Source organism: Dasypus novemcinctus, chromosome 4 (assembly GCF_030445035.2).
Source record: "Dasypus novemcinctus isolate mDasNov1 chromosome 4, mDasNov1.1.hap2, whole genome shotgun sequence".
Lineage (NCBI taxonomy): Eukaryota > Metazoa > Chordata > Mammalia > Cingulata > Dasypodidae > Dasypus > Dasypus novemcinctus.
Genome location: NC_080676.1, coordinates 147,699,535 through 147,771,623, shown reverse-complemented (window position 1 = coordinate 147,771,623; position 72,089 = coordinate 147,699,535). Strand labels below are relative to the sequence as shown.

At 39.2% G+C, this 72,089-nt stretch overlaps 1 long non-coding RNA gene across 1 annotated transcript; it reads left to right on the top strand.

Annotated features, from left to right (window-relative positions):
• Positions 1–46,575: 46,575 nt before the first annotated feature.
• LOC139438900 (uncharacterized) lies at positions 46,576–53,400 on the top strand. Its single transcript, XR_011648695.1, has 3 exons — positions 46,576–46,864; positions 48,322–48,358; positions 49,525–53,400. It is a non-coding gene; the product is annotated as an uncharacterized lncRNA (long non-coding RNA).
• Positions 53,401–72,089: the final 18,689 nt, after the last annotated feature.

Sequence of the window (72,089 nt, the reverse complement as noted above, 5' to 3'; positions counted from 1 at the left end):
ACTATAGACCGTGCTTAGTAGCGATGCTTCAGTATGTATTCATCAATTGTAACAAATGTACCTCACTAAAGAAAGATGCTGTTAATGGGGAAAAGTATGAGAGGGGGAGGGGGTGAGGTATATGTGAATCCTCTGTGTTCTAAATGTAACATTTTTGTAATCTAAAACTCCTTTAAAAATAATAATAATAAAAGGAAAAAAAAGAAAGCAAAAAAGAAAATAAAATACTTTTATTTGTGCTACTAAAACAAACAAAAAAGATAGGTAGATAATCCAATTGGGCCTGACTCATCCCATGAACCCTTTAAATCTGTGTCTACAGAGACAGAGGAAGTCAGAGCTATGAAACATTAGAAGGACTTTTGCTCTCTGGCTTGCAGCTAGGGGACCATGTGGCAAAGAACCTGGGTGGCCTCTAGAAGCTGAAAGCAGCTTTCAGCTGACAGGCAACAAGGAAATGGGGACCTCAGTCCTACCATTGCAAAGAACTGAATTCTGCCAACAACAGACATGGGCTTGGAAGTGGATTTTCCTCAGAGCTCCAGATAAGAACTCAGCCTGGATAATACCCTGATTTTCATCTCATGATGCCCTGAGCAGAAAACCTAGCCATATTATGCTGGACTTCTGATCTACAAACTGTGAACTAATAAATGGGTGTTGTTTTAATCTTTAAGTTTGTGGTCATTCTTCTCCAGCACTTGTAATATAATACAAAAGACCTTGTAAATATTTATTCTCTTTCTTGGAATTCTACCAAGGCCTGAAGAATGAGCAGGAAGTAGCTTGCTGGAGAATGAGAGCAGAGCTGAGACACACTTGCTGACAATTAGCCAATTTTGGGAAACAGAGCTGCCCAATCAGAAGCAGACCACAGACACATGAGGGTGCCTAACTGAGAGCAGAAGAACCATCCAGGTGATCCTAGTCTATGTTGATGAACTATACTATCATGAGCTAACTGATTGTTGCTTGAGCGACTGTTTTGGGATGATTTCTTACACAGCAATAGCTAATTGATACACTGTCTGGCTTCATTACTAGGCACCACACTTTTGATGTCTTCAGTTTTTAGCATGTACATTGCCACATTTAGAAAAGATGGAACTGACTGTGCCTAAGCACAGTCTCTGCCTAGCAATGAGATACTATTTCAATGAGATAATTAGGCATCATACTGTCCCGGCCCGCGGCACGATCAACGGAGACTCCAGAACCTGTGAGGATAGAATGGTATGTTACAAGAGAGACACGAAGAATGACAGCAAGACACTATTCTGATTAAGCTGCATTTATTGGAGGTAAAACACGGGAATATATAGAGAAAAAAGGGGACGTGCTCAGTAGTGATAGGCTGGTTTCACGGGTGGCAGACGTCCAAGGAGGGGATTGGTTGAAAGCTTTTGTCTGGTATGCAGAGTTTTGCGCCTTGCGCCTGCGCATTGCTGTATTCATCTGGGCAGTGGCAGGAAATGGAGAACAAAGGAGCAGGGAGGAAGAAGAACAAGGAAATGACAGAGTAGATTTGTGAATTCTGCCATGTTGTGAAGGGCTGAGAATAGGCTTCACAGCGGGTGGCTCCCTACATCATACTACTTCAGAGCTGTTGAAAACTGTGACTTTTTAAAAAATAATTTTTATTTTTTAGTTTTAAAGAAGCTTTACATTACATAAATTTTACGTAAAAATGTAAGGAATTCCCATATGGCCCAATCCCTCCTCCCCCCACACTTTCCCACATTAACAACATCCTTCATTAGTGTGGTACATTTGTTATAATTGATGAACCCAAACTGAAGCATTGCTACTAACCGTGGACTACAGTTTACATTGTAGTTTACATTTTGTCCTGCACAATTTTGTAAGTTATGACAAAATTACCATGGTCTCCATGTGACATATTTTTGATCAGGACTACTGCACAGTTCATGTCAAAATTTCCTGTTGCTCCATTAATTTATGGTGGAAAACAGTTTTTTTTTTTTTTTTTTTTTTTAGGTACACAGGGCTGGGGATTGAACCCAAGACCTTGTATGTGGGAAGTTGATTCTCAACTACTGAGACACATTGACTTACCTGAGTTGGTTTATTCATTTGTTTTACTTGTTGTTTGTTTTTTCAGGAGGCACCGGGAGCAGAACCTGGCACCTCCCATGTGAAAGGTGGGTTCTCAACAGCTTGAGCCTCATTTGCTGCCCCCAGAAATATATTTTTTTATGACTAGGAGCTCATGGAAAATTTTTAATGTTGCAACTTTTCACAATTGCAGATATGATCACTCACTCTCATAGTTGTCTTGCCAAAATTTTTATTGTGATCAAATGGCAACTTGCTGTGGCAGACGACAAATACAAAAAAAGAAGATGAAAACAGTCCAATAATGTATGCATTTTGTCAGAGTTTAAAATTGTACAGACAATTCTAAATACATGCAACATGTCTCTGCTTGAGAGTATGAACTGCTCTCAGTGAACACTGGATGTTTTGCACACTTGAGTCTTCTTCAGGAGGGAAATGCATATTTTATGCTCCTCAGATGAACAGGGAGGTATGTAAAACAAATGTGGAGAGCTCAGTTTCATTTTGAACTCCTGATATGGATATTAGGCTCTCATATTTAGAAATTTCCATATCTATAGGATTTCAGTAATAGGAAGACTGCTGTAGTATCTAATGTTAATCTCCATCAAGGAGATATGGTGTTGACTTACCTCCATTACCAAATGACCAAGAAACAATGGAACAGACATTTGTAGGTGGGGGTCATTGTAAGACTAGCGTGAAAGGAGAAAGTGAATCAGCAATGGGGAAATCTCTGCTAGAGGCTTGGCTGAGGGCACTTGGAGGGTACTAAGCCAGGGAAGAATAGAGAGTGGCTTGTAATAACAATAACAAGGAGGAGGTTACTCAAAGGTCAATGCTGGGGACTGAGTCATGGCCCCCAGAAAAGACATGTTTAATTCCTAATCCCCAGCCCTTTGGGTGTGAACCCCATTTGTAAATAAGGTATTTGAATATGGTATTTATTAAGGTGAGGCTGAATGAAGGTGGACCTTAATCAAATATGGCTGAAGTTCTTATGTACAAATGAAATTAGACACGGAAGTAGAAGCCAGAGAAAGAGAGTGAGTGCCATGTGGTGAGTCAAAGGTGCATCTCTAAGCTGACCAATGCCAAGGCTTGTGGCAAGTCAGCACCAGAACACTGCAGACTTGGGGAGAAAGCATGGTCTATTATGCCTTGATTTTGGACTTCTAGCTTCTCAAACTGTGAGGCAATACCTTTCTGTTGTTTAAGTCAACCAGTTTGGTATTTGTCATTGTGGCCCTAGCAAACTAAGACAGTTGGACATTGAGAAACTCTTGTGTGTGAAAAAACTGGAGGTGAAGGAATGAACGGGGAACTTAATCCAAAACATCTGTGACCCATAGAGAAAAGGGAGGAAGATGGGGCAACAAACGTAAGGTGAGAATAGAGCTCATGAACATGCAATTTCTTTTTTTTTTGGTTTCTCTTTGCTTAAGTTTCTTTTTTTCTTTTTCTTTTTTTATATTTAATTCTTTTTTTTAAATTGATTTTGTAAAAATATTACATTAAAAAATATATATATATGAGGACCCATTCAACCCCACCACCCCCACTCCACCACTCCCCTCCCCAGCAACACTCATTCCCATCGTCATGACACATCCATTGCATTTGGTAAGTACATCTCTGGGCACCTCTGCACCTCATGGTCAATGTTCCACATCATGGCCCATACTCTCCCCCATTCCATCCAGTGGGCCCTGTGAGGATTTACAATGTCCGGTGATTGCCCCTGAAGCACCATCCAGGGCAGCTCCAAGTCCCAAAGATGCCTCCACATCTCGTCTCTTCCTGCCATTCCCCATACCATTAGCCACCATGTCCACTTTTCCCACTCCAATGCCACCTTTTCTCTGTGGACATTGGATTGGTTGTGAACATGCAATTTCAACTGCAGAGAGGTCCATGGTGCAAAGTTGGTTTCATGGATAGGGTACCTGTGGGTAAATCCCAGGAGATGATAAATTTTGAATACTTTGTGTGCTTGATGGGCTGTCCAGCTGGAGACTTGTGGAAATTTAGATGAGATACAGAGTCAACGTTGTAAGGGGAATTCTGTTACTTCCTTATGTCCAGGTAGAGAGAAGAGTATGTGATTTGTACAAACCCTATTGCTATTGACTGAACCAGTTTGTATCAGTGGGAGGTGTTGAACAGGTCACACAGGTCACCCAGTAAAACCTCCATAACTGCACAGTCCCTATTCTGAAAAAGCCTGGGTATTTTTTTTTTAAGATTTTTAAAAAAAGATTTATTTATTTATTTATCTCCCCTTCCCCCCCACCCCGGTTGTCTGTTCTCTGTGTCTATTTGCTGCATCTTCTTTGTCAGCTTCTGTTGTTGTCAGTGGCACGGAAATCTGTGTTTCTTTTTGTTGCGTCATCTTGTGTCAGTTCTCTGTGTGGGCGGCGCCATTCCTGGGCAGGCTGCACTTTCTTTTGCGCTGGGCAGCTCTCCTTACGGCGTGCACTCCTTGCGCAGGGGACTCCCTTTCGCGGGGGACACCCCTGTGTGGCAGGGCACTTCTTGCGCGCATCAGCACTGCGCATGGGCCAGCTGCACACGGGACAAGGAGGCCCGGGGTTTAAACTGCGGACCTCTCATGTGGTAGATGGACGCCCTAACCACTGTGCCAAGTCCGCCGCCCAAAACCTGGGTATTAACAACAAGCAATGATTGATCTGGAGGGAGAAACATGCTTCTGTGGGACATTCGGAAAAGGGGAATAATGGTCAGAGTGAGGCTTGCCAAAAATCTAGGTTTTTCTTCTTTAGATGGAATCTTCCCTTTTGGGGGGAAATCTCAGAGGATTTGGTATAGATGCTGGTGTGTGTGTATTATGGTGGGGCCATTATATTGGGTCTCTCTGGATACCAACATACAAATTCCTTTACCCTTACCCATTGACCTTTCTCCAGTCTCATCCATACCTCATGATTTGTATGCATACAGCCTTCTTTTCTTCTGGGCATGGGAAGAGCAGTTTAGTGAACTGGGTCCCATAGAGGGAGATGGACAGGTATGCCTGTGGCACAGTGACCTCTGTTGTGAATCCCCCTCATATCTGGAGACCCTCCTTGGAGCTCCCCCATTACATGGGACATCCCTTTAAGAGAGCGCTCACTGTGTTGTCTTTGGGAGCCCATTTCTTTGTCCCCCATACTGTATACCATGCTCCTAGTGCACAGATCCTGTTTCTTCATCCCTGGCTCTTGGCACACATCAGCATGATTGGCATACAGGGGGCTTTCAAATATCCATTGAGTAAATGAGACTAAATATGAGAGTACACAGATGACTTAAGTTAAAATAGAAATTCCTTTTTGCCAGACCCTTTTAAAAAAAGCATGAAGTCTTGAAGACCTGAAGGTCCCCAGGCATTATATTTCTGTGCAGCAGGAAGCTAAGTGTCTCCCTCTTTGAACTAACCTAGGTCAATGAACAAAAGGGCAGGAGAGATTGGTGGCTGATGAAAGCAAGTATTTTGCTTCAGGTTCAAAGCTGTGCTTTTGCAACCTATCATGTTATCAGGAGTGACAAATCCCACCCAAGTATTCTGGACCAACCTCTTTTTGATGTTACCACCTCTGTCTGGGCTGTGAGCTATTGGCAAATCACTTGGCCGAAAGCATTGGCTGTACAATTCAGAAGCTCTGCCTCACTCCTAGGCACTTGGTGATGGCTTGCTTATAAAGCAGGTGTGCATTTTATTTTCTGGCAGGGTCGTTGTTTCATCACCATCCTTCAGATTTAGAGGATACTTAAGGAAAATGAAGGCCAATCAAGTTTCGTTCCCAAGTGAGATATTTTTATTGGCAAGTATAAATGTCTTCATCAGATAGTTATTTCCAAACAAATTCTGAATATGGAGAAATATAATTATAATAGGGAATATGGCACTTTTCCAGGGATTGGTTATTTGTAGATCCTGGCTCTGTCAGATAATATCTATGTGACCTTGAATTACTCATTCTCTCTAAGCTTCAATTTCTTTCAGTGTAAATGGGATCATAATATACACAGGGCATTGGGAGTCCTAGGAGGTTGCTACATCCTTACTTCTGATGTTTCCTTTGATTTGGAATAACTGTCTCCCCCTATTGTTAGCTTTTCTCTATAATCCTTACACTCATCAGGATTTATTTACTTAATCGTTGGGTGCAAAAGAGCATCTGTAATGTATCCTGTCCTCTCTTATTTCTCTTGGGGAAAGCTGCTTAAAGGGCACAGGAGGTTTTGTGGTTTTTTTCAGTTTCCCTTTTTTCCCCTGCTGGGATAGGGCAGGGAGAGAGGCCCACTGTCCTCTCCTAGCATTGCCTGACTTGTCCATCATGGCAGGCATCTCTGAGGTGAATCCTGTGATTCATGTTCTTGTACAATCCCTTCTCTTGAGGTGGCTTATTTCTTTTTTTTTTTTATTTTTAAAGAAGTTTTGGATTATAGAAATGCTAAATCAAAAAAAATATGGGATTCGCTCTCCCAAGTGCAAGGGAAATTCCCAGTGAAGGGAGGCAGACCATTACTTCACACCCCGTGAAACTGATGATTGTACTTATGAATCTTTCCCTGTGAAATAGAAACTTAACCTAGTATTCTATACTGCCAAAGAGTTTTCTCCTGAAAGCCTCCTTGTTGCACAAATGTGGCCTCTCTCTAAGTCAAACTCAGCATATAAATGCACTCCATCCTTCCCCCTGCCCCCGGTGGGACATGACTTCTGGGGATAAACCTCCCTGGCACAGAGGGATTATTACCAGTGCCAACTAGCAATGCATTTTGAAAAGGACCTTGACCAAAAGGGGGAAAGGGTAAATGCAAATGAGTTTTTATGGCTAAGAGACTTCAAAGTGAGTTGGGAGGTCATTCCAGAGGTTAGGCTGATGCAAGTCTCAGCAGGATCTCATTGACTGCCATAGCAAACAATGCTTCAAATAACAGGGTTCATGAGGGCTCTGAGACAACCAGAAACTATAAACAAGGCAGATGGCTCAAGAATTTGGCACCCTGTCAGTGGACCTTACTTTGGAATTTATGCTCCCCAGAGTAACAGAGTTAGACTCTTTTATAGGTTCTCTATATCTGGCTCTTCTGCCCCTTTTAATTGAACCTATAATTGCACTATTCTTGAAAAATATATGTCCCAGAGACTTAAATCTTTGATGTGTCCATATGCCGGTTAAACCCTGAATTTTAGCAGAGTTGCAACACCTACTCTTCAGTTCATTGGACTCACCCAGAACAGCTAACAAGGAGATGATGAACAATGTCCATCTCAAGAAAGAGAGAGTGTCTGCAACTGTAAGCAAGATAGTTCCATCCATCAGCCCCATGGGATCTCTCAATTAGAAGCAGAGTGGGCATCACCATCCCCAAATCCTCTTTGCTTCGGATTGAGAGGAGGCTTAGATCCCATGGGGCAGATGGATGGAACTGTCTTGTTTGCAGTTGTAGATATTGTCTTTTTTTTTTGGATGGGCATTGTCCATCATCACCCTTTTGTTAGTGGTTATGGTTGCTAGGGACTCATGTCTAACAAATAGAATATTACAAAAGTGATGATATATCATTTCTGAGATTATATTACAAAAAAGACTGTGACTTTTTAGCTTGTTAGCCCCTTTTCTTTCCCTCTCTGGGAGCCCTTCCTCTAGAGAAAGAAAACCAATAGAATGTAAATAGTCCTATGGAGAGGACCACCTATGGAGACTGATGTCTCTGGAAAATTGCCAGTGAGGAATTCAGGCCCTCAGTGTAACACCCTGTGAGGAATTAATAGTCAACAACCATGTGAGGTAACTTGGGAGTAGATCCTTTCCCAGCTGAGCCCTGAGTGACTGCAGCCCAAGCTATCAGTTTGGTTGCAGCTTTGTGAGAGACAACTGGGCTTGATGCCTAGCTATGCCATGTCCAAATTCCCCATCCAAGAAACTGAAATAATTGTTTGCTGTTTTAAGTTGCTAAATTTTGGAACTATTTGTTACCCAGTGATAGCTAATACAGCTGGGTAATTCTTGTGTCCAGATTTAGGAAACTGTTTTCCCTCAGATTAAGTGCATTTTTCAGGTTGACTTTTACTGATCATAAAAATATTATTTTGTTCCCAACCTGACTTTTTCTCTTTACCTTATTTCCCAATTGTTTATTAATTAGCAACCTGGGCAAGGGAGAAGTATGTTATTTGTTTTCATTCACCCAAACCCTTCACTAAAGATCTCAACACGAAGTCTCCACATACATGTTACCTCCCTTCAAGAATTTCTGTAGGGGACATGGTGAACAGGATAGCTTCCTTGACATTCCACTCTTTCTTTCTATTCTTTCTAGCTGATTTTCATATTCATTTAGTTCCTACAAAATCTGTGTAATTAGCAATTTTGTCCCTGTTTTTATAGATGAGAAAACTAAGGCACAGAGAGGTTACATAACTTTTCCAAAGTCAGAGGTAGCAAGTGAAGGAGTTGAGATTCGACTCCAACTTTGCCTGGGATAGTATTTTCCCAATTCCTTGGCTGTACACAAAAGATTTACGTGTTCTTTCTAGACACTGCTACTAAATTTGACAAGAGCCTAGGTAGTTTGAAGTCCCTTCCCTTCCAAACCCATTTCATTAGTATTTCCAAGGTCACTAACTTGACCTTGCCATTTGCTCCTGTCAAAAACTTCCCCAGTTAAAGTCTAGATCTTGGGAGTAGCAATCTCAAATTCATGTGAAGTTGATTTAGGAGAAATTTGGGGGATTAAGTAGACACAGACCTTTGAAGTCACTTTGAGAGAAAGGCATCTGTCCCACTTAGTCATGGTGGCAGACCTATGTTACGCTGGGGAGAAGCAGAAAAAGAAGCCTTGAATATTATTAAATGGTTCAAGACTTTCCAGAATGAGTTAACATGGCTACAAGCATTTTGGAATGCTTTGTGTTTCTCACTTGTTCTTTCTCAGTTCAGTGAAACTAAATGAAGGCACACTTAGTTCCAGAGCTTTGACCCTTTCTGGACCTTTTTGAAGCATGGTCTTAGAAAGGACTCTTTACAAATAAACTCTCACTAGGAGTTTCAGATTCCTGGATGGCAGACTGTGGGTACCACTTGACCCCGTCTAGAAGGAAAGAGAGAGAGATATGCCACTTGACAGCTCGAGAAAGTTGAAATGTACAGCCTTGATTTCTTCCCTTGTGTCCTATTTTGGTTTCAGTAAAAAAAGCATTCAAAACAGAAAAGCAGCATTTGGATTTTATAAAATACAACAGATCAATTCCTCATTGTGGTTTTAAACCCTGGAGCCTGGCAGGGAGAGCAATTCTAACAGATATTTTTCAAAAATCATTAGGCTCACTAGAATTCATGCTAGTTTATGGCATTTGGATTGAATCCATTCTTTTAAAAACAGATTCTTTTCCACCCCCAGTGGTCTGCGGTCTTTACTCCTGCTCCCTCTGCATCATGAATTTAGGAAAAAACAAGTATTCACCCACTTAAGATATGCTTAGAGTTTTTCCATGTTTGTGGATTTCTGGGCAAACTGGAGTAGGAAAGAAAAGCACAATAGATAAATCTCCCACCTTTTAGGGAGGTCCCATAATTTTGAATAATACCTTGTTTCTGTTACCTTCTCAGTTTCTTTTGAACCTCCCCAGGTGATATACTTATTTTCATACCAAGAGTAATCGAAAGTCATAGGTGATAATTAGTTAAAGGACTATGCATTTTAGGAGACATTATATATTTTAGTGTATGGTGAATATGGAATATGTCTATGTAGTTAATTTGTAACAATATCTGCCCTTTCATTCATGATGGCACTGCATTCATTTCCTATTGCTATTGTAACAATTTACAACACATTTAGTGATTCTATCAACACCAGTTTAGTCTCTTACAATTCTGAGGGTCAGAAGTCCTAAAATTTAAGAGTCTCTCCCATTGAAGTTTTGAAAAACCAATAAGAATTGACAGAAAGATGTTTGTAAAGGTTCCAGAAACTGTGAAAGGACTGCAGCAACAGGACAAGCGCTGGATCAAGAAAAAGGCTATTTAAAAGTTGTAAGATCTTGTGGTGCCCTGGCAGGCTCACCTTTGCTTGCTCAGTGTAGGATCCCTGGCTCTAGTTCTGGAGGGAGCAGAGAAACACTCATGCACATACTGGGAGCATATATGCGTGTCTTAGTCAGTCTGGTGGTGGCCTGAGGGTTTTGCTATTCCAGAACTTGTCCAGGTATAGAAGGGAACAAGAGCATTCCTACACAGCACTGTGGCAGAGCAGTCATGGTTGCCTGGGGAAAGGATTGGTGACTGTAGGACATACTGTCTGGTACCTGGGACCATGAGGAAACTGTTTCCTAGGGAAGAGGGGATATTCAGAACTGTGTAAACAGGAGAATTCTTAGGGCCACATGTGCAGCCAAGATAGGACTCATGTGCAGAAAGGATTAGGGAGGTCCCTAAGAACTATTCCCCAAAATCACTGTTTGAATAGGCCCTGAAGAAAACTACTTGCATGGGTAAATCTGCAAAGTCCTGGAAAGGTGTTTTTTCTTTTCCCTTCTTGTCCTCTTTCTTTTTTTGGTTAGTTCCTGGAAATCGAGCAAAGCTCTGTCATAGCACCAGCTGGATACAAGCTTAAGGAACAGAATCTAAATTACAGCAACAGCACATCATTAAAATATTAAAATGCTCAGTTTCAACAAAAGATTACGAAACATACAAAGAAACAGGAAGTGAGGGCCTAGGCAAAGGAGAAAATTAAGGCACTAGAGGCTATCAGTGAGGAGGATCAGAATTGGGATATACTAGACAAAGACTTTAATAAATGGTTCAAAATATACTCAAAAAGCTAAAGAAAAACATGAACAAAGAACCAAAGGGAACCAGGAAGATGATAGATGAACAAAAAGAGAGTATCGATAGAGAGATGGAAATTATGAAAGGAACCAAACAAAGCTGAAGACCACAGTAAAAGAAATTTAAAATTTTCTAGAGGGGTTCACTAGCAGATTGGAGGTGACAGAAGAAAGAATCAATGAACTTGAAGATACAACAATTAAAATCATCTAGTTTGCAGACCAGAAGGAAGAAAGAATGAAGAAAAGTAAACAGAGCCTAAGGTATGGGACACTATCAAGCATACCCATATATTCACTATGGGAGTCCCAGAAGAAGAAGAAAGAAAGGGGCAGAGAGAGAATAGTCAAAGAAATAATGGGCTGAAAACTCCCCAAATTTAATGAAAAACATGAATATACCCATCCAAGATGCTCAACAAACTTCAAGCAGGATAAACCCAAATAGACCCATGCTGTGGAATATTAGGATGAGACTTTCAAATGTTAAAGATAAAGAGAGAATTCAGAAATCTGCAAAAGAGAAGCATCTTGTCACATGCAAGGTAGCCTCAATAAGATTAAGTGCCAATTTCTTATCAGAGACCATTGAGGCAAGAAATAGGAGGCCATACTTAAGGGGCTGAGAACAGAAAACAACCAACCAAGAATTCTATATCTGGCAAAATTGTCTTTCAAAAATGAGGGCGAGATTAAGACCTCCCCAGACAAACAAAAGCTGAGGGCATTCATCACCACTAGCTGACCGTACAAGAGAGACCAAAGAAAATCCTGCAGATTGAAAAGAAAGGGCAATAGACATGAAGAAATAAATATCTAAATATCTAAAGGGTAACGACAGGAGTAAACATAAATGCCATTGCTATTGTATTTTTGGTTTGTAACTCTACTTTTAACATCCTACAGTATCTAAAAGGCAAATGTAGGAAATGTAATGATACATCAGTGACTATGGATTCATAATATATAAATATGTAATGTGTTAGAACTACATAAAGGTGGGAGGACAAAGGGTCATAGGAGCATAGTTTATGTATACTATTGAAGTTATGTTGGTATCAAAGCAAATGAGATTCTTATAGATTTAGGGTGTTAACTTGAAGCCCCAATGGTAACCACAAAGAAAAAATTGGAAAATATGGAAGCTCATAAACACAGAAATTGGAGTACAGGTTGCTAGTGGTTAGGACCAGGGGGAATGGGGAGTCAATGCAAAAATGTGCATAGGTTTTCTATTTGGGAAGATGTGAAAGTTTTAGTAGTGGAAGGTGGTGAGGGTACAACAACATAGTAACCTGATTAATCCCACTGAATGGTATTCTTGGGAGTGGTTGGGATGGGAAAGTTTATGTTGTATATATGTTCCCATGATAAAAATAAAAAGAAAGATCCATGTGCTCTTGAGAAGAATGTATATCCTGCTGTATTTGGGTGTAATGTTCTGTATATGTCTATTAGGTCCAGATCCTCTAATATATTATTCAAAGTCATTATTTCCTTATTGATTCTCTGTTGAGATGTTCCATCTAATGGTGATAATGGTATATTAAAGTCCCCCATTATACTTATAAAGATATCCATTCTTTCACTTTGTTTTCCCGGTGTTTGCCTTGCATATTTGGAGGTGTCCTGGTTAGGTGCATAAATGATTATGATTGTTCTTTCTTCTTAAAAGATTATCCCTTTTACTAATATGTAGTGTCCATCTTTGTCTCTCACAATAGTTCTGCATTTAAAGTTTATTTTGTCTGACATTAGTATAGCTACTCCTTCCCTTTTTTGAATATCGTTTGCTTGAAATATTGTTTTCCAGCCATTCACTTTCAACCTCCTTGAATCCCTGGGCCTAAGGTGGGTTTCTTGTAGACAGCATATAGATGGGTCATATTTCCTTATCCATTCTGCCAATCTGTGTCTCTTTACAGGTGAGTTTAAGCCATTAACAATCAGTGTTATTACTCTCAAGGAATTACTTTCTTTGGTTTGTGTATGCCATACATTGTTTTTATTTCTTGTTGTCTTTTTAGTTGTTCTTACACTCTCCTCCAACTCTGTCTCTCCTGTTTTTTTCTTTGCTTCTGCAGAACTCCCTTTAATATTTCTTGAAGGGCAAGTTTCTTGTTTACATACTCTCAGTTTCTGTGGGTGGCTCCCAATGATGGAGGACAGACTTGAGTGTTAAGCCCTCAGCACTGTTGCAGGTATCTATGAATCTTGTCCTTCAAGCAGTGAAGTCTGGTTGTCACTGTTGGTCCTGAGGGGAGGCGGAGAGAGGAATAGAATAGATGAAAGAGGGGGTAACTGTGGGGCAATGGAAGTGTTCCATAAGATCATGCAATGATGGATATAGCCCATGTTAAATTTTCACCAAAAATTTATATAAGTATATAGTCTAAAATATAAACCATAATGTAACCAAAATATTATAAAAGTGTTCAGTCTAAAATGTAAACCATAATGGAACCATGGTTAGTAGCTGTGTTTCAATATCTGTACATCAGCTGTAGCAAATATAACATCCACATGTAAAAAAGATTATTGCTGAGGAAGGGGGAAAAGGGTTTGATGTTGGCTATATGGGAGTCCCCTATATTGAATATGTGACTTTACTGTGATCTAAAAAAAATTTGAAGACAAAATTAAAATTGAAAAAAAAAAAGGATGCAGGCACTGAGAAAGGAATGGAAGAGATTGTCTTGCCACTGTACATAACAGGACAACACCGATTACAGTGATGAAAAGCAAAATGTCAAAAACAAAGTTTTGTGATATTTTTCATTTTTTCATACCCTAATTTATCTTTTACTTTATTTTAGTTTTTCAAAATTATTATATATTCTATTTCTAATCTTTAAACCTATCATTACTATTTCATTTTCCTACTAACTGAATTTGGCAATATATTAGACTTAGTTTTTGAAGAAGTTTTGGATCACAGAGGGGTTCAACTATGTCAGGGGAGGAGCACTGGTGTGGAGTGTCATTGATGGGGGATGCATGGGTGAGAGGAAGTTCTCCAGGGCATGGATATAGGGTATATAAATATGTTCAGATATTCATTGGGTATTGTCATAGTAGGTAGAGTTACACATGACAACTGAGGGAGTGCTGAGTTCCTAGCCAGGGAGCCTCTGTTGCATTCTCCACAGGAATAGCAACAATCCCCCAAGTGCAAGGGCAAAGACCAGTGAAGAAGGATGGTCCAATGATGGGCCCTTGATACTGATGACTATGCTTATGAGCCTATATGCTTGAAATTTTAACTAGGCTTAGAGTGGCAGGGTGCTTAAGAGTTACCTCCTGAGAGTCTCAATGTTGCTCAAATGTGGCCACTCTCTAAGCCAAACTCAGCATGTAAATGCATTACCTTCCTCCCAGAGTGGGACATGACTCCTGGGAGTGAGCCTCCCTGGCACTGAGGGATTACTACCAACCACCAGCTGGTGATGCAACTAGAAAAAGACCTTGAATAAAAGAGGGAAATGGTAAAGACAAATGAGTTTTTATGGCTAAGAAACTTCAAAATGATTCAGGAGATTATCAGAGGGATCTCAGCAGGATCCCAGAGACAGCCAAAGTAGATACAATTCCAGATACTGGTGCTTTTGAGGGCTATGGAGACACACAGGTTCTGTGGTCATGGTAGATGATTCTGGAGTTCAGTGCCGTGTCAGTGGGCCCTACTTTGGAATTTGTACTACTGAGTGCGATGGAGTTGGACTCAGATGTGACCTCTCTACACAGGCCTCTTCTGTCACTTTTACTGAACCTGTGGTTGGTGCTGGGGTTGGTGTACACTCAGGAGACTTGAATCTCTGGACTGTCCAGGTGCCAGCTGGGCCCTGAGCCTCAGTAGAGTTACAACACCTACTCTCCAGTTCATTGGACTTACCCAGGTCAGCTAACAGGGAGATGAGGATGGTCAACCACCACACCAGGCAACCTAGAGAGTCTATAACTGCAAGCAGGAGAATCACATCCATCAGCCATGTGGGATCTAAGCCCCTTCTTCCTTTAGAGGTGGAGTGGACATCATCATTCCAGGGTCTACAGGATGAAGGAATAAAATATGGATTAGAGTGGACTTACTGGTATTCACCTATAGAACTATTGTGACTCTAGCAATGGAAGAAATTGTATCATTGATGTGGAGACAGTAGCCATGAGAGTTGCTGAGGGCAGGGAGAGGGAAGAAGAGGTGTGATATGGGGGCATTTTCAGGACTTGGAGTTGTTCTGAATGATATTGCAGGGACAGATGATGGATATTATATATCCTGACATAACCCACTGAATATACTGAGGGAGAGTGTAAACTACAATGTAAACTATGACCTGTGTGGTATAGCAGGGCTCCAAAATTTATTCACCAAATGCAATGAATGTACTACACTGAGGAAATATGTTGTTGATATTGGAGGAGTGAGGGTGGGGTGGGGACTGGATGCAATGAATGTACTACACTGAGGAAAGATGTTGTTGATATTGGAGGAGTGAGGGTGGGGTGGGGACTGGGGTATATGGGAACTTCTTTTATATATATATATATATATATATTTTAAAGATTTACTTATTTTATTTATTTCTCTCCCCTTCCTCCCCACCCCAGTTGTCTGTTCTCTGTGTCTATTTGCTGCATATTCTTCTTTGTCCAGTTCTGTTGTCAGTGGCGTGGGAATCTGTGTCTCTTTGTTTTTGCGTCATCTTGTTGTGTCAACTCTCTCTGTGTGTGGTACCATTCTTGGGCAGGCTGAACTTTCCTTCACACTGGGCGGCTCTCCTTACGGGGTGCACTCCTTGCGCGTGGGGCTCCCCTACGCGGGGACACCCCTGTGTGGCAGGGCACTCCTTGCGCGCATCAGCACTGTGCTTGGCCAGCTCCACACGGGTCAAGGAGGTCTGGGGTTTGAACCGCAGACCTCCCATGTGGTAGGCGGATGCCCTATCCATTGGGCCAAGTCAGCTTCCCTCTTGTATTTTTTAATGTAACATTTTGTGTGATCTATATATCTTTAGAAAAAAGACAATAAAAATTGCCAAAAAAAGAGAGAAAGAGCATAGAGCAATTGAAGAGACAGTGACAATTAAAGGCAATACATGATCCTGGATAAGATCTAATAAGGTTGGAGAGAAGGCCCAAAAGCACATTACTGGGACATAAGAAAAAATTAGAATATAGACTATAAGTTTTATATCAACATTAAATTTCTTGAAGATGGCTACTTGTTACTACTTCTCCACTTGGAAATCTCCATTGATTGTCTCTGGCCCCAGACAACTTTTCCTATCTTGTTTCTCCTTTATCTGCTATCCAATTATCACCAGAACTGTTCTTCCCAATTTTTTCCCCTGGATATCATTAGTCATCTCCAGTATACCTGTTTTTCATATGTTATTGCCCTCAGCCTAGAATATGCTTCTCATTTATACTCCATTAATATAAAATCTACCAATTCTGGGCCTAAGTTAAATGGGGTTTGCAAATCCTCTAGCAGCCATGATGTACACTGTTCAGTTGCTATTTGAGTGTGGTCTTTTTATGTGCAGCAGTGTACAACTTTGAAACATTCACTAATGTATTTTTTCATTCCCAGTAAATTTTTGTCCCTAACCCCTTGCCTCTATTTTAGGCAGCTACCAGGGTATTAGGGTCTTACTAATTTGTCTAAAGGATGATACACCCATACCAAAGAATTAATTTTTTATTTTATTTTTATTTTTGAAAGCCTGACCTTTGACTTTCACAAGGCAGGGGCCTGAAGGGCGTGGATGTGTGTGTGATAAAGTCTATTCCAAACCAGTGCACCTTAAACAGGACTGTAAACAGGGGTGTGTACATCCCCTGTGGATACACAGACTCCCCAGGGGGTCTTCAGGTACATGGATAGGGCCATCGAAATCAGCTTCCAGATCCTCACATTTCCTATGTCCTTTTTTTCTGGAGCTCTTTTGACTCTAGACACCCTGGAGATCTGCAAGTTCCTGCTTTTCTTTTCTGCTTCTCCTGTTTTTCTCCTTATTCATCCCTAATCTTGCTGTGGTAAAACCCCTCTCACTGCCTGAGTGCCAAACAAACTGTACCCTGTGAAATACGGGTGCTGGGAAAGACTTTTGTTCTAATGACTGGGGAACATATTCTTCTTACAATTCAGATGATTTCTAATTCCTTGCACTAAACAAAACTGGAGACCGATTCAGGATGATTCCAAATAATTTTTGATGATAGAAAACTATGTTATACTTAGGATGTAACTCTGAAAAAGTTCAAAGAATGGAAGGGCACTGCTATAACAAAAACTACCCCATTTCCAACTACTTTGCTTATGGGTAAGTTCTTTCTGTGCTTATTAACTAAAATAAAAAACAAAACAAAAAAGGAATAGCATTGTTTCTGATCTCTGCTTCATTCTAGCAATAAGTAATACTCCTTCATGGAAGATGAACCAATTAGGAAAAACAAACAAGTCCTTTTCATTTGTTTAAGAGATGAATTTCCAGTAAAATTTAAATATTTATATTTATTTAACAACATTGAACAATGTTTATATTGTTTGATTAATTATGCACCAAATAAGAAGTATTATGATAATTATGCAGAAGATAACTTTTTAAAAAATATTTTAACCTCTATGGTCACAGGAAATTAAAAAAGTCAACACATCAGTTTTGTTAGTGAATTACAATAGGCTTATTTAATAAAATTCTTACAAGCATAATATATTATTATATTAGGACAAAGTTCTCCGAAGAAAATGGAATGGAAATAAGAGTTTAAATAACTTAAAAAATAAGACAAACAGGTACATTAATATTTTTCAATGGACATGATGAGTATCAAATTTCTTTGGAATCTAGATTCCACTGGAAGCATTTAAAAGAGTGCCGTTCCTAGTTTTGCATTTTTCAATATTTACACATCACTGGCATCATATCTGACAACTACATTTACTTATGATAAAATTCTTTGACAGGTCAACTTAAAAATGTGTTAGGGATACAAAGTGTTTTGAATTATTTTAGGGAAATAGATGAACAAAAAGGGTTGAAGACAAGGGCATAAAAAAAAGCCATAATCCTCTGCAAGCAATCGTGCAAGTGAGTTTAATAATCGTGCAAGTGAGTTTTACAGGCTCGGGATAAGGGAGAGCATTGTTTTGGACAACCACAGAAGATGGAGGTTGCCTCTGATGGGGAGATGGAGTTGGAGTTGGGAGATGAAGAACTTCTGAATCCATTCTAAGAGTCTAAGCCCTCTGGGCCTGGAATTGCTGGGAAGCAGGTGATGTGTGGATAGAAGCAGTGGGGTAGAAACAGTTGTGTGGGAAAATGCCATCCATCTAGTTCCTCATAGTATCCTCCCTGGGCTTGAACCCGAGGCGCCCACAGCTAATACCTGTCCCATTAACACACACCTTTGGGCTGATCTTCCCTTCCCTGTCTCACTTTCTCCTCTCCCTTACTTGTGTTCTGACTTCACCTCCTAAATACACTACCTGCACTTAGGTTCTTATTTCAGGATCTGCACCTAAAACAAACAAAATTATGAATAAGATTAATTTCACTTCAACTTAACATTTATTGGATGAATGCTAGGTTGGCTCTAGGAACACTCAACAACTATTTATTGATTAACTAATGAGGGTGGAATGATCAGGATTATCAGGTAGTCATTTCCCTCCTGAATTTTCAGGGATTTGGGAAAACTAACCTTGAAGAAATTAATCTTTAAAAGAGATGATATGTATAGAGCAAAGCTGATCTGTTGAAAGACAGAAAGCAAATGGAAAGACATAATAAAAGTCTACTATTTAGGGCGACTCTTTTGGCGTAACTGTAATTTTTCATTAACATTGTTTCCTTTCGATGAAATCTGCTGATACTCCCTCCTTACAATCAGTAACTATAAAAGAACCCGAATGTGGTGTCTTGTTTTAAAACAACAGTTAAGCTTTATTTGTAAGGGCCAACACAAATCATGTTCTATTCTGGAGTTAATAGGAAGTAAGCAAGATTTCCCCCTTAACTTTCCTTAGGGCCCAGGCAAATATTTGTAATGCAATGATATAAAAATCTAGCTGGGGTTTGGATTCCTGCCTTTATTATTTAACTGTGAAGTTATAAAATGTCTAATTTGCATATACATTTTTTTTCAGCCATGGTATTAAACTTATAAGCAAAGCTCTATTTTTAGAGATGTGTTTAAAACAGAGGCCTCGGCAGTCAGAATATAGTCTTACCCAGTTTTTAGCTTTCAGTTTTGAGCAGGGGCTTATGTTTATAACCATAACTGGAGAAAACCAAGATTAGAAAGGAGGAATATTCATGCTCATAACTCTCATTAGTTATTAACAAGTAGATCCAGAGGGTTGGAGGGGGATCCATTAACCTACTGTGACTTTGAGAAAGTGGCTGAATTACCTAGAAAAACTTTGTTCATTTCACTTCTCTCTGAAAAGACAAAGGCAATCTGTAACACTTCGAATCACTGCTGCGCCATTGGTTTCAGTCGGTTTGCTTTTTGATGCTCAAAATTATCGAATAACTTCTTCCCTCACCGCAATGTTACCGAGTTTTAATAAAGAACAGACATGGGTTAAGAAAAAGAAACAACACAGCATTAAACCAGAGCATGGCAAGGCAGTGTGGGCTGCTCATAGGCACAGAACGTCTGAGCTGGAAAGAAGCTGAATGATCATCTAATTTTTAAAAATAATTTTTGGGCTCTTACTATGTGCCAGAAACTGCACTAAGCACTTCATGAAGATGATCTCATTCCAACATCTCATCAGCCCAGTGAGGTGGGTATAATTATCTCCATCTTACCAATGAAGACACAGGCTCCATGAGGTTAATCTGGCCAAGGTCTGTAGAAGTTGAAGATGAAGGATTTGATTCATGATGTTCTGATTTTTAACTGCTGTGCATATGCCTCCCTTTTGCTCCACCCTCTCACTTTAGAAAGGGGGCCCTTGGAAGCTCTGGGATAGTCCAAGACCCCTGGCTTAGAAAGTGACAGAGAGTGACTGAGGATGCATGTCTTCTGTCTCCGAAGCTGATGTCCTCAGAGCTGTACTGCCTGCCACTACCCCAGGGTTCCCTTTCTGGCTTAAGTTTTGTCTTATTTTTCTAGAGCTGCCATAAAGAGGTGTCACAAGCTTGCTGGCTTAAAACAACAGAAATGTGTCGTCTCAGCTCTGGAAGCTAGAAGTTTGAAGTCAAGGTGTTGGCAGGGTCATGCTTCCTCTGTAGGATCCATAGGGGAGAATCTGTTCTCTGCCTCTTCCTAGCTCCTGAGGTTTGCTACAATCCTTGTGCTTCCACCCCTGCCTCAGTCATCACATGGCCTTCTCCCCTGTCATCTTTCTGTGTCTCCTCTGCCCACCCTACTCCAGTATGACCTCATTTTAACTTGCCTAATTTGATCTGTAACTATCCTTTTGCCAAATAAGGTCACATTCTGAGGTTCTGGGGATTAGGACTTCAATATATCTTTTGGGGGGATACAATGCATCCCGTAACACTTGTAAAACAGGCAGAGGCAGCTGAGATGCATATGTGCCATGACATGTAGATATTTGTATTCAGCATTTTTTTAAAGATACTTAGGTTACATAAATACTACATGAAAAATGTAGGGGATTCCCATATGTCCCACTCCCAACCCCTCCCACACTTTCCCACATTAACAACATCCTTCATTAGTGTGGTACATTTGTTACAATAGATGAACACATATTGGAGCATTGCCATTAAGTGTAGATTTTAGTTTACATTATAGTTTAAACTCTCTCCCACATATTTTTGTAAGTTATGACAAGATATATAATGGTTTGTATCTGTCACTGTAACATCATTCAGGAAAATTCCAATGTCCTGAAAATGCCACCATATTATACCTATTTTTTTTTAATTTAAAGATACTCAGGTTACATAACAAATATAGGGGATAAAAATAAATAAAAAGGAATATGCAGCTGGCAAAAAAAAATATATATATAGGGGATGGGAAGCGGACTTGGCCCAGAGGTTAGGGTGTCTGTCTACCACATGGGAGGTCCGTGGTTCAAACCCCGGGCCTCCTTGACCCATGTGGAGCTGGCCCACGTGCAGTGCTGATGCGCAACAAAAAGAAACACAGATTCCTGTGCCGCTGACAACAACAGAAGTGGACAAAGATGAACACGCAGCAAATAGACACAGAGAACAGACAGCTGGGGGCGGGGTAGAGGAGAGAAATAAATAAATAAATAAATCTTCAAAAAATATATATAGGGGATTCTCATATGCCCCACTCCCCACACTTCCCACATTTTCCCACATTAACAACATCCTTCTATAGTGTGGTACATTCATTGCAATTGATGAACACATTTTGGAGCATTGTCACTAAGCATGGATTAAAGTTTACATTGTAGTTTATAATCTCTCCCTCCCAATTCCATAGGTTATAGCAAGAGATATAATGGCCTGTATCTGTCATTGCAATGTCATACAGCACAGTTCTCAAGTCCTGAAAATGTCCCTGTAACACCTGTTTTCCCTTCTCCCTGCCCTAAGAACCTCCAGTGGCCACTGCCTCCACATCACTGATAGAATTTCTTCTATTGCTAGAATCACAATAAGTCTACAGTAGAATACCAGTAAGTCTACTTTAGTCCAATAGTTCATTTTCCAATTCTGAGGATTCTGGGATGGTGATGTCTACTCCTCCTCTAATTGCGAGGGGGCTGTGATCTATTAGGGCTGATGGATGGGACTCTCTTGCTTGCAGTTGTAGACTTTCTTGGTTTCCTGGTATGGTAGTTGTCCATCATCACCTCCTTGTTAGTTGTCTTGGGTGAGATGAATGATTTGGAGAGTAGTGTTATAACTTTGTTGAGATTCAGGGTTCAGCTGGTACATGGACAGGACAAATATTTAAGTTTCTTGGACATACACCTACCAACTCTACTACTAATTAGAGATTCAAAGAGAACAGAAGAGCCATGTGTAGGGAAACCACAACTGAGTCCAACTCTTGTCATGCTCCGGACCATAAATTCCAAAGTAGGGTCTGCTGGCAAGGCACCAAACTCTTGCGCTATCTGCCCTGACTGTAGTGTCTGGATGTCTCCAGAGGCCTCAGGAGCCCTGCTATCTGGGGCAGTATCTACTTTGGCAGTCAATGGGATCCTGCTGACACGTGCATAAGTATAACCTCTGGAATGATCACCCAAATCACTTTGAAGTCTCTTAGCCATATAAACTCATTTGTCTTTACCTTTTCTCCCTTGTATTCAAGGTCTTTTTCCAGTTGCATTGCTAGTTGGTGCTTGATAGTAATCCCTCGGTGCCAGGGAGGCTTATCTCTGGGGTTCATGTTTCACACTAGGGGATGTTAATGTATTTATATGCTGAGTTTGGCTTAGAGAGAGGCCACATTTGATCAACAAGGAGGGTCCCGGGGGCAACTCTTAGGCATCCTAAATACTACTAAGTTTCCATTTCAAGAGTAAAGGTTCATCAATAGCAAGGGCCCCCCATCATTGGTCCATCCTCCTTCACTAATCATTGCCCCTATACTCTGGGACTCTTGGTGTTCCATTAGAGAATGTGTCAGACCTCCCCAGGATGGGAACTCGACATTCCTTTGGTTATTGTATGAATCTCCACTCACTGTGACAATGGCCCATGAACATGTGAACATATTTATATGCCTTATCTGTATGCCCAGGTGAGTTTCCTCTCATGCATCCACTGTCACTGGCACCCCGCACCAGTGATCCTTCCCCACCACAGTTGAAACCATTCAGTGATCCAAAACTTCTTAAAAAATGAAACCAATAGAATAGTGAAACACAACCAATAAGAAAGTAAAAAAATAATGGTATTTTTAGAAATAAGAAATAAAATACAAAAAAAATTTTTTTTTAAATTGGGCATATAGAAAGTAATGATTGGGAGGGAGTTCTCCAGGGCATTGTATATTGGGTATTGGATATATGTTCAGGTATTCATTGGATATTTTCATATAGTTAGAGTTAAAAATGACAACTGAAGGGGTACTGGATTCCTAGCCAGGGGAGCTCTGTCACATTCCCCAGTGGAACAACAACAATCACCCAAGTGCAAGGGCAAAGACCAGTGAAAAAGGATGTTCCAATGATGTGCCCTTGATACTGATGACTATATTTATGAGCCTGTGTGCCCGAAATTTCAACAAGGCCTGGAGCTGCAGAGTGTGTAAGAGTTACTTCCTGAGAGCCTCCCTGTTGCTCAAATGTGGCCACTCTCTTAGCCCAACTCAGCATGTAAATGCATTACCTTCCCCCCCAGCATGGGACATGACTCCCAGGGATGAGCCTCCGTGGTGCTGAGGAATTACTAGCAATCACTAACTGGTGATTAACTACACAAAGACCTTGAATAAAAGGGGGAAATGGTAAAAACAAATGAGTTTGTATGGTTAAGAGTCTTCAAAAAAGAGTTGGTAGGTCATCAGAGGGGTCGTGCTTATGCGCATCTCAGCAGGATTCCAGAGACAGCCAAAGTAGATAATACCCCAGGTACTGGTGCTCCTGAGGGATATGGAGACACACAGGTTCTCCAGTCATGGTAGATGGCTGTGGTGTTCAGTGCCTTGCCAGTGGGCACTACTTTGGAATTTGTGTTCCTGAGTGTGATGGAGTTGGACTCAGATGTGACCTCTCTATACATGCCTCCTCTGTCACTTTTACTGAATCTGTGGTTGGTGCTTTGGTGTATACTCAGGAGACTTGAATCTCTGGACTGGCCATGTGCCAGCTGGGCCCTGAACCTAAACAGAGCTGCCATACCTACTCTCTGGTTCATTGGACTTACCCAGGTCAGCAAACAGGAAGGTGGAGATGGTCAACTACCACACCAACGAACCAAGAGTGCCAACAACTGCAAGCAGGAGAATCACATCCATTGACCATGTGGAACCTAAGCCCCCTCTCAATTTAGAGGTGGAGTGGACATCACCATCCCCAGATCCACAGGCTGGAGGAATAAAATATGGAGTAGAGTAGACTTACTGGTATTCTGCTATACAACTATTGTGACTAGTAATGGAAGGAACTGTAGCACTGATGTGGAGAAAGTGGCCATGGTAGTTGCTGAGGGCAGAGAGAGGGAAGAAGAGATGAGATGTGGGGGCATTTTTGGGACTTGGAGTTGTCCTAAATGACATTGCAGGGACAGATGTTGGACATTATATATCCTGCCATAACCCACTGAATGTACTGGGGGAGAGTGTGGGGGGCAATAGTGCTCCACACCAAATGCAGTGAATGTGCTGCAATGATGAAAGAGGTTGTTGATGTGGGAGGAGTGGGGTGAGGTGTGGGGTATATGGGAACCTCTTATATTTTTTAGTGTAACATTTTTTGTGATCTATGTATCTTTAAAAAAAAGCAATAAAAAAAGAAAAAAATGTATTAGAAATGCCTTGAGCTGGTTCAATACCATGTTTTCAATTATTTTAATGTAGTATGCCTCCAATCCATTATTTTAATGTAGTATGCCTCCAATTTATTAACTACTATTTGTTTTGATTCACATAATAACACTCCATATTATTTAATACCTTTTAGGATATCCATTTATTGGTATTTTTTGATTGGTAATGAAAAATGCATCTTATATTTAGTAATTTTATATGACAAACTATACAAATACAAGAAAATTGGATATTGATGTATTTCAGTGATCAAGGTATGTCTTCCCATTTGTTCCAATGAACTTGTCAGTAGACTTTCATTTCTTTTGGTGGTTGAAATTGTTTCATCTTGGATGATTGTTTTCTTCCTTCCTGGTTATGATGCTATAATTTACTTTTGATTAATACTGTTCTGTCTGGAGCCTTCAGATTAGTTTTCTATGAACATCTTGAAGTCTGGGTACACTCATGTACAATTCATTAAGAAATTAAGGAATAAAATGTATATATTTCTATACTATAAAGGGAAAATCATATTGTCATATACAGTTTAAATTGTGCCAGCAATAAAAGATGGTAAGAGTTATTAAAGGAATTGTCTACAGCAAAAAAAAAAAGAAAAAATTAAAAAAATTTTTTTGACATTTTGCTTTTCATCACTGTAAGATCGGTTGTGCTATATGTACAGTGACATTTCTTCTGTTTATTCTTTTCCAAAGAAGTTTTAGGTTATAGAAAAGCCACATACTGAATACAGGGGACTCCCATACACCCAACCATCCTCCCCCTTTTCCTCCTTCCTCTATAATAACATTTTATATGTGGATGGTACGTTTGTTACACCTGATGTACAAATATTGAAACATAGCCACCAATGATGGTCAGTGGTTTAGATTATGGGTTACATTTTGGACCATACATTTTTTTAATTGTCTTTTTTAAAAAGATACATAGATCACAAAAAATGTTACATTTAAAAATATAAGAGGTTCCCGTATACCCCACCCCCCACCCCACTCCCACTCTTCCTACATCAACAACCTCTTTCTTCATTGTGGCACATTCATTGCATTTGGTGAATATACTTTGGAGCACTGCTGCACCACATGGATTATAGTTTACATTGTCGTTTACACTCTCCCCCAGGCCATTCAGTGGGTTATGGCAGGATATATAATGTCCAACATCTGTCCCTGCAATATCATTCAGAACAACTCCAAGTCCTGAAAATGCCCCCACATCTCATCTCTTCTTCCCTCTCCCTGCCCTCAGCAACTCTGATGGCCACTGTCTCTACATCAATGATACAATTTCTTCCATTGCTAGAGTCACTATAGTTCTATAGGTGAATACCAGTAAGTCCACTCTAATCCATATTTTATTCCTTCATCCTGTAGACCCTGGGATGGCAATGTCCACTCCACCTCTAAAGGAAGAAGGGGCTTAGATCCCACATGGCTGATGGATGTGATTCTCCTGCTTGCAGTTATAGACTCTCTAGGTTGCCTGGTGTGGTGGTTGACCATCCTCATCTCCCTGTTAGCTGACCTGGGTAAGTCCAATGAACCAGAGAGTATGTGTTATAACTCTGCTGAGGCTCAGGGCCCAGCTGGCACCTGGACAGTCCAGAGATTCAAGTCTCCTGAGTGTACACCAACCCCAGCACCAACCACATGTTCAGTAAAAGTGACAGTAGAGGCCTGTGTAGACAGGTCATATCTGAGCCCAACTCTATCACACTTAGGAGCACAAATTCCAAAGTAGGGCCCACTGGCAAGGCACCAAACTCCAGAGCCTTCTGCTATGACCATAGAACCTCTGAGTCTCTGTAGCCCTCAGGAGCACCAGTACCTGGGGTATTATCTATTTTGGCTGTCTCTGGGATCCTGCTGGGATATGTAAGTGCAACCCCTCTAATAACCTTCCAATTTATTTTGAAGTTTCTTAGCCATAAAAACTCATTTGTCTTTACCATTTCCCTCTTTTATTCAAGGTCTTTTTCTAGTTGCATCACCAGCTGGTCATTGGTAGTAATTCCTCAGTGTAGGGAGACTCATCCCCGAGAGTCATGCCCCATGCTAGGGGGAAGGTAATGCATTTACATGCTGAGTTTGGCTTGGAGAGTGGCCACATTTGAACAACGTGGAGGCTCTCAGGAGGCAACTCTTAGGCACTCTGCAGCTCCAGGCCTAGTTGAAACTTTGGGCACACAGGCTCATAAGCACAGTCATCAGTATCAAGGGCACATCATTGGAACATCCTTCTTCATTGGTCTTTGCCCTTGCACTTGGGTGATTGTTGCTGTTCCATTGGGGAATGTGACAGGGCTCCCTGGCTTGGAACTGACCACTCCCTCAATTGTTGTTTGTAACTCTAACTACTATGAAAATATCCAATGAATATTTGAACATTTTTATATACCCTATATACATGCCCTGGAGAACTCCCTTCCAACCATGTATCCACCATCAATAACACCCAATGCCATTGTTCCTCCCCTGCCATAGTTAACCCACTCTGTGGACCATACCGTTTTATAAATTTTGATGTAATTTAACATGACCTGTATCCATCATAGCAGGTAGAACATTTTCATCATCCCCAAAATGCCCCTGTTCCATCTCTCTATTCCTCCCTCCTCTTCTCCCACCAGGCTTTACTCCTTGAAGGACAAGATTCATAGTTACTTGTAACAGCACTGAGGGGTTGACACACTGGTCTGTTCTCCCCTATGAGGCACCACCCATGTTCTGGAGAGACTTTCAACCCTCTATTTGAGAACATATTGGTTCTCCCCAGAATGGGAGTCCAGCACCTTGCCACTCATTATGTGGCTTTCCATCCACTGATATAACACACTATGGCAAGATGAACACTTGCACATTCCCTTGAAGCCTGCTCCAGGTGTGCCCTGGGATAACCAGAGTTGTGGGTACAGAAAATATCCTGGCTCACACCTCAGCTTGCTGTACATAATCAGTGACTGATTGTGTAAGAATTGTAAATATTTTTATCTGTTCTTTATCTCAGCAATCAAATTTACCTGGTTTTCTAATTTTGCTGGAACTGCATCCTTTGTCTCTTCCATCAAACCATTTTTTTAGTCTGAAACAAAAACATATGTATGTATTGCAAACAATTGCAATTTTATCAAGAAACAAGAAACGTATTTAAAATATATAGTGATTTTATGATTATATACGTTTATTTGTTACACTGAACTCTAATTTTGGTAAATCTTCTTCAAGTATTGATTTTTGATATAAATTTTTTAATTAGAGAAGTTGTGGGTTTACAGAAAAATCATGCAGAAAATATACAGTTTCCATCTCTCCCTTGACTCTCAATTATTAATACCTTTCATTAGTGTGGTACATTTGTTATCACTGATAAAAGAATATTATTAAAGAATATAATGATACTATTAACTATAGTTCATAGTTTACATTAGGGTTCATTATTTTCATTGTACAGTCCTATGATTTTTTGAAAAAATTTTTTTAGTAACATATATATAATATATAATTCAGAGCTGCTAATTACGTTCACAATATTGTGCTACCATCACCACCATCTATTACCAAAACTTTTGCCTCACCTCAAATAGAAATTCTGTATCAGTTAAGCATTAACTCCCAATCTCCTCCTAACCCAACTTGACCCCTGGTATCCTGTATTCCAGTTTTTGACTCTATGAATTTGCTTATTTCAAATCAAACATCGTATGAACTCAATGTATTGATTTTTTAAAAATAAAGTGTAAGTTTACCTTACTGTGTGTCACTCAATCCCATTTCACAGCTGACATTCCTTAGAGAAGTTTGTTTTTTTTTAACCAGGAGAGTAATCTGCTTCCATTGTTTCCAAACTAGAACTGATTGTCCTAGTTTTTATTCTACTTATAATCCAGTCTCATCTCTTTGATTCTTCCTGCCTTAATAAAAAGTATACTCTACACCCTACCCATAAAGGAAAAGTTATTTATATTTTTGTGAGAGAAAAATGGAGTAACTTAGGCTTAGAGACTTAAAATGGAGTCGGAGAGCTGTGCATACAAAAATGTCCTTATGACACCCCAGACACTCTTACAAGCAAAACCCAAGCAACTAATAACACCACTCCCATTCTGAAAACACAAAGCCTATTTCTAAGACCCTTACCCTAACCATCTTCTTTTTTTTCCTTCTTCTTTTTTCCTTTAAAAACCTTATCTATATAGCCCCAACCTAGGGCACAATTTTGGTTACTGCCTGAATATGTGTTCACAAATTGCAATTTTAAGACCCTAAATAATTGCTTTTATTGCTTTATGACTTAGTTTTTTATTTCTTGGTAGACATTTTGAACAAAATGAACAGACTCCAATGGTTGTATTCTTCCAATTTATTACTGCTTTGCAAAAATTAGGGGAGGACAGAGGCAACAAAAGGGAAAATATATCCAGAATGATATAATATGGCCCAATAGGAAGCCAAATAACCAGGTTGGAAAAGAGTGCTAATGAATGAAACAAATCTGAATCTGGATGAATTAAAACTTAGAAAAATTTGCCCATTAATTAAAAGACCATTTTTTAAAAGAAATATCAAGACAATGATATAAAAGAAAATTTTGAGAAATAGGAAAAGTCTCCCAAAACTTTATAAATGGTACCTATTATTCTCAGTTGCAATAAAGGATGATGACCAGGGGAGTCAGCTCAAGTCAGACAGACCTAGGAATAAATTCCAGGTCCCTCATTTACTAACTGAACAAGGTACTTAAATGTCTCTACACCTTAGTTTTCTTAGATAATAAATAAATAATGCATGTAAATATATATTGCAGTTAAAGTGATTAACGAGATATCTGAGGGAAGTTAACTTATCATTAAAATACTTTCTTTTTTAGTTTAAAAAAATTTTAATTTATTATCTTTTTTTAAAGATACATAAATCACACAAAATGTTACATTAAAAAATATGAGGTTCCCATATACTCCATTCCCCACACTCCCACTCTTCCCACATCAATAACTTCTTTAATTAATGTGGTACATTCAGTGCATTTGATAAATACACTTTGTAGCACTGCTGCACAGCATGGATTATACTTTATGTTGTAGTTTACACTCTCTCCCAGTCCATTCAGTGGGTTATGGCAGGATATATAATGTCCTGCATCTGTCCCTGCAATATCATTCAGGACAAATCCAAGTCCCAAAAATGCCCCCATATCACACCTCTTTTTCCCTCTTCCTGCCTTCAGCAACTCTTGTGGCCACTGTCTCCACCAATGATATAATTTCTTCCATTGCAGAGTCACAATAATTCTATAGCAGAATACCAGTAAAGTTCACTCTAATCCATATTTTATTCCTCTATCCTGAGGATCCTGGGACTTAAACGAATATTGATTACTCCTTTAATATGTACCGTTTTCATAGAACTTTTGGTCTAGAGAGGGGTATACAATCCAACAAGCACACAGGAGGATAAAAATAAATGGAAAGGAAAAATATAGGGTGTTAGGTGAGCATCAAACAGGTAGATCCTGGCAGGGTCTAGAGCTCAGGGAAGATTCCCTGAGGAAGTGACATTGGTCTGTGAACTGGAGGAGAGATGAGGGTTAATGTAGTAGACTGAATTATGTACCTCAAATTAGATATGTTCTTAATCTTAATCCACGTTCCTTAAACCCATTGTAAATCGGATCTCTTGAAGATGTTATTTTTAGTTAAGGTGTGGCCCAACTGAATAAGGTTGGGCCTTAATCCAGATGACTGGAGGCTTTGTAAAGAGAAAGAAACCAGAAGCCAGAGTCGGAGAAAGCCACGTGGAGGAGCCAGAACTTGGAAGTCAATGGAATCCAGAAGAGAAAAGAGAGGGCATTGCCATGTGACATTAGACAGTGATTCAAGCCAAGGAACCCCAAGAATCACCAATAGCTGGCACCAGACTGTTACAGCCTTAGGGAGAAAACATCATCTTACCAATGCCTTGATTTTGGTCTTCTCACTTTCAAATCATGAGCCAATAAATTCCTGCTGCAATCTGGCAAACTAAGACATATGGGTAAGGAAGAAGGGAGTTTGCCGGGGAAAAGAGAGCACTTAAATACGAGGTGCCCAATGTGCAAAGCTCTGTGGTAGTGAAGATCTTAGGCTTTTCTGAGGACCAGTGGTGGCCAGTGTGGCTGGAGCATTGAGAGTGAGAGAGGAAGTCACAAGAAATGAAGCTGAATAGGGGGCAGAAACCACAACATATGTGGCCTTGTGGGCCAAGTGAAAACTGTGTCTCTATCATAATGACAGGGGATCCAAGGGAGGACTTGAAGTTGGAGGGGGAAGTAATCTGTGCTGAGGAGAATGGAATGGAGGGAGGCAAGGGTAAATGTTTGTTATTGTTGCTCTCCCAGTGAGAGCTGATGGTGACTGGGTTGTGGCATAGGTAATGGAGAAAGGTACACAGATCTGGGAAATATTTAGGAGGTACAATTGACAGGACTTAGTAATGGACTGGATATGGTGGTTGAAGAAACTGAACATTGCAATGGAGAATACCAAAAATACCAACATTGCAGAGTACTTTTGTTCTTATTTACACACAGAAGTTTTACAAAGCAGAAACTACAGTGTGCAATTTGCCTAAAAACTTATTTTTATTCATGAAAGAGCATCAATATTCATATGCATATATCTCTGCACACATATGAATATTAAGTTAACATGACTGGTCTAGTCAAAACCTTTATTTAGCTTTATTATAAATAAGACTTTTGAAAAATTTTTACTATTATTATTTCAAAAAATCTGTTTTATATATTTCTTTCATAGTTAGCCTCCTGAACAGCTATAACATACCCATTTCTGATCAAAACACTTAGTTTCTCCTCATACTCTATGGAATGAAATTCATGGGAAACGGACTTGGCCCAGTGGTTAGGGCATCCGTCTACCACATGGCAGGTTCGCAGTTCAAACCCCGGGCCTCCTTGACCCATGTGGAGCTGGCCCATGCAGTGCTGATGTGCGCAAGGAGTGCCACTCAGGGGTGTCTCCCGCGTAGGGGAGCCCCATGCGCAAGGAGTGTGCCCCATAAGGAGAGCCACCCAGTGTGAAAGTGCAGCCTGCCTAAGAATGGCACCACCCACACGGAGAGCTGACACAACAAGATGATTCAACAAAAAGAGACACAGATTCTTGTGCCGCTGACAACAGAAGTGGACAAAGAAGATGACAAAGCAAACAGACACAGAGAACAGACAACCAGGGTGGGGGGGGGAGGGGAGAAAAATAAATAAATAAATAAATCTTTAAAAAAAAAAATTCATGTTCCTAAGATTTAGCCTTATTTCAGGACCCAAATCCAATTTCTGACTCATCTCCATTACTTCTCTACTCATCCTGAGGATACCAGGTTTCCCTGGGTTTGATCTGTTGGTACCTCTGCCTGTAGCTGAAATCCTACTCATTCTTCAAGACTTCCTTGGAAGGTTACTTACCCTTTAAAACTTTTCTGTCAGATTGTTTCTAAACTGCCTTGTTATAGTGTGGGTTTATATCACCAACAGATTTGCATTGGGTTAATGGTTTCTAAAACTTTCTTTGATTCTTCGTCCCTGTCAGTAAACATCTTTTTGCTTTATCTATAGATTTATTTATATTTACATTTTATACACATGGAATCATACATGTTTTACTTTGTGCCTGCTTTCTTTCACTTAACAAAATGTTTTAAAAATTATTGCAATTTTTTTTTAATTAGTGAAGTTGAGCTTTACGTAGAAGTCATGTAAAAATATAACATTCCCCTATGCCCCCTATTTTTTTTTTTTTTTTCGGTCCTGGGGCCGGGGATTGAATCTGGGGCCTCATGTGTGGGAAGCTGGTGCTCAACACTGAGTCACATTGGCTCCCGCCTTCTGTTTTTGACCCCTAGCACTGGTATGGTTTCTTTGCTACACTTGATGAAAGAATATTAAAATATTACTGTTAACTATAGTCCATAGTTTGCATTAGGTGTATTTTTTTCCCATAGCCTTTGATTTAAGTTGGGCTTCCCCAGAAGTAGATCCCGAGATAAGGACTCTTAAGGGAAAGGGGATTGAGATAGGGAAGGGAGGGATGCAAACAAGGTGCATGAATGAGCTCGGTCCTGCTGGGACCTCTGAGAGGCTGTGTAGCCGGTATTTCAGAGTTGTCACACCTGAAGGTGAGGATGCAGAGGAGATTGCCATCCACCGTCAGTCAGTCAGTGTTTGAGGCCGTGGACTCCCCAGCGCTTCTGACCTAGCCAGGCCTTCTCAGCTCGTGGGCCAAATACTCGTCAGCAGACAGAGGGCTCCTTTAAGCAGAGTTGTAGATAACCTGCAGTTGAAAGCCTGCCGTGTATAAGGGAAAAAATGAGTGCCAAGGTCATTGACCCAGTTTGCATGCCCTCCTTATATGCCTACAGTATTCTCTTGTTTCTAACCCCTCTACAGCAATGAAAGTTTCTCCCCCTTCCTCCAAAACAATGAAGAGGACAGAGTTTTTGGGAAGGAAAAGAGGGTGATACTGGAGGGAGTGTAGTGAGGACCTGGAATTCTTATTAAATATACCCAGAGTTTCTAGCTAATATATTTTAATGGTTGAGCATATTAAAAATCAGGGTGTAGAATTTATTGTGAATGTAGAAGTAAAGTGAAAAATAACAAGGCTCTGGAGTATGAACAGTTATTAGCGTGAAGGTGCTACCAGCAGAAGGAAGGTATTATAAAATCTTATGAAATATGGGAGGCACGAGTACATAGTTTAAAAAAAAGCAGGAGAATTTTCTCACAAACAAGGTAATGTAAAGTGTGTTTAAAGAAGAGCTTGGAATTTGGATGGGGCTTTAGTTTTGGTTGTGTTTCCTGACATCTTAAAAAATAGCATGTGTATTTTACATGAAGCATACACATTGTGGCAAACTCATTTGATTTTTTCCCAGTAGTGAAAAGAAAGGGCTGGCCCTTTTCATTCCATTTTCCATGTGTTTGATGTATTCATTGTCTTTTACTCCCACTCTTTCTTCTCTGCTCCCCAGTACTGGCTGCTTCTAAAGGTGATATGATTTCTGGATTGGCGGAGGATGCTAGTTTTTCGAGAAATGAATCAGCACTGAAATGTGGTCCTGGTGCCCAAGTTATTAAAAAAAGCATTTAAATGATTTGTAGTCCACACACATATGGAGAAAGTATCTTGCGAAAGAGTTTAGAGATTCTTTTACTCATCAGCCCAGTTCCTATCACTAATACCATTTTGAAATCAAAGGGAGATAAAGCCTCTGTGTTTGTGTTACTCATGAACAAAATGAGGCCACTCATTGGCTGTTTTTTCTGTTTCCAAGTCATAGTCCCAGCAGAATGCCAATGCAGTCCAGCAGTTTAATTCATTATTATACAAAGTCCAAGTGAGTGAAATTTTAACCTCTGCATCTAACCACTTAATGTTGGTTTTATCTGTAATTAACTTAGTGAAAGGCATCTGATGACAGATTCTTCCTTGTGCTCCAATGACCTAACTTATGAGGTCCTCTGAGAAGTTCAATTTAACCACTTTATGCTGAGAAGTGTCCTGTGGTAGAGCAGGGTGATTAAATAGGAATTCTAGGTGTTTTAACAAGGAGTCCCAAAGCGCATCATTGGATGAGCCCACATGGGGAAGGTTTGTAGTCTTCTCTGGTGTGGTTAGTTCTGGGGCAGTATAGTGGTCAAAAAAACACAGCACTGAAACCAAAATTAGCTTCAGAGTAACTTAAATCCTTTACATCTTTCAGAATGAAATGCTTTTAAAGATTCCCTTTCCCATCTCTTTCTCATCCACTGCCCATATTTTCTGCAGGTATACCTGGGAATCTATTTTCAAATATCTTTAACCGGGGAAATGCTCCTTCTCCAGCCAGCCCTTTAGTTTCCCAGACTTCTCTTCTCTGCCACCCTCCTGATTCTGCTTAAAAACACCCCCAAAGAATCCATCTGGCAAAGGTAAAGAAATTGAGAGGTGAGGGAATTTCTTGTTTCTTTGTTTATCTTTTTTTTGTTTATTATTATTATTGAAATAATGAAAATGCTCTAAAGATGATTGAGGTGATGAGTGCACAGCTAGATGATTATACCAAATACTATTGATTGCACACTTTGGATTAATTGTATGCTTTATTAATATGTATTAATAATACTGATTTTAAGAAATCCTAAATTTTAAAGAACTGCCCTTAATAAATTTTTAAGGGATAAAAAACCTCCTTAGAGACTAGGGAAAACCAGAATCCTTTTTATCAAGTAGATAGATGGGAAAGGCAAGGGACCCTCATACAGTAATGTTAGTGTTTTAAGCATATAGATAAGGGCTTAGGAGAATGCTTCATCTGACAGCACCAAGGGACATTTCATTAAATGGCATGGTTGTCCTTAATAACAACAACCCCATTAGACCCATTAGAAAGGTGGCATCCCAAAGTTCCATTCTATGTCCTGGTTCCATCATTTATGACTTTTGCCCAAACCCTCCCTGAACCTATTTTAAAATTGTGCCATTCCTTCGTTCCACAAGATAAAGGAAGTTAGAGAATTCTGAGATTTGGTAAATAACCCTACCGTATATCTATACCATCCATGATTTCAAAGAGTTCATTCACTCCTTCTTTTAATTTTTCATTTTGAGAGATGCCTTCATTCCCTAAGGCATTTTAGTTAACTTCCTTGACTTCCTCCTATTCGGCATGCCTTCCTCAAGATACAAAGCCTGGAATTCCTCACAGTATCCGAGGTGTGAACATAAGTCAGTTTTGTCTGAAAAGGACTCATTTGTATGATTTACTAGCATAATTTTTGTAAATGCTCAGTATTATTTTTATTATAACTTTCCAAAGGACCAGTATCTGTTAAAAAATAGACCATAAGGATTCCTATACCATTTTCCTTGGCCATAACCAATATTGATCACTGTCAGAGCAATCCTTTTTGGCTTGAATTAATTGTTGCAATGGCCTAACCTGCACCCATATGGAATCTTATTTGTCATTTTTTCATATCGGGGGATTATAACAATATCCAGGGGATTATGCAAAAATCCTGGGATTATGATCCTGGGATTATGATCCAGGAATAACCTGTTGGAAATTTCAAGATAAATTATAATCATCGACTTGATAAGCATGGCTAACACAATGGAAGAAGGCAGGGTATACTTTGAGAGGTCAAGGAAGCATTGATAGTAGGAGCATCTAGTAAAAATGGAATTTTGATAAAAAATCTTCAACAAGGCTCTAAACATAAGCTTTACATTATAAACATTTTGTTGAGAAGAGGGAATTGACTAAATGTAGAAAGCAAACTTTATTTATAAGAGGATTATTCCTCTTCTCTGATTTATTTAGATTTAACAATGGTTCATACAATGAAATCTCATGTTGCTTATCAAGGAACGGTATGTATGGTTTGAATTAATTTCAATAAAGGCTAGTGTAGGAACTACAGGGACCCCTGAGACCCCTCCAGAAACTCTTTGAGATCAAAACCATTTTCATAATAATGCTAAGATGTTATTTACTGGAAACGGACTTGGGCCAGGGTTAGGGCATCCATCTACCACATGGGAGGTCCACGGTTCAAATCTCAGGCCTCCTTGACCCATGTGCAGCTGGCCCACGCACAGTGCTGATGTGCGCAAGGAGTGCCCTGCCACGTAGGGTAGCCCCACATGCAAGGAGTGCGTCCCGTAAGGAGAGTCGCCCAGCACGAAGGAAAGTGCAGCCTGCCCAGGAATGGTGCTGCACACATGGAGAGCTGACACAACAAGATGACACAACAAAAAGAAACACAGATTCCCGTGCTGCTGACAACAACAGAAGTGGACAAAAGAAGACGCAGCAAATAGACACAGAGAACAGACAACCGGGGTGGGGGGGAAGGGGAGAGAAGTAAATAAATAAATCTTAAAAAGAAAAAAAAGATGTTATTTACTTCTTGCTCAGTCTTTTCATTTGCTAAAAGCTGCTGGGAACAATATACCAAGAATGGGTTACCTTTTATAATGGGAACTTATTAGGTTAAAAGCTTACAGTTCTGAGGTTGTGAAAATGTTCAAATCATCAGAGATGCTGTCTTACCATAGGTTGGCTGCTGGTGATCCTGGACTCCTGCTATGTGGTAAGACGCATGGTGCTCTCTGGTCTGGGTCTCTGACTTCTACTCCAGGTCTACTTTTTCCATGAACTCAGTTGTTGGTGATCAGACATATGACTCATCTCTCTTCTCTCCTCTGGTTCTCTTCTTTTTGAGCTTCTCAGAGTCCTCTTTCTATGCATCTGTGCTCTGCTGAGTCCAGCCTCTGGCCTCTGAGACCTCTCTCTCAACCTCTTGGGGTTTCTCTGTTTCTGCCATTTTTTCTATGCATGTCTCTGTATGTTTCTCCTGTTCATAAAGGACTCTGTCAAGAGGACCAGACTCACCCTGGGTCATGCTTCACTGAAGTAATCCAATCAGAGCCTCCCAACTGAATCCAATCCAATCAAAGGATCCTACATCCTCAGGAATGGATTAGCTTTAAGAAAATGATCTTTTCTGGGATCCACAAAAAGCTCCAAACTGTCACATTTACATTATCTCATGAGTGTAGAGTGTGGAATGTTCATTTCAGCTAACCTTTAGAAACACCACTTGTCAAGTTTCTGTGTAGTATCAAAGAAGAGTGTTCACAGTTATCTGGAAAGACTACTAAAACACTCCTCTCATTTTCAACAATGTATTTCTGTGAAGCCAAATTTTCTTCACATATTTTAACCAAAAACAATAGATTACAGCAGATTAAAGGCAGGAGATATAAAAATCCTGTTGCTTTCTGTGAAGCCGTACATTTAAAAGATTTTAAAAAATGCAGAACTGTGTTATTCTTCTCACTGAGGTTTTTTGATCTTGAAAACAGTTATTTTTTATAAAAATATTGTGTTAAAATTGTTGGGCTTACTATTGGTATTGGTATTTTAAAATAATGCATAAATATTTAAATAATAAACTTACTTTTAAAAGCAGTTTCAGATTTTCAGAAAAATTATACAGAAAGTAATAGAGTTCTCTTATACACTCCCCTCCCCCACATAATTTCCTCTATGATTATATCTTACATGAGTGTGGTACATTTGTTACAATTAATGAACCAAATTGATACTTTATTAGTAACTAAAATCTATAGTTTACATAGGGTTCTTTCTGTATAGTACTAAATAAGTAAAATGTATAAAGTTCTCAATTTAAAATTCAAGTACAGGAAACAGCAATAGATGTAAACCACATAACCCAAAGCTCATTGGGTTCCTCAGTAATGTTTGTGAGTATAAAAGGGCTGAGGCCAGAAATTTGAGAACTGATGGACTGTTGAGAATCCAAATAAAATTTCCACATAGTTTTCATATAAGATTATTTACTTCTTCAAAGGGTTCTATTACACTTTTTTGACTCATGAGGATATTTATATTTATCTTAGAAAGTAGAACAATTTTCATTTATCTTAGAGTTTCAAAGGTAGTACAGAGTATAAGAAAAGTCAGTAGCAATAGTATGATACAAATAGTAGTGCTAATTTTATCTTTTTGTGGTTCAGGGGGATTATCTGAATATTAATATTTAGCCTCCAAATAATAATTTTACTAATAGGGCTTCTTTTATAATCTTGAAAGTACAAGGCTTTCTTTTTGTATGGTGATAATGTCCATGAAGAGAAAAAAATGTGTGAACTCTGGAAAAGTCATCTAAGTTTTTAAAAGTTTAGGAAATTCTGTGCTTTCAAAGATGGATAAGAGAGAAGCCTAAACATTTGAGCCAGAGAATATGTAACAATGTACAAGAAGAAAGTTTATGAAACTAGCTAAGTTTTCCTGCTTCCAGGATAAGTGAAATTGACATCTCATGGCCATATTTCAAGTGTACCCCTCTTCTAGCTACATATATGATAAGACACAAGTGCCGTTTGGTCAAAGCCTAAGAAGGACCAGCAGCTTCTCAGAAAATACAGCCCGGATGCTATAGAGTCTTTAGGTGATCTTTTAATGGAACCAAAACACTGAACAACAGATCAAATGCTATGGTAGCTGCAACTTGGCATTTCTAAATACTCAAAGGAAAACATCAAGAAACTCTACTAAGTGAAAATGGAGATTTAGAGACATGAAATTTAGAGACTTCCTTTGAGACGTCAGATTTACTGTTGCGGTGAGTTGAATTGTGTCCCCCCATAAGATATGCTCAAGTCCTAATGCCTGGAACCTGTGAATGTGACCTTATTTGGCTAAAGGGTCTTTGCAGATGTAATTAGTTAAGATGAGGCCAAACTGGATAAGGTAGACCCTAACCCAGTATGTGTGGTGCCTTTCTAAGAAGGGAGGAATTTGGACACAGAGACACAGAGTCATACAAACACAAAGGGAAGATGACCATGGGAAGAGGGAGGAAGAAGTTGGAGTTATGCCACAACAAGCCAAGAACACCAAGGATTTGCTGGTAACTTCTAGAAGCTAGGAAGAGTCAAGGGAAGATCCTCTCTTAGCACCTTCAGAGAGAACCTAGCCCTGCTGACACCTTGGTTTTGGACTTCTTCCAGAACCATGAGAGAATACATTTCTGTTGTTTTAAGTCACTCAGTTACGGTAATTTTTTCCAGCAGCCTTAGGAAACTAATGCAACTGCAAAGGGGGAAGGTGTGACTTTGTCCATGTGGACAGTTCATATTCTTCCACCAGGAAATCCATGGAAGATGAAGCACTCTTAGCTGATATGGTAGGCAGGATAATGGTCTCCAAATATTCCCTCATCCTAATTCCCAGAACCTCTGAATGTGTTACCCAACATGGCAAAAAGGATTTAGCAGATGTGATTAAGGTTAAGGATCTGATGCGTGGGAAATGAGCCTGGGTTATCCAGGTGGGCCCAATGGCTCCTTAGAAGAGATCCTTTCCCAGCTTTGGTCAGAGAGAGGGAGATGTGACTACAGGAATGATGGGAGAGACACATCATCACTGTCTTTGAAGATGGAGGAAAAGTGCCAGGACCCATGGAATGCAGGCAGCTTTTAGAAGATGGAAAAGGGGAGAAAATGAATTTTCCCCTAGAGCTTCCAGAAAGGAATGCAGCCCTGCAAATATCTTTATTTTAACCTAGTGACACCCTTGTTGGACTTCTAACCTACAGAACCGACCAATAAATGTGTGTGTTGCTTAAAATCTCTAAAATTGCTGTATTTTGTTTTCATAGGAGACAAATGCAGCTGTCAATAGCTCAACTCCCAGCTCTTCACTTGTTCTTCAAGTACGCTATTGTCTGGGTTTTTAATATGCCAGCCAAAAATGTGGAGCAAATAATAACATAGGAGGCCAGTGTGGCGCATGCTGATTTTCTGTCTGTCTTGAGGGTTTTGTTGGGACCAGTTCCTAATGACGTCTTTGATTTCAGCAATGAATGAGTTAGGTAGGAGGTAGCCTCCTGGGGAAATCATTCTAAAATCTTGTCTTTTCTTTGGGTGTGGGTAAAGGGGAGAAAAGTAGTGAAGAAGGATTTAAAAGGTTGCTTAGATCAAGAAAACAATTATTGTGATCATTTAAGGTCCATAGGCATATAAATTTTAGTTTACTGAAGAGGTTGGGTCCAAAAGAAATACTAGAAATGATTTTAAGCTTTGTTTCAATGGTATGATAGGGGTAGAGGAAGGACAAAGGTGGGGCCCAGGATAAGTAAGGAAAAGTTATTAAGCTGCTTACTTTAGAGTGAGAAGAGCAATTTCCCTCTCCCCACCCTCATGCAATTTTGCTTGACTGTAGGCCAGAGATGCCCAGGGGGAAACCAGAATATACAAGAGTAAGCAGGAGTGAAAAGGGAATGTGGCAATGACTCTGGATGTAAAATTAGAAGTGCCAAAGCAGTTTGAAGGCCATGAGGAAGTTTGCCAAGCCATAAAAACATCAATGCTTACTGCCTTTCCATGCTGCCACCTTGTATGGAGAGCAGGGCAATCTCTGTTTTGTTTACATTCAGCATTTTTATTTTGAAATTTTGTACTCTTTGTCACTGACTTTTATTTAAAGTGAATCATTTACTCTAAATGATTGCCTTTAAATTACTTAAGGGTGATTTTAGCATAATGTAGGGCCGACCCTTTCCTTGGGAGATAGCAGCTGGAAGTCAGGTGGAATTAGTGCTGAAAGAGTTTTACTTTTTAGACAATTCCCTCCTTCCCTCCCCCCAGTGTCCATTCAAAGGCTACTTCCATTTCATAGCCTCACTGGAAGGGAAATCATTTATTTGACAGAAACCTCCTAGAACAATGCTGAACATCATGGTAAAAAAAAAAAAAAAAAAAATCTAATAAAATTGCTAAACCAGGAGTTGAACTACAATCTTATTGCTTGGATTTCACCCAGATGGTGCCCTGGATCTAATAAAAATTTCTATCAGGAAACGATAGATGCACATTTTAACCAGATGTGCATTTTATTTGAAGTCTCAGGGCACTTAGAAAATGCCTCAAGAGTAGAAAGTTTAATTGCAATTGCATTGAATTTGGAGGGCTGAGGGGTAACCAAACTGGGAAGAAGAAGAGTCTTCTCTATGGCCTGATTGATACTGCCCACTTGGGTTTAGCTCATAAAAAGTCAGCCTTGTGAGCTAGGCCTGGCTTCTCTCTACTGGTCTTGGCATCTCTAGACATTGTTCTCTTAGGTGCAAACGCCAGTACTTTGCCCCATTTCCCTAAGTGGGCTTGCAGCTCTTTTGACCATAGTTGATGTGAACTGATGCCGTGTGCATGTGAAACACCCTGCCCATACCACCAAACACTGTCCAAAGTGTTGTTTGGGATTTTAAGAGACAATAAATTGGCTACACAGTGCACAAATACCACCTAGGAGGTCAGGTTCTAGAATCTTCTTGTGCCTTGAAAACTAGCTAAGGCAGTTGAATACTCCTAGACCAGTGGAGAGGAGCCAGGCCTAGCTCACAAGAAGTTCATCCCTGGGATATCCTGCCTGAGCCACGGCCCCTTTCCCATCTCCTCCCACCAGGGGTACAGTTGTGAGAACAAAGTCAAAGGGGCAGGAAAAGCTACACAGCAGAGATGATACTGTCCCCTGGTGGGAGGAGATGGGAAAGGGGCTGTGGCTCAGGCAGGATATCCCAGGGATGAACTTCTTGATGTTTCTCTAAGGCTAGCACAGTTAAGTGGCGAGGAGCTGTTGGTACTCCTTCCCAACCTAAGGATCAGTTGCTGGCTTATTTAACATTTAGATGTTTTGGTATAAACCTATTAGATTGTATTGAATAAATGCAAGTAATATGGAGAATATGTTTAACATTTTAGTGATTTAACAGTAAATGCTATGAAATTAATTTGAGTGAGGAGCCTTGGCACATATATTGAGTGTTTACAGTTCTCATTTCACTAGGCATGGCAGCACTCTCTCTGAACCATCTGTTCCTGTACAACGTTAACCATCTCAAAGTTGAAAACAGGACAGACATGTTTGTGCTTGAAAACTCCTTCCTTAACTATGCTTAATGAAAAACTTTTATGCCTACCTTTGGCAGTCCAGTCATTTATTGATGATATCTTCTTGATTAAAAAATTCTCTTAAATTTGATAAAAACTTAAACAGGATTACAGTTCAGTGTATGTAATTTTATTTTTTCCTTTCTCAAAATTCAAAATGTCAGTGACACTTAAAAAAAAATCACGTATGCTTTTCTTATTTTTGTTTGCTCCCATAGAAATCTTCCTCCTTAAAAATGTTTAAACTCAACAGACTGATCCACTTAGCTGTAAATTTTTGGCCTAATTTACTATTTTCAGAATCTTCCAAAGACAAGTTCAGTGTATTCAGTATTTCTTCTTAATGTGGCTGTAGGATTATCCATGGTATTCACTCAGCTATCATAAACTGTTTTTGTTTTACTGTGTTTCAGGATTCTCTGTGGTAAACATCTAATTACTGACTTCCTCAATTTCTTTCAGCTCTGATAAATGATTTTTTAAAAGGACATTTCTAGTGTTAGAGTAAGCATTTCTTTGCAAGTAAGCATACTGTCCTGAGTTTACTTTATCTAGAATATGATTGATTTGTTCTTTCATTTGGGTATTAAATGCTTCATAGCACAATTATATCACTGGTTCTGATAAAGTCTGATGTTTGTTTGCAACTTCTACTCCCTGTGGCTCAGCTTATTGCAATTATGGCATGTCATTTGCTCTTAGTTACTAGTTTATTCAGTGAAAGTGTTAGTGTACATCCTACCGTACAGAGATAAATTATGCAGTGGAAATAAGAGGAATGGCTCCTTGGTGCTCACAGAGTGAGGAGTGGCATGAATACTAAATGCTAAAGCTACAATGAAATTGATTTAGCTTTCAAATTATCCATTCATTTTAGTTCCTTTATTTTTTCCCCTCAAAAGGTTCAGTCTCTGTTTGTTAGTTTAAGCTAAGTTATGATGCAGTAACAAAAAACCCCTAAAATCTCAGAGGTTTACAGCAACAGGTGTTTTTGTCATTTGTATAACACATTGGCTGTGGCTTGGCCATGGCTCTGCTTCATGCCTTCTTTGCTGTGAAGGAGCAGAGGAATAGAGTAATTGTGGACTTGCACAATGGCTCTTATGGGTTTTGTCCAGAAATGGCCCATGCCATTTTCATTCACATTTCTTTGGCCATAGCAAATCATATGGCCCAGACTAGTAACAGTGGAATGTGCCATATAATCCTCCTTCAGGGAGGGCCCAGTAAGAATGGAGCAAGTAGGGAGAAGGTATGGTTGGGAAGTAAATATTTAGAAAAAATGATCCTATCTATTCTTTAATCTCTTTAACCCTTGTTAATATATCCTCACATACATACAGAGAGACACATATACAGAGTGACTGTAAAGTAATGAGAATGACTTTCCTTAAAACAAATTTTGTCTGAATTTATATCTCTGAATACAAGATGTCTCTTTGACAATGTTCTCCACATTGACCTAGAAACATTATACAGACATCCTCTATCTTTTGAGGGTAAGTTTGAAATTTGGAAATGGCAAAAACACATGTAGTTGATTCTGGTGAATAGAATGGATGATACAGTATTTATTACAAAGGAAATTTTGAATAAGAGCTTTAATTTTGATCTGTGTCTGTGACTCATGAAGTGATACAGAAGACCTCTTCAAAAGATGACTTCCAACAGTGTTTTGAGCAATGCTATCATGAATCAAAATATATGTATAATATATTATGAGGTGAACACTTCAGAGATGGGAAACTCCCTAGGATACATTCATCCTGGTTAGTTTTATAAAGAATTTATTAAAACCAGGGGACAATGTGAATGACCATGGGCTCCTATTCTCCATGGTGGGGGTTTGGTTGGGGTAGGCAGTCTGTGTTCAATGCATGTTTTTTAAAATAATAGTTCATCTGTTCCTTACACATTCAATAAATGAAAGCGTCTTTTTTCACACAATAAGATGGAGTAGAAAAAGTATTTTTTATTAATCTTGCAATAATTCAATACTATCTTTTATGAGATTGCAATTTTTGGATCCTATTTATAGTTTTTGGTGGGTGTATTAGTTATACTATTTTATAGTCATCCCTACTTTCTTCTTCATCTCTTTTCCTTTTTCTTTTCTTATATAAAGAATTTAAGTTTCTCAAGGGAATGGAACCATATCTTTATATTCCTGGCATGTATGCTATAATAATAATAATTATTATAATATCAATTAATATAATAACATTGATTATCAGTGTGCTCAGCATAATTTTAAGCAATTTCTCATTTTAACTTATTTAAAGATATGAAGCAGTCAAATAATATAATTCCCAGTTTATTACTGGGAAAATTGAATCTAAGAGAAGTTAAGACACCTGTCTCCCAGTCAGTAAAGCGTAGAGTAGTGCTGGGGATTGATCACATCCCCCACGAAGGGCATGTTCCAGTTCTGACCCTTGTCCTGTGCTGTGGGTATAAGCCCATTTGTAAATAAGACCTTTGGAGAAGCTACTGTCAGTTAATATGCAGCCAAATTGAATGGGGTGGGGACTTAATCCAGGAAGGCTGAAGTCCTTGTAAGCTATGGAAATGGGATGTGGAGTAGAAGCCCAAAGTGGGAAAAGCCAGAGAGAGGGACTGGCTGTGTCTTGGAGGCTGGCTATCACCAGAACATTACACACCTGCTGATATCTTAATTTTGGACTTCTAGCCTCCAAAACTGTGAGCCGATAAATTCCTATTGATTAATCATTACCAGTACGTGAAATTTGTCTTAGCAGCCTTGGAAAAAGGGATGGTGTGCCTGTTATTTAAACACAGATCTATAAGAGAATCCTATACATTAGGTCAGAGCAAATTGTATATGTTGTGCAGTCTATAATCCAGGGCAAGAGTGTATGTTAACCATTTAAAGACTGGAAAGGAAACAAAGAAGGAATCATGGAAAGCCCATGGTATAATTACCCAATTGTGCTTTGAGAATGGAATTACCCAAGAAACTTTTGGCTGGACCTACAATTTTACAGTGGTATCCTTCCTTTGGGAACCTATTTTTCAAAGTACATCTGTAAATATATCATAATCACTGAGAAAATGTAATTGGTAATTTTTTAATGCTTGTTTGCACCATCCATTACCTCAAGGTTGGTAAATAAATCTTTAAGTGGGTGCATTTTCTGAAAATATGTTGATAAAAATTTGAGCTTTGACTGTGTGAATGACTAAGTGGAAACAGTGATTAAGAAAAACAAAATGAGAACTCTTCTTTGTTCTTTCTGGCAGCTTATTAAAGTGATTGATAAAGGTGCATCTCGGATGAGATTACAAACATGTTGCTGCCATGCTCAGGGCAAGGTAAATTGTGTAAACCAGTTGGACTGATGAGGGCAGCTGGATATAACATGATAAAGGAAGTGGCCTTCTTTTCTGTACATTCTGCAAATATGAAGTGATGCGATTCCCAAAAGATAAATCCTTGGCAGGACAGGGCATGCCTTATGGTGTCACTTTAACATTAGTTGCTACAGCAATGAAAATATTGAAGGAGGTATAGGGAAATTTTGTCCAAGAAATACATGTACAATTGGGTAAAATTCCTCATCTTTTTGGGAGGAGTTTATAAACACCCAATATTTGGCAGGAATTTTTAATCTCCAGTTGATCTGGCTTAAAAGTGAATCCTTGTTAAGTTAAAAATGTTAGCCATCATGTTAGCCAAGTCCTTATTGCTATGATAATATTATCTTTAGTGATTTGACATGCTTGCTAAAATTTGGGCAGATGTTGACGAGCTTCTACACCTAAGGCCCATCAGGAATGTCATTTCCTCTGTAAAGCCTTTCCTGGATCCTCCTACCTTCTCATTTATATAGAGCTCTGTAAAAAACTAAATATTTGTTGCATGAATTATGTTACTTCCATGGTATACTTTTTTTGCTTTTTTATTTTGATATAATTGACTGCCATAAACTTCATGCTTTTGAAGCGTACAATTCAGTGGTTTTTAGTATATTTACAAAGTTGTGCAACCATCACCACCATCTAATTCTAGAACATTTTCATCACTCCAAAACAAATCCTGTATCCATTAGCAGTCCCTTCTCATTTCTACTCCACAAGGCCCTAACAAAACACTAATATAATTTCTGTTCCTGTGGATTTGCCTATTTGGGACATTTTATATAAATCAACACACATGAAATGTGGCCTTTTGTGACTGGAATATTTCATTTAGCATAATATTTTCAAGGTTCATCCATGTGCTTGCTAATGATTCACTGCTTTGCTTATATCATCCATTACCCCTAGGTTTATAAATAAATTCTTTAAATAGGAAAATCTTGTGAAAATTCTTTGATAAAAATTTTTCCTTTGATGAATAACTAACCTACATTACTTCATTCTTGTTATGACTGAATAAGAAAAATTTTTTGATGAATATACTTCATTTTGTTTAGCCATTCATTCATTGGTGAACATATGGATTGTTTCCATCTTTTGGCTATTATTAATCATGTTGCTATAAGCATTTGTATTCAGGTTTTTGTGTGGAACACTTTTTATATTTCTAAATATTTTATTCAAATTAATCAAAGAAAAATGAATTAACATGAGCAATTTTGTTAAAATTAAAAAAAATTTTATGAAAAAAAAAATACATAAGAAACATAAAACATTTTGGTTTACATCATTTTAGACTTCTCTGGTTACTTTAAAAATCCACTGATTTAAAGAAGCAGATGTGGCTCAAGTGATTGGGCTTCCATCTACCACATGCGAGGTCCCTGGTTCGATTCCCTGTGCCTCCTGAAGAAGACAGTGAGCTGGCACAATGGGCAAATGTGGCAAGCAGATGCAACATGATGACTCAACAAGAGACGCAAGAAAGAAAACATAATGAGAGATATAACAAAGCAGGAAACTCAGGTGGCTCAAGTGATTGAAACAAGGAAGATGAACAGACACTGCAAGTGCGAACAATGAGGGTATGGGGAAAAATAAAATCTTTTACAAAGAAAAAGCAAATTTGATATAATATACATACTGTTCTATAGTAAACTGTTTTTTACTTTACTTTTCCTATAGTGAAGTGTGTATGTGCATATAAATATATATCTAACAGAATTTTTCATCATTGTATATACCTGCACATAGTACTTTAATTCCCCCCCCCAGACTTTGCCAGTTTTATTGTGCTGCCAAAGGGTAGAACATAGACTGTGTGGTCCATCTTACAAAATTTATTCTTTCCAATTTCTTCACCTCTTCTATTTTCTATGAGTGGGTGTAAGCTGCATAAGGATTTAAAAATATATATATATATATACACACACACATATATGGAGCTTAAGATTACATAAATGTTACATCAAAAATATAGGGGATTCCCATGTACCCCACCCCCTCCGGTCCCACACTTTTCCACATTAACAGCATCTTTCATTAGTGTGTACATTTGTTACAATTGATGAACACATACTGAAACATTGCTACTAACTATGGGCTATAGTTTACATTATACTTTACACCCCACAATTTTACAGGTTTTGACAAAATGTATAATGGTTTGTATCCATCATTGCAATGTCATGCAGGACAATTCCAATGTCCCAAAAAATGCCCCCATGTTACACCTATTCTTCCCTCTTCCTTACCTTAGAACGTCTGGTGGTCACTGTCTTTTTATCAATGATAAAAGTTCTTCCATTGCTAGAATAATGATAAGTCTATAACAGAAAAACAATAAGTCTACTTTAGTCCATTCTTCATTCCCCAATCTTGAGGATTTGGGGATTGTGTTGCCTACTCGGTTTCTGATTGAGAGAAAGCTTAGATGTCATGGAGCAGATCGATGGAAATGTCTTGCTTGCAGTTGTAGATACCCTCTATTTCTTGGGATGGTCATTGTGGATCATCATCTCTTTGTTAGTTGTTCTGGAAAATTGTGAATGAGTCTAACTCTGTTACATTGGGGAACATAAATTCTAAAGTGAAGAATTCCTGAGATTGTCTGCCCTCCTTATAATGTCTAGATGTCTCTAGTGCCCTCAGGAGGCCTGCTATTTGAGGCGCTGTTTATTGTGTCAGTCAAGGACATCCTTAAAAGATAGAATTTTAATTATTAATTCCATCTCTCTACATTATGATTAAATTTCTTGAGGGCAATTACTTTATTCCTCATTTAATCACTTTCCTTCCCTTCCCATTTACTAATAGATAGTATATGGAGTAGTTCCTCAACAAATGTTCAGTGAAATGGATTTTTAATATATACAGAATCATAGAAGGCTAGGTTTGAAAGCATTTTAGGGGTCAATTCTACTGGGAATAACATGGGTGATACAGTATTTTAGTTAAAAGTGAATTTTAACTATTGACTATAATTTTGGCTTTTAAACCAGCAAACTTCACCCCTATATTATTTTTTATACTGTATTTTTAGATGCAGCCATTTGGGAAGATTGAAAGAAGAGTAACAGGTATTTGTTTCTTAGTCAAATCATTAATAAGATTTGGCAACTTCCTTCATTCCTATATGGTATAGGTTGAAATTTGAGAGACTCGATGAATAGTTTTACAGTCAGTTTAAAATGTCATTGGTGAAAATATGTAGTATTTTATGAAATTATGAAATGCCCAACAAAGTCATTTACAAAAGTCTTTGCTATCTCCAATTTTGTCTTGTCAGATAGTCACAAGCTGTTTCAAAAGCATCAAGTGAATTTGCTTTGCGTGTTGAGTTTATATTCAATATCGTTGTTGACAGTTTATCTTCTGCTTAATCATAATAACATCACTAACTATATATTGCCAAATTGAGCTGGTTCCAATTTGTAAAAATATCATTCATTCCAACATCTAGATAGTGGTGTTGAAATATCTTTTCCTGTTAAAGGAAACCAGTGCATCGTGGAGAAAAGTTTTAGGGTAAGAAATATAACAAGATGGACCTGGAGCACTTGGCCATGCCAGATTACAAGGAAGCCATCAGAAACCACTAGGTTCAAAAGAAAAGTTTTCAGGAGCCAACTTGAAGAGGCTCTTACTTGCCAAAGAGGGGAAAATTTGAGTGTTAATGAGGATTTTAATTGTCATGGAGTGAAACTCCTCAAATATATTTAAACCCTTTAGTTCATAAATATTTTTAAAAAATAATTGACCATCATTGGAAGGTGATACAGAATCATTCATTATCTCAAAAACGTTGAAAAAAAGTGGGAGTGGGAGAAGAACCAAGCATTTCCCCTGCATTTCCCATATGAACAGTTGCACTGAGTAACAAATAGGAAATAGTAGATGAGGAGAGGCATCTCTTTAGAGGGAATATTCCAGTGACTAAAAGAACAGATAGAATTGTAAATAGCCATCGTGCAACCCACAATGAAATGCAATTCTAGGTATTGCACTTCTAACATCTCAAAAAGAGATGAAAGCAGACATGCATTTCTTTATGAAAGAATACACCACCACTGATAATCTTGCCAAAGGGTTGGGTCTGAGATTGATCAAGGCACTGGCTCCAGCTGCCAATTTGCAGAAAGTAGTGAAGGTGGAGGAATTTTCTGAACTTCCCTGTGAATATGTAATTAACAAAATCCAGACTGAGGGAAATTCTGCAGGTTAAACAGGCTGTATTCTTCCACAGATAAAGTGGAAGGGAAAGAAGGGGATGGAGAGAGGTACTGCAGACTGCAAGTGACTTAACAGACATGGAAGAGAATCTCGCTATTTTAAAGGCAGCTGATGAGTAATCTAATTCCATCTCCAAGGTCCCTTCACAGCAGTACCTCCAACAGGGTTTGATTGAACTGCTGGGGACTGGCATCCTGGGAGAACAGCATTAGAATTCTGCCTGCCACAGGTATTTACACATGTGTTTTATGTGGTTTTCTGTACTTGTGCTTTGCTTTATAAATATAAAGGTTGAAAAGTCATTGAGACAGGCAAACTTGTGCATTCCTGCTATATTTGAATGATACTTAGCAGGTAGAGTTTCTTTAGGTTAAAAAAACACAATTAAAAAAATTCTTAGCTGAAATATTTGTACTTTCACCTTGCCCAAGGACAGTAAAAATTCTAGGTATAAACAATTAGATTCTGAAACTTGCTGCTTTTCTTACTATAAGTAACTCTAATATGTTTGCAATGGAAAGATTGTCTTCAAAAAATATGCACAGTTTGTATGGAGACTTTAAGCATGATTTTGAAGGATGCATTCTTTATAGTGGGTTCTCAGGGTCCTAGTATACAATGGCTGCTTGACTCTACTTTGGCAATAGCTCTCCTCCCTCAGATGGTTCCCTCTTCTGTCTGCTCATTGTCTGCTTGCTGTGTCTGCTCGTCTTTGCTCATTGTGTCCACTCATCTTTAGAAGGCACTTGGACCTCCCATGTGGGAGGCAGGTGTCCATCCGCTGGAGCCACATCTGCTCCCTGTTCATTGTGTCTGCTTGTTGCACCTGCTCATTGTATCCACTTATCATGTCTGCTCTTCTTCTTAAGGAGGCACCGGGAACTGAACCGGACCTCCCAACTGCTTGAGCCACACCCACTCCTGGCAATAGTTTTTTATGAGCTGCCTCTTTCTTGGTTTTCCAGCCATTTAACAACTAGTGTTTGGTATAGCCATCCCTCCATTTTTGCAAGCTTAATTGATGTATTAAAATTGATCTATACCAGAGGTGGGCAAACATTTTCTGTAGAAGGCCAGGTAGTAAATATTTTTGGTGTTGTGGGTCATATTGTCTCTAATGCAAGTAGTCCACTCTGCTCTTGTAGCCCCAAAGCATAAGAAGTACATGACAGGGCTTGATGTAGCCCATGAACTGGCTTTTGCAACCCTGCTGTCTGCACTTAAATATTTCCTCTTCTATTGTGTGTGTTAGTTATTTTACAAGGTGATATTTTTTCATTGTATTCAATTGTATGAACATATTATACAAAAATAAACAGAATGATAATAGCCACCACGTATACATTCTTCTTTAGTTGTAGCATAAACATTTCAGCCTTTGAACTGAATTTTCAAGTGTATGTAACACATATATCTCTGAGCTCTGATAACAAAGTTAAGTTTATTTTTATGTCAGTCTGCTTACTCACTCTTATATTTATTCATTTAAAACTATTTATTGAGAGACTACTAGGAAACAGACACTATTCTAGGCCCCCGAGCTAATCAGCAGAATCCATGTCCTCATAATGTACACTTTCTAGTTGACCTGCTGTGATGTCAGGGTCTAATAAGCTTAAAAATATAGAATATAGCTCCTCCTTGATCTGCAATAGAGCAGCATAAGAATGTGAATGTTAATTTATTTTTATTGTTAAATTCAAATATAGTTTCCATATGTTTTCATAAAAATTGTTCAGTTACTGATGAAAAAAATCTGCATGTCTATGTTATATAGTGATTAAGTTTTGTTTCAGATTTACATTGGAACATGTTAGGAGTTGTAGAATTATTTTGCAAATCTTCACTGTGTAAAATCCATTGAAGACTTGGGTAATGTATCATCATACTTTATTGTCTTCAGGTGGTACTGTGTGAGTTCCCAAGATACTGCTTTTCATTTTGCAAGTTGCTATGTGTGGAATCAATCCTAGCTGAAGAATCAGCTGGTGCTAATTGGACATTTTGACAGTTTAACTTGAACCTCATCAATTCTTCACTTCCATCAACAATTTTTCTTTAAAATTTTATTTTTAGCCGGTGGTCCATACCCATTTCTGACTTTAGAGGAACTCATTCTTCTCATCTAAGGAAAAATAGATAAAGAGACACCAAGACTTAAAAATCAAATATTAACTAGAACTTACAATAAGTGTGCAAAGTATTGAGCATTCACTTTCTATTGCATAACTGACAGTTATGCATGATAAGAGCATCTGCCTGGAGCCTTTTTTTTTTTTTTTTTTAACTGAGTGAAACATGCTTCTGCCATCATGTTCTTCCTCACATCCTTTAACATGAGTTGATGTGCATAGGCTTAAATTAAAAATGAAAAAGTAATGAGCTACAACTTTCCCCCTCGAGTACATGTTTAAAATATAGTTTTATAGACTTTATAGATATGGTTAGAGAAACTTTATTCCAAAATCTGAATAAAAGCAAGTTAATTTGATAGCACCAGTCTCCACTGTGTTGAATTTGGGCCGGCGTGTGCATGCTTGCACACATGTAGCAGTTTTTTTTCCTCTCCATCTTTTTTTCAAAAAGAAACACATTATATTAGTTAAACAATATAAAAAATGTAAATCACATGTTTGCGGAATTCCTGGAACTTCTTCACACTTCTCTAAGTTACTGTAGAACAAATTGGAGAAATTCGGAGTCAATCCTTTTGATTCTGAATGAGGAAAGTGCGGGTCAAACAATGATGTGTTCAAGGTGGCAGGCCTGAGATCAGAACCCATGGGTGATAATCTCTATGGTCTCACACCACGGGTGTGACTTTGCATTGAACAGGTGTTATAATCACTGTAATATACTTTAAAGGACTTCAGTGCAGCCCACGTGACAGCATGTATGTGTAAGTTTAGCCTTTAACATTACCAGTGGTTAGATGTCATGCTAGCAGGAGGTCATGTTATGTGAGAATGAGCCTACTCCCAACACAAATTCTTTTTTTTTTTTAAAGACTTATTTTTATTTGTTTCTCTCCCCTTTCCCCGCCCCCCCCCCCCAGGTTGTCTGTTCTCTGTGTCCATTTGCTGCGTGTTCTTCTTTGTCTGCTTCTGTTGTTGTCAGTGGCACGGGAATCTGTGTCTCTTTGTTGTGTCATCTTGGTGCATCAGCTCTCCATGTGTGCAGCACCATTCCTGGGCAGGCTGAACTTTCTTTCACGCTGTGCAGCTCTCCTTACGGGGTGCACTCCTTGCGCATGGGGCTCTCCTATACGGGGTCAACCCTGTGTGTCACGGCACCCCTTGCACGCATCGGCACTGATGGGCCAGATCCATACGGGTCAAGGAGGCTCAGAGTTTGAACCGTGGACCTCTCATGTGGTAGACAGACGCCCTAGCCATTGGGCCAAGTCCACTTCCCAACACAAGTTCTTTATGCCTTTCTATTCTGCTTCCCTTTGATCAATGGCTGATACTGAAAGAATTAGCATATGGATTCCAAATTTGCGTTTCCATTGGTGAATCTGGTAATCTAGTGTTTGTTCATTAGTGTGGTGGATGTTTGATATGGGCTCTCACTGATGAAATTAAGCATAGGGATTGACTAAAATAGGTTGAAGATCCTCCCTGCCCTTGTATGAACAGGGTGTAAGAATCCACAGGGACTTGTACTGGTTATAGTTTAATTCCCTAATTCGTTCTCCATCCAGACATTGGTTTTGGAGGATTTCTGATTATATGATGGTATTTGGGCACAGAGTCTTGCTTTGTGAATATTGCTGGGTCTATTTCAACTGAACACTAAACCTGTCATACCAGGACCACCTAGTGTGTAGAATAAATTATATACTCTTTTATGCTTTCTTGCTGATTTGCTAATAAATGTTTATCTGTATGAAGGAATTTGGGCTGGGGTTATTTTCATTAAAACCCAGTAGCAAGGTTGAGGGAGAACAGCAAACTGTTGCTGTCTCAACCTTCTTTGGCAGCCTCAAAAAAGAATCTATGGTATGCTGCTTGAGACCTGAACCTCAGTAGAGTTGCAGCCAACACCTACTCTCCAGTTCATTGGATTCACCCAGGACAAGTGACAAAATGATGATGATGGACAACCCCCATTCCAAAAAGCAAAGAGTATTTACTACTGCAAGCAAAACAGTTTTTCCATTTACACCATAAAATCTAAGCCCCCTCACAATGTGAAGCAGACCAGGCATCACTATCCCAAAATCTTCAGGAGTGAGGAATAAACAAACATAAGGGATGAAATCATGGGCCAAAGTAGACTTATTATTATTGTAGTAATGGAAGAACTTGCAACATTGACATAAAGGTAGTGGTTACCAGAGGTTCTGAGGGGAGGTAGAGGAGAGAATAGGTGGAAATTGGGAAATTTTTAGGGCATTGGAATTTTTCTGCATGATAGTGCAAGAATGCATACAGGCCATTATACATTTTGTTGAAACCTATAAAATTGTGTGGTGCAGAGTGTAAACTCTAATGTAAACTATAGTCCATGGTGAGTAGTAATGCTTCAATATGTGTTCATCAATTGTAATAAATATACAACATTAATTAAAGATGTTGTTAAAGTGGGAAAGTGTGGGAGGGGGAGAAGGTGAGGGTATATGGGAATCGTCTATATATTTTGATGTAACTTTTCTGTAATCTAAAACTTTTTAAAAATATACTTTCAAATTATTTTCAAAAAGAAACTTAGATTACATAAATGTTACATAAAAAATACAGGGAATTCCCATATGCCCCACTCCCTAGCCCTCCCACATTTTTCCACATTAACAACATCCTTCATTAGTGTGATACATTTGTTACAATTGATGAACACATTTTGGAGCATTGCCACTAAGCGTGGATTATAATTTACACTGTAGTTTACTTTCTCTCCCTCACGTTTTTGTAAGTTATTACAAGATATATAATGGCCCATATCTGTCATTGCAATGCCATTCAGGACAATTTCCAAGTCCTGAAAATGTCCCCAAATTATTCCTATTTTTCCATCTTCCTCCCCTCAGAACTTCCAGTGGCCACTGTCTGCTCATCAATGAGAAAAGTTCTTCTATTTCTAAGATCACAGTAATTCTATAGTAGAATACCAGTAAGTCTACTCTAGTCCATTGTTCATTTCCCAATCCTGAGGTTTCTGGATGGTGAGGTCCACTCCATTTCAAAGTGAGAGGGGACTTAGATCCCATGAGGCAGATGGATGGGACTATGATGCTTGCAGTTGCAGACTCTCTCTATTCCTTGAGAAGGTCATTGTCAATCATCATCTCCTTGTTACTTGTCCTGGGTGAGGATTTGCAAATCTGTTGAGATTCAGGGCACAACTGGTACATTAGAGCCCAAAGATTTAAGTTTATTGGACATATACCTATCAACTCTAGTACTAACTATAGGTTCAAATAGAAGAGGTAGAAGAGCCATGTGTAGGGAAACCACAATTGAGTCCAACTCTGTCACATTGGTGAGCATAGATTCCAAAGTAGGGCCCACTGGCAGGGTGCCAAACTTCTGAGCTGTCTGCCCTGGCTATAGTGTCTGGATGTCTCCGGAGCCTTCAGGAGCCCCACTATTTGAGGCAATATTTACTTTGGAAGTTGAAAAAAGAATCTAAGTGCATGAGCCAACTGAGTTAGGTAAGTTGGCATGCAGGCTTTATCTAATTTTGAGAGTCAGTGGGGTCTTTATTCTTCTGCTCCTTAAATATATTTTTTCCTTCTCCCCTTTACCAAAGGCTTTAGCTAAGTTTTCAAAAAGAGAGAGTTCCTGCTGTGGTTCTTTGTGACTTCCTGGCCAATTCTTGGACTCGTTGGCTTTCAACTTCCTTTCCTTGTTGATACTATCGCTTCTGGGATACAAATATTCATGATCAGTCACTTCCCCAGCACCATTTCTGGCCGAACAGAGATGTATCCACAGGTGCTCTGGTCATCAGGGTGTAGGAGGGAGGTTGGCAGTTTGACCTGGAGACTCGGAGCTCAGATGAGTTTGTGGTAAACTAGGGTTCCCAAGGTAGTGCTTCCAGTTGGTCAGCTTGTTTCAGCATCTGCCTCCCTAACTCCTCTCCTTTATCTGTTTCTGCTAGTTTAGCCCTGGCTTTCAAAGCTCATACACATTGGAATTGCGGTTAAGCATACAGGGTGCTTTATAACATTCATTCCTCTGTTGGAGTCCATTCCAGGTGGTGGTATAGAGCCACATGTGGGGCTGCACGAGTTCCCTTCAGAAAAGGAGGAACCTCAGAATCCCAAATGAGAAATTTCCTGCAACAGCTCCAGGCGCCTCTTGGAAGAGCTGACTGAGATGTATCATTTTGGATTATTTTTATTCTCCTCTCTATGGGAGAGGAAAACTCTCTCTGGCTCCAGTTAAAAAGGCACATGCCAGTACTGCAGGAACTAAGATGAGTTCTCAACTCTTTATGCAGTCACCATGATGGCCTAAGTAGAGGCTTTGGGCCTTTCTTAGCTCCCAGAGAGACCATCCATTCCTGAAAATCTGTTCTACCTGTTTTGAGAGCCAGCCAAAGATAAATCCCCAATTAATTCTTAGAATGGAAGGGGAAAACTACACCCACTTCCTTTAAAGTACATCATCAATCCTTATAGTCTTAAGGTCAAATCCAGAGGGAGGGTATGCCAGGAATATTTTAACCAACTCATTCTGTCCCTATATTGTTATCATGTAATAATTCCATTCAACATGCCCTCTGTTTATTGCCAATGAGGGATATCCTGCCCCTACTACTGACAACCTTGTTGGCAGTCACTTTGGATATTCTTGAAAACAGTTAAATAAATCACAGGTTTTCCAAAACAGGGACATTGTGGTGAGATGAACCAGGCTGAGTTCTGTCTGCCATAATTTATGTGCCTACCAATTCAGTTTCTATCAGCTTTTCATCTTTAGGTATTAGTGGATTTTTTCATTAGAAACATCACATTTAAAGAAATATACTGTTTAAAGCAATAAAAGGTTGTTATTTAGCCCCTGCAGCCCTTGTCTGTAAAAGGGGATCTGTCTTCTTACTTGTGGTAGACATGGAGGAATGAGTGACTTGTTTATAAAGAAGGTGGTCAGGTCAATGTGCTAAAATTGCACACAAAGTGTAAGTTCACTATCTTTTATCAATGCATTCTAGATGCTAGGACCCTATGTCATCAACGAATCATTCAGAGTAACTGGGTCTAGTAAAAAATTCTCAAGATTGGTATTCTGTGCTCGAAATGAAAAAAACTGAAAAATAAAAAAGAATGCATGTGGGTAAACAAGGAGATAGAGGGCGGAGTGAACCTCCCATTCATCTCCAGAGGAGCAAGACAATCTTACTGGAAAAATCATTCTGTTTCCCTACCTCTGAATGAGTTAGGCTCCTTTGCGAACCCAGTTTATCTGAGGCCCTTAGCCAAGGCTACAGTCTGAATTATCTGAATTAAGTCTAACATACATTTTCTCCTAAAACTTTGAAAGACATTGTCAATCACAGTGCAAGGAAACATGACCAATTTCACACTCATCTAGCTCCTCTCCCCTCCCCTTCTCTCCTCTTCTTTTCTCTTCCTTTTATCTTGTGGAGGGAAGAATGTGAAAGGCAGAGTCAAATAGTTTTTAAGGAGATAAGGTGGTTTTTTTGTTTGTTTGGTTTTATTTTTTAGTTGAAACAAGATTTGAGATTAAGATAAGGGCCAAGATTTCATCACACCTGTGAGGGAAGCTTGGATGTTTAATTTTTTTAAGTAAGACATACAGAGTAATGAAAAGAGAGAAAGGGAGTTGCGGGGTGGGGGTGGGGGGCTGAGATAGAATAGGGCATGTGGGTGCCCTGAGACTTACAGGTGCCTTGGGCAAACTTAACCACGTGGCACCACTTCAAACCATTTGTGTTTCTTTGTTTAACATTTATTTTAGAAGAGGACAGGCCAATTCTTGGGGAAAGGCAAAGGAGGAGGACTATTTCATGGCAGAGCCCACGCTCTTCCCTACTGTTAGAGGAATTAAGCTCTGACCCCAAACTTGTATGTCCTCTTCTATGGAACAAGATCCCTGCACAGTTTAACATAGCTAATAGATAACTCCTGAGAGGGCAGTCGACCAAGGATTAATTTTGAATTCCAGTATTGACCTACAGGGCCTTGATCCATTTTAACTTTAAGTTCTCCTTCTAAATTCTTGTAATCCTTTCCTTGGGAAATGATGTGGTAAATACTATTTTCTCCATTGTCTTAAATTTCCAGTGGTAATATGGTGTCCCCGTGATATATGACTTCTATTTTCAATTATTATGTGGGGGCAGTTTTTAATCTGGGTGAGGCAGAGGGTGAAAGAGACAGAAGAAGAGACTTTGTGGAAGGCAGGACTCTGTAAAAGGGTCAAATGCTTTAAAATCCGTTTTAAATTTTGAAAGAGAATGAGAGAATGTATAAAATATATAGCAGTAATAAGAATGGCAACAATTGAGCTTATACTTCTTTCTTAGGCTTCTGTTTTGCATGAGGACCTACTATATAATTTCCATGCTGTTGTTTGAAAAACAATGTGTACTTTAAAAATGATTGACTAGTCATATGATTGATGGGCCTGCAGTTGTTATGGACCACTTTAGAATGAAAAGACACAGATTTTGGCAATTGTCTGCTTTCTGATGAAATGAGATGAAAGGTTATATATTGGCTTAAAGATTTTGCAAATTAAATTACAAATATTAGTCCCATGGCAGAATTTATGTGTGACATTAAACCAACATTCCCCAAAAGTGGAAATGATTCAGAGGATTATGTTTATGACTGTGGAAGCAACTATCAGATGTAATTAAAGAAGCCAAGTGTACCAGTGACTAAGGCATAAGTGAAATTTATGGAATGATGATGTCCCTGGCATTGTTATATTATATTCAGACTTTTGGGAAAGAGCATTAAAGCAGACTGAGTGTTCTGAAGAACTTATAAACAGTAGGTAATTAATTCCATTTTTCCCCTACCTCTGTCACCCAGGTTATATTTATCACCACTTTCTTCAAGGTTGGGAAATAACTTCCTTTACTACTGTGAGTTGTCAATTTCATACCAAATAATACACCATTGTCCTCCATGGGTAGGTATCTGCAGAAGACTCCCTCTTCCAGTAACCAGAAGAAGAGTTTGCTTGCAAAGGGGGGATGAGTGGCAGCATTAACCCAAAACCTGTCATAATTGGGCTCATTTTTTGCCTTGATTCTTTAGACAACATCTATCCAGACCTTACTTTTCATTCCTCCAGGCCTTTATTTCCCCAACTCCACTGCCTATTCTTACCTTCTTTCCAGGATGTGATTCATTGTCCCCACATCCTCTCAAGCCCTTCAAAGGGCAAAGATGAAGTACAATAGAAACATATGAATCACCAGCAAGACCCAGAACTGACTGTAGGGTTTGAGGCCTGAGTCCCTCTGCAAAAGTTCTGTGCTTTATGTGATGCATCTCCCTCCAATATAGTAAGGCAGCCAGAATGTGGCTCAGCCACAAAATGTAATCCATCACATCATTTTCTAGCAGGGCAGATCTTAAGTGACACTTCTCCAACTCATGAGGTTGTAGAAAATTCACTGCCAGGCAATGTCAGTTGGTAGAAGTTTCAGGATGATAAAGGTTGTCTATGAGAAGTGTTTCATGGGTAGTTTTATTGAATAGAGAGAAAGCATATTCTTAAGATGTCAAGGCAGTACACAGCAGCAAGAAAGGAAAAATGTACTCAGGGGGTTTAAAAGCTATGACCATAGCTAATGTGTTTGTTGGGCAGATAAAGGCTGCTTTAGGTTTTTATTTATAACAAAACTACGAATTTTTTAAGTCACGTGGGACAAAGTAATTTCCATCAAACCTTTTACACATTTAGACTGCAAGCACTCTTTCACAAAACTATAAATTCTGTATTTAGTTTAAGAAAGTGTATTTTTGATTGAGGTTAACACAGTATTTAAGTTAATGGAAAACATGCTTCCATTGCAGAGTATTTCCACCAGAATTCCTGGATTCTGTACAACAATCTGTTTCTATTTTGAAAAAAAAAGCAGGGCTTTGTATGACCTAAATATTCCTTTTTCTGTTTTATTTCACTCTTCTGTATTTATGTGCTTGCTTCTTCAGGTATATTAAAAAAAAAATCTCTAGTATGAATTGCAATGAAGATGTTGTATATTTCCTGAATATTTCAGCAAAAAAAAAAAAGACATTTGCCTAAAGCCTGAACTTCATTTCTACCTAAGAGAGGAAGAGGTGCTGTTATTCAAATGACTTTTGAATGGGGAGAGAGAAACAGATAATCTCAGAGAGTGACTCCTCAACTCTGTATTAGTTAGCTTTTGCTGAGTAACAAACTATCTGAAAGTTCAGAGGCTTAAAGTAGCAATTAATTTTTCTTGCACACATCTAGATTTCACGTAGAGGTTAATTGATCTAACTAGCCTTGAATAGGCACTTCTGATTCAAATTGGTTCCAGCTGGGCTTGGCTCCTTGCTAGGGATTTGATGTAGGTCTGTTATGTGGGTTAATTATGGAACCCAGTCTGGAGAAGGCAGAAACTACCAGGGAAGCTCTTCTTCAGGTGGTGGTAGAAATTCAGGAGCAAAAGCATGAACATGGCTTAAATAAATATACAGTATAGGGAAGCAGATTTGGCTCAATGGATAGAGCGTCTGCCTACCACATGGGAGGTCCGCGGTTCAAACCCTGGGCCTCCTTGACCCGTGTTGAGCTGGCCTATGTGCAGTGCTGATGCATGCAAAGAGTGCCCTGCCACCCAGGGGTGTCCCCCATTTAGGGGAGCCCCATGCTCAAGGAGTGCACCCTGTAAGGAGAGCTACCCAGCACGAAGGAAAGTACAGCCTGCCCAGGAATGGCGCTGCACACACAGAGAGCTGACACAACAAGATGATGCAACAAAAAAAGAAACACAGATTCCCGGTGCCGCTGATAAGGATAGAAGTGGTCACAGAAGAACACACAGCAAATGGACACAGAAAGCAGACAACAGGGGGCGGGGAGGGGAGAAGGAGAGAGAAATTAAAAACAAAAAATACAATATATAACAGATGCCATCCTAAACACTTTCCATGTATTAAAAGTTTATTTAATTCTCTGGATAACTCTATGAGGTAGGAACTATAATTGTCCCTAATTTATGGATGAAGAGCTGAATCACATACGACTCATAGCTAGTAAATTGTGGCCCTGGGCATCCCCCTTCAGAACCTGTTTTCTTGACCACTCAGATGTATTGCTTCTTGAGTAATTTTCCGGTACATTTCACCAGTCTTTACTTAAAACACCATCAGTATTCCTTGAAGAAAATCCAGTTGCCTGATTTCTACCTAAAACAGTAAGATTCCAGATCTTGGAGGTAAAATGTGTGTATAACATCCTAGAGAGTGAATGACAATCTGTTTCAATATGTGTTTCTTTGTTCCCACTCTTCCCTACTCCCAACACTTTTGGTTTAGAACACTTTATTTTCCACTTTCTAATTCCTTCATCAGAGAAGCAAAAATTATGGTTTTTCATTTCATTTTGACCCAGATTCCTGAAGACAGATTATACAATTTCTAGCAAAACACTTCATTAGAATAAAAATACAACAACACAATACATTGTCACATATTCCATGAGTTTATGACAATGAGGTTCAGTTTGCATAGGGTAAAGTAGCAATTTAAAAAACTTGTAAAATAATAGCATCTGTTTATACAGTACCTACGCTGAGACATTTTATATATATTATATTTAATTCTAACAACAAGCCTGCAGGGAAATTATTATTATCTTCTTTTATGGGTGAAGAGTTTGGGTATTAACAAATTCACACAGCTGTGAGCCAATACTAGAGCCAGATTTTCATGATTCCAAATTCCATTGCCATGGCCTCCACACATTATTACTTTTCTCTTTGGAATAAAGGATTATTAAATACTCTCAAATTGCTGTATAGCAGCTAGTGTTTCATATTGATTCTCATAATATTAAAACCACTTTGAAACAGATTTACCTCTCATCCTCTCTTCTACATAGTAAGCTTGAGTGACTGAAAAAGAACCAACAACTGTATTTTTGAGTCTTTTTTCAGTATGCCTTGTTAGAAGAATAGCTTGGTTTAGGTAGATCAGGGAGGATTTCACTAGTAAAAGAAACTGCTAGGCTATTGAATGTCCTCTTACTTTTTATTCCAATCTAGGCAAATATATTCTAAATCAATACAACAATCCGTGTTCTGCTGTTTTTAATGATTACCTAGAGGATTGATTCTCTACTGTTTTATGTAGTAGAGATCTTGTCATTCCATATCTCCATTCAGCATGGTATTAAACAGTATTTTGATCTACAAAATTGACCATAAATCTGAAAATGGAAGAAGGCAATATCCCCAGAAGAGGATCATTTCTTATTTATATGTCATATTCTTTATAGACATATAACAATAAACCTAATTCCTTTTTGGTATTAAGTGCATGATAAAAACATTTTGAACAAATAACTGCCTTAAAAAATCTTGCAATTATAATCCAAGAAGAATCTGAGTTAAACACAGAACATGTATTCTGTGATTTTCCCACCAAAGTCACACATTTGTGTAAATATTAAATGAAAACACATGGGAGATAGAGTAAGAAGAAATTGATTTCAAATATACTTGCTTTCAAAGCTCAGACTCAAATGTCCTGGATCATATGCAAGAAGAACACAAAGAGGCTCCAGTCATCCAGCAGTAGTGTTTAGCAGTTTCCTGGAGCAGGACAGTAGAGTAACACATTACTAAACTTGGCAAATCATGAAATACTTGCATAAATACCTGCCAATCATCACAGGACTAGCCTCAGAAGTTGTGACATAGAGTCAGTCATGGTCATATAGCACCTAGAATGCAATTGGGATAAACATATTTACATTCCAACTCTCAGAGATAGGAAGGTCATGATAAGAATTTGAAATAGATGAATATATATAAGATAGACCAATCAAGCCATGTCACCACTAGTTGGGGTCTATAGACCCTAGCTAACATGTGAAATATAGGTACCAATGGAACTCAAAACCAGGGTCATGGGCTTTATATCCAACTCCTTCTATAAATTTTGGAGCCCATACATGATGACTACATAAAGGAACTTAGCCTGGTGTTTGAGGTTGTTTTAGTTTCCTCATTGCTAAAGCAAATACTGTGCAATGGGTTGGCTTAAACAATGGAAATTCATTGGCTCCTGATTTCAAGGGTAGAAAAGTCCAAATCAAGGTATCATCAAAGTGATGGCTTTCTTCCTGAGGACTGGCATTCTGGGGCTGGCTGTCAGTGATCCTTGGTCCTGGGCTCCTCTATCACATGGCATTGCACATGGAAGCTTCTCCTGTCCCCCCTCTTCTTTTCAGGGTTCTGTTGTCTTTCAGCTACTGGCTCCTTCCTCTGGCTTTCTCAGTCTGTGTGAATTTCATTCTACTTAATAAGAACTCCAGTAATAGGATTAAGACCCATCCTGATTGAGCTGGTTCACTCCATAACTAAAGTAACCTCATCAAAAGGTCTTCTTTATAAGTGTGCACACCCACAGAAATGGATTAAGTTTAAGAACATTTTTTTCCCCCTGAGGTGCAGAGCTCTAAACTACCACAGGGGTCATAAGAAAAGCTACCTTATTCCAGCCTTTATTTCCTTCTTACTGCCTCTGGTTAAGAAATCTCACTGAACTGAGAAGACAGTCTTAAAATCTACTTTAGAAGATGAAATTGTTTGAGATGATTATTTAAACAGTGAGCATTTTTCAGCCTTGAGAAAATTTAGAATCAAATATAAAAATGGTTAATTGTCCTAAATTTACAGTGTCAGTAACTTATGTATTGCATTTGAGAACACTGTGCATTGGTATTATAAGTATTTATGAAGTTAAGAGAATTTGGTCTATGTATCAGTCAGGATAGGCTTGGTTAGGCAGTGATAACAAATAGCTCCAAAATTGTAGAGACTTAAAGGTTCTTTTCCTGCTTATATTCTATGGCAGGATAGACAGGACGATATGTTCTATCTTGTTCTCCTCAGAGAGTCAGACTGATGGAACGACCACTATCTGGAGCATGGCTGATAAATATTGCTGGGGAAAGAGAACACAGCACTGGCTCTTAAAAGTTCATGATTAGAAATGATACATGTCACTTCTGCTGATAAATTTCACTGGCCCAATGCAGCCACAAGGCCAGACCTAACTGCAATGGACAGGAAGCCACAATCATCCATAAATCTGGAAGAAAGAGATGTGTGTTTTTGGTTATTAGCCTTAATACCTATCATTGTTCATTAAAATAATCTTTGATGTGGATTCCAAAGTAAAATTTTCAATCTGTATAATCACTCTAGACTTGTGATTTTAAGGTCAAATATTAAAGTTTTAAAAATAATATTGGAAAATTAAAGAGAATTTGATGTCCTCTATATGTATAAATTTAGTTTATTAGGTTTAGAAGAATTATATTCATACTTGAAAGTTTTATATTTTTAATTGGATTATTGAAGTAGCCAAATTTATAAATGCACTTAAAATATTTAAGGAAACCTAATTAACTAAGTTTTTAAATATGTTCATAAATTAATCTGTCCTTTTATGTTACTGTTAACATTTTTGAAATTATAAATGGAGTAATGAGATTTGCATGCCAAATTTAAAGGTTGAAGAAAGAATAAACCTGTAAATTTATTTCTCATATAAATAAATATTAATTTTTAAAACCAAAGTAAGCTTCTGAATAGAAACTACTATTGGGTATTAAAACACATTAAATATTACTAAGTGTTGTTATCATGTAAAGGCCAACTTTATTTTCTTTTCTTAGAACTTCAACCTGGGAAATGATTATTATAAGGACTTAAGCATGAAGGACTTACTATGAATGTGAGCATATTTCAGTAAAGCCTAAAATTGCAGTCTGCTAGATTCTCAAGGGAATAGGTATCTTTTCTCTTTAGTCCACATAAACAAAATTTTTTAAAAAGACAAGTTTTAGGAGGAAAAATTGTGCTTTAAATGCACTGTAAATGCCCTTTCACAAGAATTAGCTGCATTGCATTACAGGTAGATGCTGGTAGGTAGTGTAGATAAAGCACTTATTTTGAGTTAGATAGAGTTAGAAAAGGAAGAGAAAGACTGCATTTGATGAAACCCACTGCCTGAACCTCCTTTAAAATTGGGTCTATGCAGTGATTTACTTCTGATGAATAAGAACAAGTAAGATACTCAAAACATATGACACAATTTATTCTATATACATATATATATGCATATATATATATATTTATGGTTTCATTGGTACCAGAAGAGAAACTATAATGGCTTTGCAAAGACCACAAATCTTTTGCATACAAGTCAAAGTGTCTATTCCATGTGGCTTAGTAATATGCATAAAGCTTCCATATGGGAAAAAGAGTTTCTGATACCCAAGCAAATGGAAGAATGAAGCATCAAAGAATCTCATGAAAGGTTTGACATATACTGACAAATAGTGCAAAACTTGTAATTCCAGTTTCAATGTCTGCATGTTTTAGTTTGCAATATACCGTATCAACTTATAATGGAACTGTACAGAAGTTTCTGCCAAAGAACATGGTATGTAGTATATGATTATATTATAGGTACAATGCATATATGTATATGTGTATAGGTATTAGTGTTAATCTATTTCAATTTGTCTCCAGTTTGCATATCCTACTAGATGTCCCATTGTGTAACTCTTGCTCTCACAGAAAACCTAGAGATGCCAATTCTCTTTATTTTATTAATACACTTTCTAATTTTTTAAAAATGACACTTAGATTACACAAATAACACATAAAAATATAGGGGATTCCCACACACCCCGCTCCCCACCCCTTTTATACTTTACCACACCAACAACACCCCTCACCAGTGTGGCACATCTGCCACAATCAACAAACACATCCTGGAGCACTGCCACCAAATGTGGACTACAGTCCACTCTCTTCCGCACAACTTTGTAAGTTATGGCAAGATATATAGTGACTGTATCTGTCCTTGTAATGCCGTTCAAAATAACTCCCAAGTCCCAGAAATGTCCCCATATTACACCAGCTCCTCCCTCTCCCTTCCCCTAGAAACTCCATTGGTCACCACATCCACATCAATGACACAAATTCTCCCATTGCCAGAATCTTAATAAGCCTACAGTAGAACACCAGTAAGTCTACTCTAGTCTATCATTCACCCCCCAGTCCTGTCCACTCCACCTCTAATTGAGAGGGGGCTTAGATCCCATGGGGCAGATGGATTGGACTCTCTTGCTTGCAGCTGCAGACTTTCTGTTCCTTGGGATGACCATTCTCCATCATTATCACCTCCTTGTTGTCGTGGGTGAGTCCAATGAACTGGAGAGCAGGCGTTGCAACTCTGTTGAGTTTCAGGGCCCAAATAGCTCATGGACAGCCCAAAGATTTAAGTCTCTTGGACTACATCTGTCAACTGTACTAAGTGTAGGTTCAAAGAGAAGGGGCAGAAGAGCCATATGTAGGGAAACCAGAACTGAGTCCAGCTCTGTCACACTGAGGAGCATAAATTCCAAAGTAGGGCCCACTGACAGGGCCCCAAACTCCTAAACTCACTGCCATGCCTACAGTGTCTGGATGTCTCCAGAGCCCTCAGGAGCCCTGTTATTTGAGGCAGTATTTACTGGGGCAGTCAGTGAGGTCCTGCTGAGACATGCATAAATGTAACCTCTGGAATGACCTCCTGACTCACTTTGAAGTCTCTTAGGCATACAAATTCATTTGTCTTTATGCTTTTCCCCTTTCGGTCAAGGTCTTTATCCAGTTGCATTGCTAGTTGGTGCTTGGTATTAATACCTTGGTGCCAGAGAGGCTCATCCCTGGAAGACAACAGATCTTACAATGATGAAAGGCATAATGTTAAAAAATTTTTTAAAAATATTTTTTTCATTAGTCCAAAATTTTTAAATTGTATTTTATTTCTTATTTTTAAAACTATCAGTATTATTTTATTTTCTTATTAATTATATTCGGTTATTTTGTTGGCTTCATTTTTGGAAAAGTTTTGGATCACAGAAGGGTTTCAACTGTGAAAGGGGAGGATCATTGGTGCAGGGTGTGAATGATGGGAGATATGTGGGAGGAGGTTCACCTGGGGCAAACCTATAAGGCATATAAAGGTGTTCAAGTGTCCATGGCGCATTGTCACGGTGGGTGGAGATTCACACAATAACCAAAAGAATATCTAATTCCCATCCTGGCGAGCTCTGTCACATTCTCTAATGGAACAGCAAGAATCCCTCAAGTACAGGGGCAGTGACTAATGAAGGAAGATGAGCCATTGACAGGTCCCTGATGTTGATGACTACTTATGAACCTTTGCTTTTGCAATTGAAACTTAGTCTTGTATTATAGGGTGCCTAAGAGTTACCTCCTGAGAGCCTCCTTATTGCTCAATGTGGCCTCTTTCTAAGCTGAACTCAGTATATAAACCTTCCCTCCAGCATGGGCTGACTCTCTTTAAATAATTTCCCACCTTCCAAATAAAATGACTGTATACTCGATTTTCACAGTTTATTCCATCCACCCCTAAATGTTCATTTTAAAATTAACTCCACCATAAGGGAGAGATCATGGTAGTGGCTGATAGTGCTAGGTTAGTCTGATGTTTTTTTAATGCCGTCAACAACAACAAGAAAAGCAAGAGAAAGAAAGAAACACAAAGAGGAAGAACAAAAAGAAACCTACTATATAAAAAAATCCCAACATTGCAGTAAAATTAGGGTGATCGCATGATGTTGAAATAGAAGCTGTTCTTTCCTAAGGGGCATGTGATATGATACTTGAGGTCCATATATTGCCATGGATTGCCTTTTGTCTGTGTGCTGTACTCCAGAACTCCCAAATCATGGCCCACAGGCTAGATTTGGCCCGTGGCAGTGTTTCATTTGGCTTGTACAATGTTTGAAATTTTTTTGAGCCAGCATTTTGAAATTGGAAGCGTTCACATAAAAATCCAGATTTCTGGCATCTCTCAAAAAATGAGAAGCTCTGGGAACACTGGACTCACATTACCACATTGCTTTACATGGCAGGCTGAGTAGCTGCTGCCCTCTTTAGACAGGCATGTGTTCTCCAACTCCCTGGCGGCTCCTATCACTTCTTGCCACTTTCTATTACACTTGTTCTGTTTCTCTTTTACTAGAAAATTATTTATCTTTACCAGTGTCTTTATCAAAATATGTAAACAATATGGCAGGATTATATCTTTGAATCTTATGGTTTTTTGCATGTTCTCCTCTCCTTTTCTCTCTCATATATTAAGGGACAATTTCTCTCCTCTATCCCCCACTGGTTGAGACAAAGATCTGAGAAACTCGTTCATTTTAAGTACCAGAATTTTCTCAGAGGCATGCTTGCTAGTTTGCTTTTTGTCCCAGAGGCTAGATAAGATTGGGTTTGGGGAAAGTGAGAGAAGAGAGGAGAATGGAATAAAACCCATATAAGAAAGCATGCTAGTTATTGGCTTTCAGCTTTGAGTCCATACCGCAATAGTCAGCTTTTGATGCTGGAGCCAGTACTCTGTGAGCCACACTTTCACTTTGCCAATTGCTACCTGTTTGGATTTGCTCATAGGGGATGTCAGAGGGAGATTGCAAAGCTGGAGGAGGAAGATGGAACTTCCTCCTCCTTGTTGGTTCCTGTGAGCTTCCTGTTTGTTTGCAGTTCTGTGAGAATCACCTCAGCCACACTCCTTTTCCTGGGCAGCAGTAATTCCTTTCTGAAGCTGCATACAGTTTGCTGTTTTTGCTCTGCTTGCAAAGTCATCTTCATTGTGTGACCTTATCCTCATACCCCTTCTTCAGAGAGCTGGGTCCCAGCACCACAGGTCTTCCCTCCAAGCTTAGAGACTGCACAGTGGAGCAGTACCCCTCTTCAGTGGTCTAATTTCCAGGTCGTGGGAGCCTCTTTTCTAAGCACCTATGTTTAATCATTTCAGATTGTTTCTTTTGTTAACCCTAAGGATGGTAGCTGCTTTCTGCAGTCACCACCTTTCTGATGCCTTGGAGTTCTCTTTTTAGTCTCTCACTTCCTTAGGTAACACATTTATAATTAACTAATATTTATTTATGTTATCCTCTCTCTATTCAACCAAACGTTTCCTGATTGGGCCCTAAGAAAGAGAGAGAGGAAGGGTTGACTGTAGTTGTGCAGTTCAATATGGTAGCCACTAGACACGTGGTTATTTAGACATCAATTCAATGAATTTAAATTAAATAAAATTAAACACTCCGTTTCTCAATCACACTAGCCACATTTCCAACAAGTATCCAACAGTGGCTAGTGGCTACTATATTAAGCAACACAGATATAGAACATTTCCATCATCACAGAAAGTTCCATTGGACAGCGCTGGGCTAGACGAGTGAAGGGTATTCTGAATGAGAGAGCGTCATTTGAACAAGGAAATGGAGTGCAAGGGTCTCAGGATGTGCTCTTTTTAAGAAAGAGTCCTATCTGTAAAAGTATATTATCACCTGTAGACAGCTGGCGCTTCAGCTCTCCTGGGTACTTGTAAGTCCAGAGTGAGGAGAAGTTGGACATCTTGTGCAGGAATGGGGGCAAAAAGAAGATATGTTTCCTTCTAACTGAGAAGGAAATAGCCAAAGCAAGGGGCACATTACCTCTGTTACCAAAAGCTAAATAGGGCCAAGTGTTTTAATAAAAATATTTATTTGTAGAAGTAAAGAATACTTCTTTATGTTTACTATGTTAACACCTGGGCAATTTCTTGTTTTTGTTACCTACTAGACGTTTGATTTCTTAATCCTGGTGATAAGTATTCTGTAAATGACAGAATCTAGAAGGCTTTAGAGATTAGGATATTATAAAAAGAAAATTGTGCTAGATCAACTACAAGCTTTAAAATTTAACAATTGTAGAAGTTTGCCCAAAAGGGAGGAAAATGTTATATTTCTCTCTCTATATATATGTGTGTATAGAACTATAAATGTTTTATATATATTTCCCTACACATTAAAGATAGAAACTATATTTATAGAACTAAAAAGATAAACATTGCTCCCCAAGTTCTTGAATTTGTTATAATTTCAGGATGGATCAGGATCACTAACTCATTGTTTTGATTATAGTTTTTTTCCATTGTAACTGGAATTATTTCATTAACTCACCATCATATAGTTTGTTATATTAGCATATCTATAAAATGGCTAGCTTTCAAGGCCTGGCATCACCAGAAAAGGCTAACCTGTGATGCTGGTCCAAATGAATAACTGATCACTTAGGGGGACATATTGGTGTATGAAGGGAAGGAGGAGATAGTAGTAATCAGAAGATACAAGTTCCAGTACCAGTCTGCCACTTATTATTTGTATGACACTGAACAATTAATTTGACCTTTCTTTGCTCAGTTGTTTCCCTAAGGAGCTTGGAATGATGATTTCTAAGGGACCTTCCAGGACTAATCCCACAATCCTTTGTATATTTTAAAATACAGTCATATCTTGGTATTCTGTTGAAATTTATCGAATTTGGTACTCGATGCATTTTTATGTGAAAAATTTGTCCTTGTACTCATTGTTTGGTACTCAGTGTGCAAGCTAGAGCTTGTCAGTGTCAGTTGCCTCATGACTTATTTACTTTTTCCAGCAGAAGCAAAGGGTCCTGTGTCAGTTACGCAGTAGGTCTTGCCCTGTGCACATCCCACTATCGTCTTGTCTTAGCTTCTGTGGACATTTTGTGTATTTTTACATTTTTTTTTCACATCATGGGTTCTGAGAAAATGAGCAGTGATAGCACTGGGCAGAAAAGAAAATTACTTCACACCACCATTAAGCAAAAAAAAAAAAAAAGAAATAATAGGTAAATATGACAATGGTATTCACATTACTGGTCTTGATAGGGAATAAGGTATGCCTAGAACAATGGTCTCCACCATTATTAAGAATAATGAAGTGATAAAAAAAGGCTGATGTTGCAAAAGAAGTTAAAGCAGTTCCCAAACACTCAAGGAAGCTAAAGGCTGTTATTAATTTGGGTAAATGAGTAGCAGTTAGCAGGCGACTGTGTATTGGAAGCCATGATATATGAAAAATGTAGGTGTTGCATGCTGATCTTTTGAAAAATAAGCTGGAACCAGGTAATGAGAGTATTGAAGTTTTTAAGGACAGCCATGGCTGGTTTGATAATTTAAAAAAGAGAACTGTTATCTATAGTGTCATGAGGCATGGTGAGGCAGGGAGTGCTAATAAAAAGGTTGCTAATAAATTCGTCAGTGAATTTTAAGGACTACGTAGAGGCTTAGGGCTATATTCCCCACCAAGTTTTTAACTGTGATGAGACCAGAGTGTTTTGGAAAAAAAAGTGCTGAGCAGACCCTACTGTGGCGGCTTGCTCGGTTGGTGGCGGTGGGGTCTGGCTGCGGACGAGGGGTCGGTCCAGCTTTGGACGAGGGGTCGGTCCAGCTTGGGACAAGGGGTCGGTCCGGCTTGGGACGAAGGGTCGGTCCGGCAGCAGACGAGGGGTCGGTCTCACAGGGGTTGCGCAGTTCAGCTGACGGGGTCGCCCGGCGAAGTCGGCGACGAAGGGGTCGCCCGGAGAAGCAGGCGACGAACTGGGGACAAGGGAGGCCAGGCCCTTGTCGGGGCTCTCAGGACTGGAGGGCGCACGGCAGAAGAACTACTGCGGAGACGAGGTAAACACGCAGGTCCAACTTTATTGAGGAAGTGGCTACAGTTTTATAGGGGCTGGGGAAGGCTGATTGGTCGAAGTTATGCCGTGTTCTGATTGGCTGCCGCAAGCAGTTACTGGGGAGAAAGGTCGGTGGGAGGTACTGGAAGGGGGAGGGGTGGTTAGGGATTGGCTGTTGCTGTTGCTGGGGTGGAGGGCAGACTTGTGCCTGGTTGTTGCTGCTGTGGGGGGGGGGGAAGGGCAGACTGAAATTTTCCGCCCTGCGCCTGTGCAGGGAGAAAGAAGAAGAAGGGTGTTGCCTCATAAGGCATCGTGTGGCGCTATCCGGGAGGAGGGGCGGCCGCGGAAGCATGGCTGCCGAGAAGGGGAGACCTGAGGGCACTCTGCGCCCATGCCGAGCTCCCTTCAGGGGTGGCGGTGAGTCCGACCAGCCACCCTATTATGGGGGCAGCGGCTTGGCCTACCGCGGCCGCTCCCCTGCCAGGCCAGCAAACCACGCTTCAGCCGGAGGGGTGACTGCACCCTACATCACAAAAGAGGAGAAGGCATCACCAGGCCAGAAGTTGTGACTCATAGAGAAAGGTTTGAGGCTGTCCCCAAGCCTGCAGGTACAGAGGACACAGCTGTGCAGGATATTGTATCTTTGGGCCAATCCTTGGGAGGTTGATGCTGCTGATGTTGAGGAGTTAGTGAAGGAACATCATGAAGAAATCAGCACTGAGGAGGTGCAGGAACTACAGATGGAGCAGCAATAAGAGGTGGCTGCAGAGATTTCTTCAGGTGAGGAGGAGATAAGCGAGGATGCCCCCATTTCCTTGATAAAAGAAATGTGTGTAAAATGGT